Below are 72,089 nucleotides of genomic sequence, written 5' to 3'. Positions count from 1 at the left end.
AGATAGACAACATGTTAGGCCACAAAAAAAGTCTCAATAAATTTAAGATTGAAATCATACCAAGTAACTTCTCTGACCACAATGTTATGAAACTGGAAATCAATTACTAGAAAAAAAAAAAACCTGAAAAACACACAAACACATGGAGGCCAAATAAAATGTTACTAAACATAATGAGATCAAGAAAGAAATCAAAAGATACCTTGAGGCAAAGGAAAATGAAAACACAATGACCCAAAATCTACTGGACACAGCAAAAGTGGATCTAAGAGGAAAATTCTTAGCAATATAGGCCTACCTCAAGAAACAAACAAACAAACAAACCTCTCAAACAAACTATCTAAACTTATACCTACTGGACCTAGAAAAAGAAGAGCAAACAAAGCCCAAAATTAGTTGAAGGAAGGAAATAATACAGATCAGAGTGGAAATAAATGAAATAGCATCTAAAAAAAAATACAAAAGATTGATGAAACTAAGAGCTGTTTGTTTGAAAAGATAAACAAAATTGATAAATCTTTAACCAGATTCATCAAGAAAACAAGAGAGAGGACTGAAATAACTAAAATCAGAAATTAAAGCGATGTGACAACTCTTACCACAGATATACAAAGGGTTATAAGAAAATACAATTATATTCCAATGAATTAGACAATGGAAGAAATGAATAAATTCCTAGAAAGATACAGTCTTCCAAGATTGCCTCAAGAACAAACAGAAAATCTAAGTAGACTGATTACTACTAATAGAATTGAATCAGCAATCAAAGTCCCAACAAACAAAAGTCTTGGACTGGATGACTTAACGGGTGAATTTTCCCTAACATTCAAAGAAGAATTAACACCTATTCTTCTCAAACTATTTCAAAAAATTCAAGAAGAGGGAATGCTCCCAAGCTCATTCTATGAGGCCAACATAATCCTGATTCCAAAACCAAAGACATTACAAAAAGAGAAAATTATAGGTCTATATCCCTAATGAACATAGGTGCAAAATTCCTCAACAAAATGTTAGCAAACTGAATTCAGCAATACATTAAAGAGATCACATACCACGATCAAGCTGGGTTTATTCCTGGAATGTAAGGTTGGTTTAATATCCACAAATCAATTAATATGATATGCCACATAAACAAAATGAAAAATAAAAACCATATGATCATATCAATATATGAAATAAAAGCATTTTACAAAATCCATTATCCATTTAAGGTTTAAAAAAAATAAAACAGCAAAGAGAGAATAGAGAGAACATACCTCTTTACATAATAAATTTCATATATGACAAACCCACAGCTAACATCATACTCAATAGAGAAAAACTAAAAACATTTTCCTTTAGATCAGAAACAAGACAAAAATATACACTTTCACCACTTTTCTTCAACATAGTGTTGGAAGCCCTAGCCATAGCAATCAGACAAGAAAAAGAAATGAAAGGCAACCAAATTGGAAAGGAAGAACTAAAACTTTCATTACCTGCAGATGATGTGATACTATATTTAGAGAACCTGAAAGACTACCCCCACAAAACTATGAAAATTGATAAGCAAATTCAGTAAAGTAACAGGATACAAAATTAATGTTCAGAAATCAGCATTTCATAAATCAGGTACACACCAATAATGAACTATCAGAAAGAAAAATTAAGAAAACAATCTCATTACAATTGCATCAAAAATTAAAATACCTAAGAATAAATTTAATCAAGGAGGGAAATGACCTGTTGTAGGGACAGAGTCCCAGAGAGCAGTTTCCGGGCTCTCAGCCTCACGTGGAAATGTGCTGGCCAGGTTATTAGATGGCCATCAGCTGTGACCAGTTGGCCACCATCTGTAACCACTTGGCCATTAGCCACTATTGTTTTGTATATAACTGCCATGGCTAAGCTAGCAAGTACAGATTGTGGTTAGTAAGCACAGATTGTGGTTACCCTGTTTCCCCAAAAATAAGAACTAGCTGGACCATCAGCTCTAATGCATATTTTGGAGCAAAAATTAATATAAAACCTGGTCTTATTTTACTATAATATAAGACCAGATCATATAATATAATATAATATAATATAATATAATAAATAATATAATATAATACCGGTCTTTTATTAATTTTTGCTCCAAAAGATGCATTAGAGCTGATGGGCAGGCTAGATCTTATTTTCAGGGAAACACGGTAGCAAGCACAGATTGCAAATGGTCCTACTTCTTGTGTCTCGCCCGGCTGCCAGAGAGACTGGTGCAGAAAAATCCCTTGTTGGGGTACTGGTGGATGTTTGCTTCTTGTGTCTCGACCAGCCGCCATGGAGAATACAGTAGTACCTCAGTTTTTGAATGTCTCCATTGATGAACATTTCGGTTTACGAACGCCGTAAACCTGGAAGTAAATGCTTCACGTTTCAAACATGCCTCAGAAGTCGAACATGTCACATGGCTTCCCTGAGTGCAAGATCCTGAGGCCTAGCTGTCGGCTGTTTTCCAACAATCTTCCGGAACGGATTATGTTTGAAAACCAAGTACCACTGTATAGTGGTATGAACCCCCTACCTGTGGCTCCGTTGCTGTTCCTTTTCGGCCTCAACATGTTCTGTGTTCACCTGCTGGGAGGAGGAGCTGAGTCTCTGCATTACACCTGTACTTAGAAAATTATAAGACACTGAAGAAAGAAATTGAAGAAGATACAAAAAAACGAAAGCATATATCGTGCTCATGGATAGGAAGAGTTAATATCATTAAAATGTCCATATTACCAAAAGCAATTTATAGATTCAATGCAATTTCTATCAAAATACCAATGGCATTTTCCACAAAACTAAAATAATCGCCAAGTTTATATGGAACGACAAAAAGACCCCCGAATATCCACAGCAATCTTGAGAAAGACAAACAAACCTGGAGGTATCACTCAATCTGATATCAAACTATACTACAAGGCTATAGTAAACAAAAATAGCGTGATAGTGGCATAAAAACAGACTCATAGATCAATGGAACAGAATAAAGAGCCCAGGAATAAACCTATACTTGTATATTCAATTAATCTATGACAAAAGAGGCAAGAATATACAATGGTGAAAAGGCAGTCTCTTCAATTATGGTGTTGACAAAATGCAACAAATACATGCAAAACAAATGAAACTAGACCACTTTTTACACCATATACAAAAATAAATTCAAAATGAACTAAAGACTTAAATGTAAGACCTGAAATCATAAAACTCTTAGGAAAAAAACATAGGAAGTAAACTTTTTGACATTGTTCTTAGTTTTATTCATATATTTATATTTATTCATATATACATATATATGAAATTGAAGAAGATACATGTATATATATATATATATGATATCTCTCTTTGGGCAAGGGAAACAAAGAAAAATTAAACAAATGTGACTAAATCAAGCTAAAATGTAAAATGTTTTTGCACAGCAAAGGAAACCAAAGCAAAACAGAAAGACAACCTACTGAATGAAAGAAGATATTCACCAATGATACATCCAATAAGGGGTTAATATCCAAAATATATAAATGACACATACAAGTTAACACAGACATACACACACACACACACCCCAAACCATCCAATTAAAAAATGGGCAGAGGACCTGAATAGACATTTTTCCAAAGAGGACATACACATGGCCAATATACATATGAAAAGATGCTCAACATCACTAATCATTGGTGAAATGCAATTTAATACCACAATGAGATATCACCTCACCCCAGTCAGAATGGCTATCATCAACAAGACAAATAATAAGGGTTGAAGAGGCTGTGGAGAAAAAGGAACCCTCACACACTGTTGGTGGGAATGTACATTGGTGCAGCTGCTGTGGAAGGCAGAGTCCTCAAAAAATTAAAAATAGAATTACCATATGACCCAGCAATCCCTCTCTTGGATATCTACCCAAAAAATCTGAAAACATTTATCTATAAAGATATATGTGCTCCGATGTTCACTGCAGTTTTATTTACCGTGCCAAGACATTTTATTTATTTCCATGCCAAGACATGGAAACAACCAAAGTGTCCTTCAATTGAAGATTGGATAAAGAAGTTGTGGTATATATACACAATGGAATACTAGTGTGCCATAAGAAAAGATGAAATGGTGCCATTTGCGACAACAGGGATGGGTCTTGAGATTATTGTGCTAAACAGATATGATTTTGCAAATATTTCTTCCAGTCTGGGATTTGCCCTTTCATTCTCTTAACAATTTCTTGTAACAAGCAGATGTTTTTCATTTTGGTGAAGTCTAATACCGTGTTTCCCCAAAAATAAGACCTAGCCAGACCATCAGCTCTAATGTGTCTTTTGGAGCAATAAGTAATACAAGACCTGGTCTTATGTTATATTATAGTTAATAAAATTAATATAAGACCCGGTCTTATATAATATGCTCTATTATGCTCTAAAAGATGCATTAGAGCTGATGGTCTGGCTAGGTCTTATTTTGGGGGAAACATGGTATTTATTGTTTTCTTTTATGGATTGTGCTTTTGGTGTCATAGTTAAAAAAAAGTATTTGCCTAACCCAAAGTCACCAAGATTTTTTTTTTTTGCAACAGACTATATAATTCTAGTTATTACAGATCTAATATGATGAACATATCAGTGGGAAAGGATGACTTACACATATTGTTCTGAGACAATTAGCATCACTATGGATAGAAATGAAAATTGGATCCTTACCTCACACCATATGCCAAAAATCAATTCTAATTTAATTTTTAAAATAATTAAATTATAACGTTTTATAAGCTAATATGAGTATATTTATATCTTTGAGGTAGGGGAGGATATGTTAAAACCAAAAAAGTCAAAACAACCAAGAAAGAGATTGATGGATCTGACTACGTTAAAATTGGGAAATTATATTTCTCACAAAACAAAATGCCATGTAGAAAGTAAAAATATAAAGCCTCAACAGGAAGAAGATTTTTACAACACATATTGCCAAGAAAGTATTCATAGCCATAATATATCTGAAAGTTTTTGCTATAGACTGTGTCTCCTCAAAATTCTTATGTTGAAACCTAATCCCCAATGTGATAGTATTTGGAGGTAGTGCCTTGGGAGATAATTAGGTCATGTGGAGCGGCTTCATTAACAGGATTTGTCCCCTTATAAAAGAGACACCAGAGAGCTCTCTTGCCCCTTCCTTCATGTAAGGACACAGCAAAAAAATGGTCATCTATGAAACAGGAAGTGGGCTCTCACCATACACTGAATCTGCTGTGTCGACTGGCAAAAATAAATCTCCAGAAAATCCACCTAGAGAATGGTTTATTTAGGAAAAGAAAAAGAAACAAGATCACCCCAGGAATGTGCACATCCACACTTCCGACAGGCGCTCCAATCAGTCGCACACGTGAAAAAGAAAAAAGCCCCAACTCCAAGATGGCTATTCTGTTTATTAGCAGCCCTCCCCTGGAAGTTACCACAAAGTTTTAACAGGAAGTCAGGACTAGAGAGTTAACAAGGAGCCCAGCTCCCCCGTGGGCCCTTTTTTCTAAAAGATCATTGATCAACAGTCAGGTCTTCTAGTCTCAGGTTTTCCAGTGTCCAGTCTATTGTCCCTCAATGTCTGTTCAGCCTCTCCTCTCTCGATGTCAGAAGGGCCTCTTCTGGCTGTTATCTCTTACATCATGGGGAAGAATGCATGGATCAGGAAACAGCTGGTATCCAGTGTCGACCAGCATCAGAAGCAGAGCTTAAATAGATCAAAGTTAAAGGTAGAATTAGAACAACATAGCAACATAGCTTTTGTAGCAGGGGCTAAATGCATAAGATATCCTGTAATTATCTCAAAGGGTGAGAGCTAATGAGTCCCAAAAAGGGTAGATTGAGATTCAAAGGGACTAATGGCAATGCTTTTGGCCAAGGCAATGCTTTCGGAAGAGTTTCTGTAAATCTGTCCAGTTGAGTCTTAATAATAACATTAGTGTGTTCGACCAACCCTGAAAATTGGGGATGGTAAGCAGTGAAAATGTTGTAGGACTGGCCAAACAGCACAGACTTGCTTCAGCACCTGCCCAGTGAAATGGGTTCCTCGATCACCGTGGAGCTCAAGAGGAGTTCCCCAAGTGGGAATAATCTCTAACAGCACGTTAACCACTGCAGGTGCATTAGCTTGTCTACAAGAGAAAACTTCAGTCCAGTCAGAAAACATACATATCATGACCAAAACATATTTGTATCCATAAGACGGGGAAAGCTGCATGAAGTCTAGTTGCCAGACCTCAAATGGAGGTTTTCATAGCATTCCAAAGTCATGGGCCACCCCAAAGGCATATCTGCTGTCAGTATAAACGTTGACAGCTTTACCCTTTGCTAAAATGCAAGCTCCAGTGAGAGTGTAGAATTCAGCCTGCTGTGCTGAAGTGGCTAGGGGCAACAGTGCTGCCTCGATGACTTCAGAAGGACATACAACAGCGTAACCAGCACAGTACTCACCATTGTCATTTTTTAAGTATGAACCATCGGTAAACCATGAGAAATCAGCTTTATCCAGAAGAGTCTCCTGCAAATCGTCACAAGGAGTCAGAAGGTGACTCCTGTCCTTGGCAGGCAGTCATGAGGGGCTTCCTCAGTCTCAGGAGGAAGGAAATCCAACATGATACTTCTCTAAGAAGTCTCTGCCTAAAAAATGGATGGGGCAGAAGAACTAAGGAGAAAACAATGTTAATGTTCATCTCTTAAGGGACCTAGACAAAAAGGGACTCGGTTCAGATGCATAAACCTGTTTCTCCAAGATGATTAAGGGGAAAGACTGGAAAAAGCCCCTGTAATTCCTCGGAGCCCCGTCACTGGGAGTTAGGAAGGCCTGAAAGAGACTGGTTAGTTGGCAGAGAGTGTCTTGTACGCTTCAACTTATGGCAATCCCTTTGCCAATGTCCTTGCTTCTTGCAGTAATGGCAAAAAGTTGGAGTTCTCTGATTTCCCACAGGGCCTCCCATTTGCCACGACTGAAAGTCAAATGTTTTGGCGATTTTGCTTTTAGCCATCTCATCTGGGGTACTGGCAAGCTCGTTAGCTAAATTCACCAAGTCTAGGGTAGGCATGGTTCCCCATCCCATCCTGGATCTCCTAACCAGGAGGGAAAAGGTCTTTGTTTAGCCCATTGACAGACAAAGAATTAAAAGTTACACGTGTGGAGTCGATATCTGAAGGAAGACCAGAATTTTCCTTAAAAACCACCTGAAACCTATTATAATAGTCATGAAAAGATTTGTCAGGGCTTTGTGAGCTAGTGTGAATTTTGCTCCAATCGATAGACCTTGGAAAAGCCTCAGGAATTGCTCGATGTAGCTTTCGAGCAAGTTCCCTGGCTTCCTCCAATAATTGGAGGTTTGGTTTTCTAAATCCTTTTCAGGATGTTCCCATCCAGCAATCCTCATCCAATGTCTAGTGTGGCCTTCACCAGCCAACATATGAATCAGCCTGATATGAGAATTGTTTTCCCTTTTGAAAAAAAACAGTAATAACAGTTAAACAAGTCTATTTGAATATTGTCCTTCATGGATTGAAATGTATCTTTATATTTAATAAATTTCAAAGGGAAGAACATTCATTAGCCTTATCTTCCTAAGTAGAATAGAGTAGTTGAACTGAGCCACTGATGTTAAACCTATCTGGGTCTTAGGAGAGCATAAACCAAGGTCAGGTAGTGCGGGGTACCCCACCCACTCTTATGTTATATCTTTGGGAGGGGAGAAACAAACCGTCAAGCCTGGTCTCGTTCTAAAAGCACAAAGAGGAAGACGGCGGGGAGGGGGCCCCCATCCAGAAGTGTCTGAGCTGTGATCACAGACTGAAGAAGCTACAATAAGTGTTTCATCATTATCCTTCAGCAGGATCCTTAAAAAGATACCTGGACTTCTGAAGACTTAGTCTTTTCTCGCCTAAACAAGCAATGGGCTGGAAGTAGCTGGTGACAGTCACCCTGAAAGGCAGTCGGCCAGGACTCAGGTTGTCTACCCCAAGGCAGGGTGGGGAGATGGGGTGCTGGACAACTGGGTTTTTTTCTTTCTTTCTCTAGTCCCCAATAGATGAGTGTTTCTTTAGTGCTCAGTGGTAGACAATGTTTAATTCTGTGTAACTGTGCAGGAGAAACTGAAAAGGACTATAAATGTTTGAAACTGACCAAAAGAAGTTGTGGTCCTACAAAACCAGAGGAAAGTGACTCCCCAGACAGTCCTGTCCCCAGTCACTTCCATGGCCAGCCAGGGCACCAGGGCCATGTTGTCCTGCTGGAGGGTCACACTTTTCCTGCTGCAGTTATGAGGGCAGTGGCTGCAGGGCTTCCTGTGGACGTGCCACAAGTCCCACTCCATGAGTCAGAGATCATGCGACCAGCTACAGGGGAAGTTAGAACTGCTCTCTTGAGCTTAGGCTCATGCTGCCTATCTGCTTTGCCAACCACTTTCTTAGCAAGTTGCAGGCTCTCTAGTAACTCCTCTTACCTAGGGTCTATTTACAGCTTCTCTGTGCCTGGCATCATGCTGGAGACTAAGAGATGAATAAAATCCAGTCCCTGTCCTCAAATACTTCAGAATATGTTGGGAGAAATGAAGACAGGAGCAAACACTGATGGGACAGAGTGGAAATATGCCAAAATATGGGCACGAGCAAAAGTTGTGGGAGCTCAGAAGAGGTGCAACTACTTCTGCTTGGGAGATTCAAGGAGGGCTGCATGGAAGAAGCAGCACTTGTGCAGGTTCTCGGAGAAGGAGGTCAGGAGACAGAGAGGGAGGGTAGGACTATTCCGATCAAGGAAAGGAAATAGGACGCGATTTCATGCATATGAGAAAATGTAGTGCTCAGGAAAAAACACTGTGGCTGAAGCGTGGTGTGATGGTCAGTTTTATGTGTCGACTTAGCTAGGCTACAGTACCTAGTTATTCAATGAAACACTGATCTAGGTGTTCGCTGTGAAGATGTTTTGTACATGTGATTAATATCTACAATCAGTTGACTTATGTAAAAGAGATTATCCTGGATTACCTGGGTGAGCCTGATCCCAGGTTGTAAGAAGAGAACTAAGTTTTCCTTGAGGAAAAAGAAATTTCTGTTGTTAACAGCAGCAGCAGCGCCTACCTGAGAGTTTTCACCCTGCCCCTCCTGATATCCTGAACCACAAATTTCAGACTTGATTACCCAGCTCCCATCACATAAGGCAATTCTTGCCATAAATCTCTTCATATGTACATGTACCTTCTGGTTCTGTTTCTGTGATGGAACCCTGACTAATACACATGGGAAGAATGTAGGAGTGAGTGGATGAGGGCAGGGAGGGCAAGGCTGTGAAGGGAAAGTGTTAGGGCTTTAGCGTAAAGGCAAATGAGCCTCAAAAAGTGTTGTCTTGCAAGGGCTTGGAGGATAGGAGTGAAGGGAGGCGATGAAACAAGAGAAATGCCAATGCACCAGCACCTCAAGCCCCTGTATTAGTTCACTGTGGTTCAACCACAGCATCTCCACCTCTATCTGTTCCTTGTAGGGTTCACTCTTCAGGTGTTAGGGAGCAATGATGCAATAAGCAGTTCAAGAATGATGGCATGAGGAGCTCCACAGACATTCTCCAGAGTGAAACAACCATAACTGGTAAAAATTAAAACAAAACAAAAAATATTAAGTGAGTGGAAATTGTCCTAAAGATATATAGCAAATGAAGAAAAAATTATCCAACAAAATCTACTAATCTCAGTAAGAGAGTCTGTGGCATTTAAGCCTTGACCCACTTCCTCCCTCCCCTCCATCTGTCTCAGCAAAACAGAAACTCCACTCTGGTGATGTGCAGCCAAGAACATAGGGCTCTCTTGTCCCTCCAGCTCCCAGTCTAAGGCTATAGTTTCACCCTGGGAGGCTGAGACCATCACCATTTCTCATCCCATCTGGTTCTATATTGCAGAAGCTCTATTCCAGGCAAGCTTGGCTGAGAGGTCTGATGCTTCTTTTTTCCACCCAGCCTCTACTCTTAGGGCACAAGCTCTATCTTAGGCATGGCAGGCCCATAATATTGGGCCCTGAATGCCCTCACCCCCGATCACTCATAGGGTGGAAATTCCATGCCAAGAAAGGAGGTTCCATGCAAGAAGAGACAGAAGAACAGAAGCTACTGCCTCAGTCATAGAGAAGGAAAGTCATCTGAGAAAAGCATGCCATTGTCCAACAGCTCCAGAGCAGTGTCATGGAGGCCTGCTCAGGGAGAGAGGAAAGCCATAAGAAAATATTTCCTTAAGTCTTCCTAAGGGGACTGACTTTACTTCAAACAGCATGGGGCAGTATAACCCTTCACTGTCAAAAACAGTGAAGATTTTGGTGGTAAGCAATTAGGAGGAGGATGGCAGCTTAATCTAACATTTTAATTTGTTAGAGAGCAACATTCTAAACCATAAACCAACTAGAAATGTGCAATATAAACCAAGGAAAGAGACAACTAAGAAGAGCCTTCTTAGGTTAAAACAAACTTCAAAGACAGATCTCAAAGACTCCCCCTGTAAAGGGTCCAAATTTATTTGGCGGATTGTGGAGCAAATTATGCCCTAGGAAACTGTTAAACACAACAGAGGAATCAGCCAGCAATTAGTTGAGGTTAATTGTGGAGCATGATGACAAAACTACACTAAATTTAACAGATTAGGGAAAGAAACAAAGACAGCACTGCTAAAAACCTTGTCATACCAGCTTGAGAATACGCATGTCCAAGGCTACGCACCTGAGGAGTGATGTCAGAGGTCTCCTATGTCGCAGAGGAAATAGACTTCACTATATAGTACAGCCAAGTCAATAAAAAAATAAATAAACAATCAGATGGCAACAACCTGGGGGAAGGGGCAGAAATGAGTATCCAAAGTTACTAAAAAATATTATCTAAAACATCCAGATTTGAACAAAAAAATTGAGACATGCAGGGATATAGAAAAGTGTGAACCATACAGAAGAAAAAAGGCAAACAACAGAAACTGTCTTTGAAGAAGTCCAGATGTCAGAGAGCAGAAACAAAAACAAACAAACAAACAAACAAGAAAACACCTTCAAATCAACTATTTAAGTATGCTTATAAAACTAAAGAAAACCATGCATAAATAAAATGAAGTTATGATGAAATGTCTTGTCAATTAGAAACTATCAATAAAAACATGTAAAATATTTTTTTAAACTAACAACAATAAAATGAAAATTCTGAACTTAAAAAATGCAATAACCAAGAGTAGATTTGAGATAACAGGAGAAATAATCAAAGAACTTGAAGACACTTTGATAGAGACTATGAAATCTGAAGAACAGAAAAAAAGATAATGAAGAGAACCTCAGAGTAATATAGGAAACCATTAAGCATACCAGCATATACCTAATTGGAGCACTAGAAGGAGAGAAGAGAGAAATTTACAGAAAAAAGTACTCAAGGAAGCAATGGCTGAAGACTCCCATTTGATGAAAAATATTAATCTAAATATCCTAGAACCTTAATGAACTCCAAGAAGCATAAACAGAAAAATCCACACTCAGACATTTTGTGGTCAAAATGTTGAAAGAAACAGGAAAAAATTGAAAACAGCAAGAGAAAACAACTGTCACACACAAGGTAACCTCAGTAAGGTTAACAACTGATTTCTCATTAGAAATAATTGAGGCCAGAAGGCAGTGGAATGGAAATTCAAAGTACTGAAAGGAAAAAAACTGTCAAGCAAGAAGCTTGTATCCATTTAACATAGCATAAGAAGTTCTACCCAAAGTAATTAGGCAAAAAAAAAAGAAAGAGAAGGCATCCAAAATAGAAATAAAGAAGTAAAATGATCTCTGTTCACAGATGACATGATCTTATGTAAACTGTTACAACAAATAAACAAATTCAACTAGTTGTAGGATATAAAATAAATACACAAAAATCAGTTAAATTTCCACACATGAATAATGAACAACCTAAAAAGAAAATTATGAAAACAGTTCCATTTATAAGAGCATTGAAAAAATAAAATACTTTGGAATAAACTTAACCAAGTAGACAAAGGACTTGTACACAGAAAACTACAAAATATTGCTTTAAAAAATTAGACACACAAATAAATGAAAGGACATCCCATGTTAATGAATTGGAAGTTTTAATGTTGTTTAAATGTCAGTGCTATCCAAAAACAATGTACAGATTCAATGCAATCCCTATCAAAACCCCAATGGTGTTTTTGCAGAAATAGAAATTCCATGCTAAAATTCATATGGAAGGACAAGGTACCTTGAATAGCCAAATAAATTTGAAAAAGCAAAACAAAGCTGTAGACATCACATTTCCTGATATAAAAACTTATACAAAGCTATAGCAATATATATGTTACTGGCATAAAGACAGATTTATAAACCAATGAACAGAATAGAAAGTTGAGAAATGGTCAGAAAATTTTCAACAAGTGTGCCAAGAGCATTCAATGAAGAAAGAAGAATCTTTTCAACAAATGGTGCTGGGAAACTGAATATCTACACGCAAAAGAATGAAGTTCACACTTATCTTACACCACATACAAAAACTAACTTAAAATAGATCAGACTAAGACTCAAGACCTAAAACTCTTATAAGAAAACTGGGAAAATCTTCATGACATTGGATTTGACAATGATTTCTTGAATATGATACCAAGCATAGGCAACAAAAGAAAAATAGATAAATTGGACTTCATGAAAATTTAAAACTTTTGAATATCAAAGAACACTGTCAAAATAATAAAAATACAATCTATGAAACTGGAGAAATATTTAAATATCAAATAGATCATAAGGGATTAATATCCAGATTATATAAAGAACTGCTTCAATTTGAAATTGAGCAAAGGATTTAAACAGAAATTTCTCCCAAGAAAATATACAGGTGGACAATAAGCACATGAGAAGATACTCAGTAGCACTAATTACTAGGAAAATGCAAATCAAAACCACAATGAAATACAACCTCACACCTATTAGAATAGCTATTATCACAGCAACATAAAACAACAGTGTTGGTGAGGATCTAGGGACTTCAGAACCCTGTGCATTGCTGGTAGAAATGTAAAGCTTTGCAGCCACTGTGGAAAACAGTATGGTGACTCCTCAAAAAATTAAACATAGAATTACAATATGATCCAATTCCATTTCTGGGTATATACACAAAAAATATTGAAGCAGGGACTTCAACAGATGTTTTACACCAATGTTTACAGCAGCATTATTCACAATAGTCAAAATGTAAAAACAACCCAAATGTTCATCAATGGATGGATGGATAAACAAAATGTGGCATAACGTTATCCCCCACTATCTGAAAGTTTGAGTTACGCCACTTCACTTTTACGAAAAACCTACATGGGTAGGGTAACGGCTTTTTTCGTAAAAGCTATATCTTCTTTGGATTTCTTTCATTTAGCAAAAACAGGTACTAATGTAGGTCTTTCGTAAAAGAAAAGTGGCATAATGTGAACTTGCAGAAATCAGGGGATACTCTTCACTTTATGCTATTTCAGCTAAAAGTTTCATAGACACACTCTACTTTCAGAAAGGCAGGGGAAACCTATATATACACACGATGAGATATTATTCCGCCTTAAAAAGGAATGAACAGACACATGCTACAACATGGATAAAACATGTTATACATTATGTTAAGTGAAATAAGCCAAACACAAAAGGACAAATATTGTATCATTCACATATATAAAATCCCTAGAATAGTCAAATTCATGAAGACAAAAAATAAATTGGTGATTGCCAGGGGCTGCAGACAGGGGTAAATGGAGAGTTACTTTTTAATGGATAAAGAGTTTCACTTTGGGAAGATAAAAAGTTCTGAAGATGGATGGTGGTGGTAATAGTAGGAAAATACTATGAATGTACTTAATGCCACCAAATACCTATATACCTGTATACCACCAAATACCTGTATACCTAAATATTTTTTAAATGGTAGTAGAATTTTATGTATACATAATTTACCCAATAAAAAAGTTTTGTGAAATACAATTACTAGGAAAATTAATAAAAGAAAAGAAAAATGATAATTTTTGTATGCATTTTTACCACAATAATAAAAAAGTATCATATCCAGCAATACTACCTTTCAAAGATAAAGGTGAAATAAAAAAACATTCCAAGATTACTATAATTGAGAGAATTTGTTGCTAGCAGGCCAACTTTATAAGAAACACTAAAGGAACTTCTTCAGGATGAAGCAAGTGGCATCAGACAATAAATTGAACCCACCAAAAAGAAAGAAAGAAAGAAAGAAGGAAGGAAGGAAGAAAAGAAGGAAGGAAGGAAGGAAAGAAGGAAGGAAGGAAGGAGAGACAGAGACAGAGACAGAGACAGAGACAGAGACAGAGAGAAAGAAAGAAAGAAAAGAAAACAAAGGAGGACCAGTAAATGTAATTACAAAAGATAGTACAATTCTGTATTTTTCTCATTTCTTAATTGATTTAAAGGCAATCACCATATATATATATATATATATATATATATATATATATATATATATATATATAGTATAAATGTAACATATTTTACAATAACATCACAAAGGAGTTAGGTGAGAGCAAAATTGTATTGAAGCAAGGAAACACCAGATGACAATTCAAATATATAAAGGAAGTGAAGAAAGCTAGAAATAGTAAATAAAAACACAAATTCTATAAATGCTCTCCCTTCTTCTCTCAGCTTCTTTAAAAGATATAAAATTAAATAGAGTAATAATTATAACAATATATTATCAGGTTTGAGATATATATGTGTGTGTGTGTGTGTGTGTGTGTGTGTGTGTGTGTGTGTGTGTATATATATGCCAAAAACTATGGTGAATGCTGCTACCAAGTGCCATCCAACAGAAAGGCAGGGATCTCCAATCAGGGAAGCGGTGTATTTAACCATAGTAACAGTGGGTGACAAGTTTCAACTTGTTTGGTGCAGTCAGTCAGGTGTGAGCTACGGTTGAGAGAAGGTGTGTTTTAAAGTGTGCATAAATCAGGGATCACGAACAACGCGTTAACATGAAATGGGCAAACGGTTTCATCCTCCATCATGACAATACTATGTTTTAAACATCGCTTCTGGTATGGCAATTTCTGTCAAATGAAAACATTATAGTGTGTCCTCATTCACCTTATTCACCAGATCTGGCACCATGCAACTTCTGGCTCTTCCTCAAAGTCAAAATGACCACGAAAGGTAAATGTTTTGAATCAATTCAGGATATGGAAGGAGGCACAATAGCGCAACTAAAGATACTGACAAAAGAGGACTTCCAAAACTGCTTCAGAAAGCGGCAAGAATGATGGGATAAGTGTGTTTGAACTGAAGGAAAGTATTTTGAGAGGGATTAATGGCAATGTGTCTTTTACTGTAATAATTTTTTTTATTTAAACATTCACCATATATATTTTTTTTATTTAAAGATTCACCATATATATATTCACCATATTATATATTATATATATACACATAATATGGATAGCTATAATAGGACAAAAAGAAAAAGGAAATAGACCTATATGGGAGTAACTTTTGTATATCTCATTGAAATTAAATTTATGTAAATCTGAGATAGATTCTGATAGGTTAAAATATATATTGAAACCCTATAGCAACCACTAAGAAACTAACTAAATGGAGCAACAAAATCATTAAAGGAATTAAAATGCTACTAAAAAATATTCACTTAAGCAAAAGAAGGCAGTAAAGGAAAAACAGCGGAACAAAACAGACATGATTTATAAAAAAGGAGTAAAATGAAAGACATAAATCTAACTATACCAGTGATGGCATTAAAAGTGAATGTATTAAACAATCCAATCAAAAGGAAGAGATTGTCAGACTGGATTTGAAAAGAAACAAGATAAACTATATGTTTTCTATAAGAGACACAATTTAGATTTAAAATTACAAATAGATTGAAAGTAAAGGGCTGGAAAGAGATATAACATACAAAGAGCAACTATAAGACAGCTGGAGCGGCTATGCCAATATCAGACAAAATAGATTTTATGACAGAAAGAAATGTACTTAGAGATAAACTAGGACATATCATAATAATAAAATGGTCAGGAAGGTATAAGAATTGTAAACATATATGTACTTAAGACAGAATCTCTAAATACGTAAAGCAAAACCTGAAAGAATTAAAGGGAGAAATAGACATTTCAAATGTAAAATTTGAGGTCTTTAATACCCTACTTTCAATAATGGATAGAACACCAGGCAATAGGTCAACAAAGATATAGAATACTTGAAAAATAATATAAAACAACTAGACCTAACATGCAACTATAGGACAGTACACCCAACAACAGCAGAATACACATTTTTCTCAAAAACATATTAAAAATTCCCCAAGATAAATCATATGATAGTTTATAAAACAAACCTCAAAATTTTTAAACCAATGCTATCTTACAAAGTACTATGTTTTCTGACTACAATAGAATGAAATTAGAAATCAGTAACAGAAAGAAATTTGCATAACTCACAAATATGTGTAACTTAAATAATACATTCCTAAATAAACAATAGGTCAAAGAAAAAAATCACAAGGGGAAATAGAAAGTACTTTGAGTGGAATGAAACTGATGATACATCATACCAAAATTTATAAGCACTACTTAGAGGGAATTTTATAGCTGTAAACACCTATATTAAAAACAAAGAAGGATATCAAATAAATAACCTAAATTTCACCTTAAGACACTATCAAAAGAAGAGAAAACTAACCTAAAGTAACAGAAGGAAGGAAATAAAAATCAAAGTGGAAATGCATGAAATAGAGAATGAAAATTAATAGAGAAAATCAATGAAGCCAAAAGTTGGTCTTTGAAAAGATCAGCACAACTGAGAAACCTTTAGCTACAATAACAAGAGAGAGTGAGAGAGAGAGAGAGGTAGACTGGAGGGGGGCAGGCAATGGACGGAGACAAATGACTACAATTTGTCATTTGGGAATGACAAATTGGGAATGTCATTTGGGAATGTCAATTGGGAATGAAAGAGGAACATCAGTACTAACCTTATAAAAATAAAAAAAAGACTATAAGGTAATACTATGAACAACTGTATGCTAAAATATTATATAAGAATATATTAAGATAAATAGACAAATTCCTAGTAAAACATAAACCACCAAAACTGACTGCAGAAGAAATAGACGATCTGAATAGACCTATAACAAATGAAAAGATGTAATCAATAATGAAAATACTACGCACAAAGAAAAGCCCAGGTCCAGAAGCCTTTACTACTGACTACTACCAAACATTCAAAGAAGTATTAACACAAATTCTTTACCAACTTTTCCAAAAAATAGAAGTGAAGGAATATTTCCCAACTAATTTTATGAGGCTGGTATTACCCTGATACCAAACCAGAAAAATATAGAATAAGAAAACTAAACATCAATATCTCATTAATATGTAGACACTATTATAGAAACAAATATTGTCAGCAAAATACTACATAGCACTGAACCCAGCAACATTAAAAAAAAAGTAGTATACACCATGACTAAATGGGATTTATCTAGGATTGCAAGTTCAGCTTAACTGAAAATCAATAATGTAATGCTCTATATTAATAGAATATAGGAAAAATACTGCACAATGTCCCAACTGATGCAGAAAAAAAAGCACTTAATAAAACTCCAACACCCTTTCATGATAAAAACAGTAAAAAATAAGAATAAAAGGAACTTTCTCAATGTGGTAAATGGAAGCTATGAAAAACCTATAACTGACATCATACTTAATGATGAAAGACTAGATTCTTAATTCTTAAATCAGGAACATGATAAGGAATCCTGATTTTGCTACTTTTATTTAACCTTGTACTGAAGGTCAAGGTTCTTGTCCAAAGCAATTAGGCAAGAAAAAGAAATAAAAAGCATCCAGACAGATGAATAAGAAGTAAAACTATCTCTATTCTCATGTGACATGAGAGAAATACACACACACACTCAAATGCAAAACCATTAGAGTTAGTAAATGAGTTCAGCAAGTTTGCAGGGTATAAAATTAATATATGGTAATCAAGATTTTATCTATAAGAGGTCAGACAATTAAGTTCGCGAACTTGTTGCAACGATGTTGCTAACCTTTTTTGATATCAGAGGGATTATTCATTATGAATTTGTACCAACTGGACAAACAGTTAACCAAGTTTACTCTTTGGAAGTGCTGAAAAGGTTGCGTGAAAAAGTTAGACGACCTGAACTTTTTGCCTGCAAATTATGGCTCTTGCATCACAACAATGCACCAGCTCACTCGGCACTGACTGTGAGGGAGTTTTTAGCCAGTAAACAAATAACTATATTGGAACACCCTCCCTACTCACCTGATCTGGCCCCCAATGACTTCTTTCTTTACCCAAAGATCAAGGAAATATTGAAAGGAAGATATTTAGATGACATTCAAGACACCGAGGGTAATACGGTGACAGCTCTGATGGCCATTCCAAGAAAAAAGTTCCCAAATTGCTTTGAAGAGTGACCTAGGCACTGGCATCGGTACATAGCTTCCCAAGGAGAGTACTTCGAAGGTGACCATAGTGATATTCAGCAATGAGGTATGTAGCACTTTTTCTAGGATGAGTGCATGAACTTAATTTGTCTGACCTCGTACACTAACAATAAACAATCTAAAAACAAAATTAAGAAAATTTCACTTACAGTAACATCAATGAGAATAAAATAGCTAGGAATAAATTTAACCAAGGTGAAATATCTATACACTGAAAACTGTAAGATAATGATGAAAGAAATTAGATGACAGAAAAAAATGGAAAGATATCCCGTGTCCTTGGATTGGAAGAATTAATATTGTGAAAATGTCCATACTACACAAAGTGAACTACAGATTTAATGCAATCTCTATTAAACTTCCAACAGCATTTTTCACAGAAATATAAAAAACAATTTTAAAATTCATATGAAATCACAAATAGCAAAAACCATCTTATGAAAGAAGGACAGAAAATGGAGGCATCACACTTCTGATGTCAAATTATATTACAAAGCTATAGTAATCAAAACAGTGTATTACTGGCATAAAAACAGACACATAGACCAATGGAATGGAATAGAGGATCCAGAAATAGACCCACATATATATGATCGACTAATCTATGAAAAGAGTACCAAGAATACACAATGGGAAAAGAATAGTCTCTTCACTAAATGATGTTGGAAAAACTGGATATCCACAAGCAAAATAATGAAATTTGATCCTTGTCTTACACTATATATAAAAGCAACTCAAAATGAATTAAAGACTTAAATGTAAGACCTTAAAACCCTAAAACTCCTAGAAGGAAAAGCTCCTTGAGGTAAGTCTTGGCAATGATTTTTATATATGACACCAAAAGAACGGGGAACAAAAGCAAAAGTGAACAGGTGGGACTACATCAAACTAAAAACCTTCTGCACAGCAAAAGAAACAATCAACAAAATGAAAAGGCAACCTACTGAATGGGAGAAAATATTTGCAAACTAAATAGCTGATAAGAGTTTAATCTCCAAAATATGTAAAGAACTCATACAACTCAATAGCAAAAAAAAACAACTCAATTATAAAACAAACAGAGGATCTGAATAGACATTTTTCCAAAGAAGACATACAGATGGCCAGCAGGTACGTGAAAAGGTACCACTAATCAACAGGAAAATGCAAATCAAAACCACAAGGAAATATCATCTCATACTCGTTAGAATGGCTACTACCAAAAAGACAAAAGACAACAAGTGTTGGCCAGGGTGTGGAGAAAAGGGAACCCTTGTACACTGCTGATGGGAATGTAAATCGGTGCAGCCACTATGGAAAACAGTATGGAGGGTCATCAAATATTAAAAGCAGGACTACCATATGATCCAGCAATCCCATTTCTGGGTATTTATCCAAAGGAAATTAAGTCAGTATCTTCAAGAGATATCTGCTTTTCGATGTTCATTGCAGCATTATTCACAATAGCCAAGATATGGAAACAACCTAAGTGTCTGTTGATGGATGATAGCATAAAAAAAATCACACACACACACACAAATGGAATACCATTCAGCCATAAAAAAGAAAATCCTGCCATTTCTGATAATATGGATGAACATAGAGGACATTATGCTACGTGAATAAGCCAGACATAGAAAGCAAATACTGTGTTATCTCACTTACACTCATATACGTAGAACATAAAGTAGTCAAACTCAGAACCAGAGAGTAGAGTGGTGATTACCAGGGTCTGGGGGTAGGGAAAATCTGGAGAGGTTGGTCAAAGGGTAAAAACTTTCAGTTATAAGTTCTTCGGATCTAATATACAGCATGTGACTATAATTAATAATACTGTATACTTGAAATTTGCTAGTAGAGTAGATGTTACATTCTCACCATACCAAAAAAAAAGGGGGGGGATAACTAAGTGAGGTGATGTATGTGTTCAACGGCCTGATGGTGGTAATCATGTCACAATGTATCTCTATAGGAAAACTTTACCTTGTGTACCTTCAATATATATAATTTTTATTTGTCAATAAAATAAAAATATCCTCATCAGAATAAAGCTGGGAGGAAAAAACAATCAATCAATCAATCAATCAATCAATCAATAAATAAATAAATAAATAAACAGCTTTTCTTCAAACAACCGTATAAAATATTCATGAGTAAATGTAAAATGGTACAGCCACTTTGGAAAACAATTCGGCGTTTCCTCAAAATGTTAAATATAGAGCTACCATATGGTCCAGCAATTCCCTCCTAGTTATCTCCCCAAGAAAAATGCAAACATACATCCACACAAAAATTCTGGCATCTTTATTAATAATAGCCCAACAGTGGAAACAACTCAAATTTCCATCATCTGATGAATGGATAGAAACAATATGGTATATTCATAAAAATGAAATATTATTCAGCATTAAGAAGGAATAAAATACTGATATGTCCTGCAACATGGATAAACTTTGAAAAAATTGTTCTAAGTAGAAGAAGCCAGTAACAAAATGTCACATATTGTATTATTCCATTCATATGAAATGTCCAAAATAGGCAAATCTATAAAGACAGAAAGTAGATTAGTGTTTTCCCTGGCTAGAGGATGAGTGGGCAAATAAATGAGAAGTGACTGCTAACGGGGTAATGAAAATGTTTTAAACTTGACTGTGGCGATGGTGTCACAAGTCTGAGTATTACTAAAATTGTACACTGAGTGAATTGTATGGCATGCTAATTACATCTCAATAAAGTTGTAAAATTTTTGAAAGCAAGCAAGCAATGATGGACTTCAAGTAAGGTTGTGAGATGATCCCATCTACGTCACAGGGAAATAATTCTGGCTGGAGAATTAGGGCATGAGGTGGGGGGTTGGCAGTTAGACTAGAGGCAGAGGGGTTATTAGGTAGAAAGCTGTCCTTACAATCCATGCAGGAGATGCTAAAAGCCTGAACAAGGGCGGAGAAAGATTGAGATAACTTTGGAAACTACCCCGTTACAGAGAACTTCCTGTGAAACAAAGATTCTATGCTCTGCATGAGAGTAAATGGCATAAATGTAAATTTTTACAGTCCTCGGGAAAATAGCTTAACATGTAACAAAGTCTCAAAATGTTCATACACTTTTGTTGTTTTCTAAGTCCCTGTCTTAAGAAAACCTTTTTTAAAAATGTTTTAAGCACAAAATATGTGCCATAGAGTTATTTATGGGTGAAGCAATGTAAATGTCCTATAATAGTGTTCTAATTAAAGAAATGGTGGTATATCCATACAATTAAACATTATGCAATTTTTAAAAATAATTCAAAAGTGAAATTCCATAGAAAAATGTTATAATATTAACGAAAATGGAAATATGACATGAAATTGCACATACAATGTGCTTTTAATGGTATAAAATGTCTAATGTAATTTTTACTAACTGCTTTTTATGTATGTTAAGAATTTTGATTGTGTACCAAACTTTTCTATATTTTCTACAATGATAGTTCATTACTTTTGTCAAAAAATAGATTGTATTTCCTTTCTAAAGAAAAACAATAGCCATTTTGTTCTTAGATATGAAGGGTAATTCCATAGCCATCCCTCTACCTCCTCCAGGGTTTCCTGGAGCATGTACCTTGCCTGGCTTTTATGCTGTCTTCATGTGCTCCCATCTCAACAGTGCCCAGAACCTTTCATGTCCAATTTGATTCCCAGAGAATCCTTTGGATGCCTGTCTTTTGATGAATAAAGCCAGCCGCCCTGAAATCTGACCGAGTTTCTTCAGTTCCTCCTCTCTGAAAGCTCTCTGTCTTCCTCCAGACAACCCCTAGCTGTTGAGATTTGGGCTTTCTTGTCTGGCCTCCCTCTCGCTCGCTGCCCTCCTCCCACTATATACTGACAACCTCATTGCCTGAGCGCTGCTGGCATCTGACTCACTTCGGTGCCCACCTGCACCAGGCCCAGAGAGACATTTTCAGTGAAGCCTATGGAGGAAGGGTGAGCTGACAGAAGTCTCAGCTCACCCTCAGTATTAGCTCGTGTGTGAGCGGGCTCCTCTCGCAAGCCTTCCTAACTTCCCAGGTGGGTTTCTCTTCCTGCTGTCCACTTCCAGAACACACAGCATGGGTGATTGTCCCGGTCGCGCAGCCTCCCACTCACCCTGGGAACTTGGTGAGAGCAGGGAGTGTGTCTCGTTTTCTAGGGGTCCCCGAGCCCAACGCTATCCCATCCCTGGAGCCTGGCAGTGGGGGAAGCTGGGGCAGGAAGGAGAGGTGAATAGTGGTAACAGTGAATGAGCGACTGAGTGAACGGACGGACGGAAGGATGGATGAGGGGATGGCAGCTGAGGTTGCCCCAGTCCCCTGAATACTGAAACAGACGCCAAGCCAATAAGGAGCGGCTGACTCCGGCGGTGTCCGAGGCGGTCACCGCGAGGCCAGAGCGGCAGGAGGGCGGGCGGGGCGGGGCGGGGCGCTGGGAGGAAGCGGCGGCCGGACTGGGTGCAGACGCGCGGGGACCCGCGCGCCGAGGCTCGCAGAGCTCGCTGCACCCACAGCCGTGGCGCTCGCAGCCCGCCGCCATGCCTTCTTACACCGTCACCGTGGCCACCGGCAGCCAGTGGTTCGCTGGCACCGACGACTACATCTACCTCAGCCTGGTGGGCTCCGCGGGCTGCAGCGAGAAGCACCTGCTGGACAAGCCCTTCTACAACGACTTCGAGCGCGGCGCGGTGAGAGCGCGCGGCCGAACTGGGCTGGGGGCGCCTGGGTCCCCGTCGGGGCGCGGCGGGGGACGGGACCGAGCAGAGGGAGCCAGGAACCATGGGGCTGCCGGGACCCGGCTGCGGGGGTCGAGGGGCGTCCAGCAACCCCTCTTGGAGACCTGGACCGGGTGGAAACCCGTCCAGGACTTGGTCGGGGCGGCTGGGACCCGAAGTCAGGGGCGGAGGCTTTCAGGGTGAGGCTCTTCTCCCCAGGAAGCAGGAGAAGATGCAAGGTTTGCTGTTTCACAGATGGGGACCCAAGGTTCTGAGAGGCCCCTTAACTGGGCAAGTGCTGTGGGCAGCGTTACTGGTGCCCCATTTCCTAGGGCTCTTTCCACGGTTGGTGAGGGGAGGGAGTCATACTATGAACCTTGCCCTGCTCTGAGGGCACGTCAGGGCAGCCACAAGCTGTGGGAGAAAGCGTAGGTCTGGGGGTCCAGAGGCCTCAGTTTCATCTGGGCCAGACTCCTAGCTCACTCTGTTGCCTCTCTGGACCAGTTACCCCAAATGTAAAATGGAAGGGTTGGCATCAGGAGTGTCCAGGAGTCCTGGGTGAGCCCAGGCCTATTAGTGACCTAGAGTGACGCTAGCAGATGTCTCCACACCTGAGCAGCTCCATTCTCAGGACAGGTCACCAGAGGAATTTAGAGGGGACAAGAGAACCCAACCAAGGAGAAGACTTGCAGATCTGGAAGTTGTCACTGGCTTCCAGCAGAGAATACACCAGGGAGAATTCCACCTGAAGTGTGGGCTCAGTGCCTCACTGGAGACCCTGGAGCTGGGGAGTGCAAGAAGCAAATGGAGCCCATGTTTATGGCACCTCTTTGTGGTGCCAGGTATTGTGTGAGGCCATGCACAGGTGGCCTCCGGATGCTGGGCTAGCCATGGATCTAGCCCTGTGGCTCTCTTCGTGAACATGGCAGGTCACAGTTGTCACTGAGGTTTAGTGCTGTGCCCAGCCCAGTGGCAAGCACAGGAAGTGCTCGGAAAATGACTTGTGGAAGTCTGGACACAGTGCAGGTGCCCAGGGACTATCTGCTCCCTTCTACCACCCCAGCCCCTGAACTGGACCAAAAAGATATAGACTTCACAAAGCTGTCTTTTCACCATTTAGTTGATTATAAGGTCAAACCACATAAAATCACTCATACTGTTGATTATGTTTGACAAACAAAACAGCAATTTTATATGGCTCAACTGAACACTTCCTGGATAAAATTCATAGAGTGTGTTAGAGGTCTGCAGAGCCTAAAGTCCACTCCTTTTCCAGATTCCAAACTCAAGGTGGGCTTGATTCCTACCCTAAAGCTGCTGAACCTGGCTGTAAGCCAGCTCGGCAGTCAGCTAAGTTCAGCACCTTAGCCTGGCTTGAGATCCCTTCAAGAAGGGTTAGGTATTGAGGATAAGAACAACCTCCTGTCACTTGGTTTCCCCAATCAGGAGGCTGGCTCTGAGGCCAGTCGTGTGGTAGAGCTTGTCAATCATCCATTTGGGATGATGACACCCTCTGTTGTTTCTGAAGCACCTTCATTTATTTCTGTTATTTCATGGACACCCCCCCCCCAACACCTAGGGAGGAGGAGAGGATACAGACACTTCCTCTTTCTAAGTGGGCCACAGTGGGCCCTGTTCCCCTCTACACGCCACACACACTAGTGTGCTACTGTGTGGCATGGGGCACCCCACGTGTGGCTTCTCCCCGGAAGAGACACTGTGGTGTAGCCATAATGAATTTTTGGAAGAGGGATGAAAGCACTCTCCTGTTCTTTATTTCCCTCCTTCCCTTCTGTCTTCCTAGCCCTGAGAATTCATTCACATGACATGGTGATTAAACACCTCAGGGAGTGGCCCAGAAGCAAATTTCAGGAGAGATTTGCATGTCCCATTTCCATGGGGTGAGAGCGGAAAGGAAAGTCGGGAGGGGCTGCTGCACTGCAGGGACCCAGCCGGCTCTGAAAGGCTCTGGAAAAAACGCAGCTTTTGAGAAAGTTCCTGTTGATGCAGTTACTCCACACTGTTTTGCAGTGCCCAGGACCTACTTCCTCATTCTCCAGCCAATGGTCTTTCAGGACAGTCCATCCCTTTTGGGTAAAGGTGAAGGAGAAAACTTAGAGGAAATACTAGCTGAGAAGGTAAAGCTATCCCCATTTTACTCAAAAAGTGTTACAATCATGGTTAATAACAGTAACAGTAATGACTATTTCCAGGCCACCAATTTAATCATTTCCTGGTCCCTGGCAGGTCAGTACCCCCACTGTTCCTTGTGCAATTCAGTCAAATGATGGACAGGACTGATTTTCCTCAAGTCACAGGTCCCTGGTTCTTCTCATCCGGGTTCTGCATAGTGACCCAGAACAGGCCCGGGAGGCAGAGTCCTTGCAGGTGAGCTTCTCCTGTAAACAGTCACCCCTGGATTGGCTTCCCACTGTCAGCTGCGGAAAGCCAGACTGGTGACCCCAAGAGCCCATAGACTAGTCCAAGTCTAGGCAAATTTAACAAATTGATGTGTTTCTTTAACTTTGTCAATTTAAAGTAATTTCAGGTCAGATGGGATGACTTTAACAGATCTGAAGATTTCTGGGAAATCTAACTTGACCCATTCTCATTCCATGACAGCACTGTTAGGAAAGCTAAGGGCAATAGAGTGATGTTTAATAACTGTCCTTGACTATATTCACTAAGTATAAACAATTATTACAACTACATATACTTCTTAAATACATTTAGTGAATATTCTTATAATATATTAATGGAGAATACATTTTAATAGAATACCTCCTTCTCAGCATACATGAATGAAGAATAAACATTTTACCTTGACCCTCAATCTCTATTGCCCAGTCTTCGCTCTCTGTCCCTTCTCTTCCCTACATTCAGCCTCCTCTTCCTCCTTCTCTTCCTTCCTCTACTTCCTATTTCCCAAATCCCCCAAAGTCCCCCATTTCTCTCTTCTTTTCTGCTCTCCTCTCTCCCTTCTGCTCTATCTCACATTTTCCCCTGCTCCCCCATTCCCTGCCCCCTCAACCTGCCTAACCACTGCCCACTTCCCCCTCTCTGCCTCAGTCTCTCCATTGTCCACCCCTTTTCCTCCCTCTCTCTACTCCACAGCCTCCTCCTCTCCTCTCACCCCCACCAGCCCCTTATCAGTCCTCTCCAAGACAGGCATCCCAGGCTGGGCCACACCCTGACTTTCCTCTGTCATTGCTCCAGCGAGGGATCTGGGCCAGAGACAAATGAAAGCTTTCTTAAAATGCTGTTATAAAGATCAAATGAAAACTGGCCAGCTAACATTTTGCTGAGATATTCAAAAAAGAGTTGAGCACAACAAGTGAAATCAGCAAAGTGACCCTTCTGTGAAACGAGGCTGGTGAGTCACGTTTTCCTGGCTCCATGTCTCTTGCCAGCATCTGACTACAGCACCTGCTCCCTCTGCCCCAAGGAGCTCCATGCTCCAGCCCCGCCCCCAAACTGGGGCATCCAAAATGCCTTGCCCATCCTTCTCCCACTCAGCTCACCTCTGAAGTCTTACCGACTCCCAAGAGCAGCTTCAATGCCATATCTTAGGAAGCTTTCCACCCCACCCAGCTTGCCCCTTCATACTCCATCAATGGGTTGAACACGGGCTCAGAGCCAGGTCGCTGGTTCCCAGTCCAGGGCTTTTCCCAACATGAGGCCATGGGGAACAGTGGGAGGAACCTGGTTTTGGTTATCACACAGGTGTGGACTCTAATCACAGGGCCACAATTATTCACTGGCACAATAGCTGCCAGACCTCGCTGAGCGTCAGTAAAATGGGACCCATCCATGCAGCCATGCACATGTCCTGTATTTATTGAGGGCCTGTTATGGGCCCTCCACTGTTGATAGTGTCCACTGTGCAGAGTGAACATGAGAATTCAATGTGTCAGGGTACACAGACAACAAGCAGCAGCAGCCAATGGAGAGGAGGCAGGAAGATCGGCACACTGTGTGGCTCTGTGCACCGTCCTAGGACCTGAATTTGCTCTTTGATGCACAGGGCCTTTCTCTATCCTCTGTGACTCTCCAGTGGTGGCTCCTTTGGCCAGAGTCACAGCCACCAAACTTTGTCCTGATTCGGGTGAGGCTGAACTACTCGGACCCTCATTCACCTCCTGTAACTCTGGGCCTGAAGCCAGGGCCAGCCACAGACAAGCCAGAATGGCAGGTCTGTCCCTCACCCCTGTCAAATAGCATGTTGTGTCTGTTTCTCCCAGATGATAGTCCAAAGCCCTCTGCCAGGCCTGCAGTGGTAGGTGGGAGAGGGGGACCTGGATGGCCCCTTTCTCCTGTGATTGCACCACAGGTGTGCTAAAGGGTGACCGTGGTCTCCCTGCCCTCTGAGAAGCTGTTCCATTTCTTCCTTGTCAGTCACCACCCCCAGCTGGACATCTGGCCCTCCCTTTCCAGTCCTGATGAGGCTCCCTGAGCCCGATTTCCCTTCCCTTTCCATTCCGAGGTGCTGGGATCCTCCCTCCCGTGAGAGTGGCCACCAGATGCTCCTGGAACCTTTTCCTTTAGAATGGCCTCCCTCCCCCCTCAGCTCAGCCTTCCTGGCATCAATCCCCCGACACCCTCAGCCCCCTCTAGCTCCTCAGAGCCCCAGGAAAGCCACTTCCCCTGCAGCAGCCACCTCCGGCCCAGACCCAGGCCTTACCACATGCTGACTTCCCCCTGCTCGGCCTGTACTGCCAGAACCAAAAGTGCCTCCCATTCTCCCTCTGGCTCACAGCCCCTTCTCTACCCTCACAGGAATTCCCTCCTGGTTTTGAGCCAAGAAGTTTGAGCTCATGGGCTCAATGCCTTCCTCCCACATCTGCTTCCGGTTACTCAGTTTGGCGTGTAGTCAGGATGGACCTCAGTGAAGGGGCCCATGCTAGCTCACGACTGCTCACAGGCAGTGTGCGGCCTGCTCCCCTGTGACCCTCCCCCCCTGCCCCCAGCAGTCAAGGACGGAGGACTAGGTGGTTTGATGCCCACAGCCGCCGGCGGCCTGTGCCATGAAGAAAGGAGCCCAGCATCACGCCATTCGGATTTCTCAATGGTCCTTACAGCTAAGCATTACCTCCCCTTGACAGACGAAGAAACAGAGCCTCAGTGAACCAATTTGCTGCATCCCATCCCAGGGTCAGTCACTTTGGCACCCACTAAGGCTGGCCATGCTGCCCTGACACCTGGCTCACCTCGCTTTCTCTCCCTCACTGCACGCCCCCCGTTCCTGTGGGAATCTCTGCCTTGGCCTCACATGAGAGCTGAGGTCTCTGCAGACCCCCACTCATGGCAGGCAGGGCCCAGAGTGGGCTTCTTGGCCCATCAGAACCTTCTGCTTTGGCCCACTGATGCCTCAGCTTAGGGATCCCTCTCCTCTTCCCACCTCCACAAGCCAACCAATCAGAGATGTACCCTTCCTTTCCTCCCCCTCCTCCCAGCGCCTCAGGTCATCCAGCCCCCACTGGGACTCCTCTCCCAACTCTGCACCGGGGCCTAATGGCTACTCCCTAGGAATCAGACAGGCCCCATCCTCAGGTCCCACAGACCTTGAGGGTCAGTGTTCTCTGTGACCTCGTCTTGGGCCCCTGTTCTCCCATAGGACACACTCTGGGGTAGGAGGGCTCTTTCACCCTGAAGGATGAGGCACTCTGGCAGGACAGATGTGCTCGGACACATGTTAGGGACTGAGAAGTGTCATTCCACACACACACCTGGCTCCTCAGTCCTCAGGACCCAGGTGCAGACCACAGGGCACAAGGAAGAGGCTTCTGCTTTCTAACCACAAGCATCTGGCATCTGTGGCAACCACGACATGCAATCTGCTCACTGTGCTCAGAACCCAAGAAGTTTGCTGAAAATACCCCACTTCCCATTCCCCTTATGAAGTCCTCTCTGCTGGCAGCTTTGGTGGAAGAAGAATGGAAATAGGGACACCTGTGGTCACATGCGGAGTGAACACACCTGCCCTCCCTTCACTTCACTAGCATGCTGAGAACTGTAGGTTCTGCCACCAAGGAAAAAACTCAAAGATTGGTGAAACCTGGCTTCGAAAGTGCCTTGGAAAAGCATGGAGTCTAGGGCTTCCCAAGCCTGCTGGTCTTTGAAAGGCTCAATGCAGTGCTCCAGCCCCTCACCCTTCCTTCCTTCTACCAGCAAGAGCTGCAGACTCACAGGTCGTCCCGTAGCCACCACACAGGTGCAGCACACAGCCTTGCCAAAGGCTGGCACTGGGCAGACATGTTCTCTAAATGAGACCATGCTGGTGATACATGAAATGAGGGTTATACATGCTCGGGAGACCTCAGAGAGTCTAACTGGCCTTTTCTCCTTCTCAGGTTGATTCTTACGATGTGACAGTGGATGATGAACTGGGTGACATCCAGCTGGTCAAAATTGAGAAGCGCAAGTACTGGCTTCATGACGACTGGTACCTGAAGTATATCACGCTGAAGACACCCTACGGGGATTACGTCGAGTTCCCCTGCTACCGCTGGATCACCGGTGAGGGCGAGATCATCCTGAGAGATGGTCGAGGTGAGTGGCTTAGATCCTTCCACTCCCTGAGCTTCCCAGGAATGAAGAGGGCTTGCAGGCCTCCCCTTCCTCAGAAAACTGTATCCATGGGAATATAACAATGTCACAGTCAGTGGTTGGGCACTGCCCTGTGCCTAGAAGCACCTGCAGGAGGTGTGATCTTCCTCCTAGTACTAACAAGCCCCAGGGTCAGAGCGTGGGGTGAGAGGCCCCAGGCACACAACCAGCTATGTCCCCCCTCTGAGCTACAGTCATTCTAGGGGAAGAATCTGACCCCTTTTTGTCAGAGATAACTAGGTTCCCTGGTACCAAATACCCCGGAGGTGTACCCCTAAGTGAGCAGCTCTCCAGATGTCAGACAAAGGCCCACACTGCCCTTAGGAGGGCTTGGGCTCCAGGGCGCCCCATGCAGAGGGGCTATGGGCAGGCCTGGTCTGCACGGTCACCAGTTGTTAAACCTAAAGTCCCACCTTTTGCTGAAAGAGAAAAGAACCTAAAGTCTGTCCTACAAAGCAAGACCCTCAAATGTGCATACCCCAGTCTGGCACTTCCTCAGGAAGCCATTCTTCCTAAGAGACACGACTGGCATGATATGGCACAGAAGAGAAGCCCAGGGCAGAGGCAAGGCTGCTAGGTGTCTGAATGGCTCCCTCTTGCACACCAACCTTTTAGCATAAGTCACATCCCACCTCAGCAAGTCTACCTGACTTCAAGTCATTGCGCTTCGGTTTGCTCACACTCTAAACCGGAATGGAACGTAAACCTTCAGATGCTGTGCATCCACTAGGGTGAGGAGGACGAGAACAGCTGCTTCTATCAGCAGCACCGCTTGGCAATTCCTAGTTACAGCGCATTTCCTATAGTTCCTTTGTTCTTCACAGAAGTTTGGCAGGGTAGATAAAACGAGAATGATTATTACCCCCAACTAGCTAAGGAAGCCAAGACAAAGGGGAAAACAGTTCCTCTCTACTAGATGTTCCTAAACTCCCATCGTTTCTGACACGGAATTTAAGACACCAAATTCCAGGGCACGGACGACTAGGCCCCCACTCGGTCCGCCCCCTCTCGCCGCGCGCCCCGCTCCTCTGCCCACCTGGTTGTGGTCACCTACCAGCGTCCGACCCAGGCGTGGTGTTTTCTGAGACACTGCGGCCGCCGCCTGCTGCACCTCCTGGGCCTTAGTTTTCCGCTGCTGACCGGCCTCATGAAGCCGTTGGTCGTGTTCGTCCTCTGCGGTCCTGGCGCCGGAAGCGTCGATAAATATTAACTACACACACCTTTCTGCAGGAGAACTTGATGAAAGGAAGAACCCAGATTCACAATATGTGGAACTCATTCAAAGTATATTAAAGATGGAAAGATTGTGCCAGCTGAGCCAACCATCCATTTGTTAAAGCAGAAAATGGATCAGACAATGGCTGTCAGTGCTCAGAAGAATAAATTCTTGATTGATGGGTTTCCAAGAAATCAAGACAACCGTCAAGGTTGGAACAAGACCATAAATGAGAAGGCAGAAGTATCTCTCGTTCTGTTTTTTGATTGTAATAATGAGATCTGTATTGAACCATGTCTTGAGAGGGGAAAGAGCAGTGGTAGGAGTGAAGACAACAGAGATGGCTTGGAAAAGAGAATTCAAACCTATCTCCAGTCAACAAAGCCAATTATTGACTTATGTGAAGGAATGGGGAAAGTCAAGAAAACAGGTGCTTCTAAACCTGTTGAAATTTTTGATGAAGTTGTGAAGATTTGTGACAAAGAAGGCTAACTATAAACCTGAAAGCATCCTTGAAATCATGCTTGAATATTGCTTTGATATAGCTGCTATCACAATCCCTTTTTAAGGCTCAAAATGTATTTGAGTAATACTTAAGAACATGTCTACTTAGTTTTAACCAATGCATTATGGGGATCATCAAAAATCAAACACAATAAAATGGAACAATTCTTATAACATTGTAAAGTATAATTACATCACAATTAATGGCTAGAAAATAAGACAAACTTTTTATCTTCAATTTATTTTAATCTTTTTTTTTGTCACAGGAGTAGTCAGTGAATTCGGTCTAACTTCATCCTAGCTATGGTGCTCATAAAACAAAGAATAGTATTAGCTAGTTCTTTGTTTTTATTCAAAAAGAATATCCCTTTGATAATTTGTGTCTGCTCTGAGCAAAACTTTTTATATATGTGTATATCCCTTTAGTAATTACAACATGTCATGATTAGGAATTCCATACTTCCTCTTTTTCTTGCAAGTTTTAAATTTCCAACCTCTTAAGTGAATTTGTGGACCAATTTCCAAAGAAGCTTTTTGTATAGTCAGTTCTTGGCACAATGTGTTTTGTAAGCAAATTCATAAAATGAATTCCTAGAAATGTTTTAGTATTTATCAAATAACTGATCATTTCCTATAGAAAGGTAAGAAAACTTAGGCTTCATTTGACTACAACTTGTACAAAATTGTGTGACAGGGAATAATCTTTGCTTCCAGGAATTGGAATGGGGGCACTGGGGGTTCAGAATCTGGCAGAATTGTCAGCTTTATTCTGACACAAATCTAAGGATAAGGGGCAAGGATCACATGTAATGACATGTGTTCCTTATTCTCTATTATGTAGTGTTATTAACGATTAGACTGATCTTAACAGAATTCCTAGCAGTGGAACCTTGAAATTCATGTACTAGATTTATGGTAAAATGGGTTTTTTGTTTGTTTGTTTTCTAGACTAAATATAAAGTTAGTATAAAGTAGAAGAAATCTAATGGTTAAATTTCCCATTTGTAATTTATTTTCTTGAATATTTTTTTCATAGTTATTTATTAAAGAAGTTTTAAAAATCATTGCACTTTGGTTAGAAAATGATAAATATATCTTATAAATGTTTGATTCCCTTCCTGACTACTATTATTCAGTAAAATTTTTTTTTTCACGATGTTGAAGCATGGAAAGGCACAAAAATTTTTTTAAAAGGCTATAAAGCCTGAAGGAATTTTTTCTTAAATCTATTTTTTCTTTTAAAATCTCTGAAAAAATTGTTTTTTTCCTTCTTACCTTTTTCTGCCATCACTAATGCAAAGTGGTATCCCAGGTTCTTACGATATTAAAATGTTTCTCATCTTCACCACTTATACTTTCGGTTTACAGGGTTAAATCAGACAAGAAATTTTGACTTTGTATAATTAGATTTTATATTTAAAGCCATTGGGAATAATGAGGACAATTTATGGATGTCTTATATTATAATAGATACATTTATTTCTATGTGTGTTATGAAATTCATGTATTAATGATGAATTTTCAACATACTTGCCATTAGAAAACAAAGTTTCCATAGTACTGTAACATATTAGACACCAAAATGTGTATTGACATTAACTTAGTTTCTTGGAAAAGATTGCAATGAATTCTTATCTAGTGATTCAGTCCAGCCAATACAGAGGAATTTTACTGGTAATTTAATCAAACAGCTGTAGTATGAAACAGGAGTAAAGACTTTAAGATTGTAAGTTCATTCCTACTCACATAAGTGAAGAAATCCATCAGATGGGGATCTGAATATTTATCCTGATATTGTGAAAGCAACCTTAAAGTTTTTAAGAAGACTGCTGAGATTAGGTGCTTTCTTTCCTTTCATTAAATATCTTCCTGTGGCATTTGAAAACAAAACCCAAGGTACATAGTAATTACTAAATTATGAAGCTTTGCTTTTTGTTTGCTTTTTAAGTAGAAAAATATGTTGGCATTGTTGAGTTTAGGAGCTAGCTGAGATACATCTGACTTCCCTAGTTTGGTCATTCCATTTGTTAAAGATACAATCACCAACAAGTTTTTTACTTTCTTGAAAGATCCCAGTGGAAGCCTTGCTATTTTTTAAAAAATTAACTAACATTATTTTCATTCAGTGATGTTGGCTATATATGAATTATTTAGTAAATAAACCCAATAAATTTCATACTGTGGCAAAAAGAAGGAAAGAAGGAAGGAAGGAAGGAAGGAAGGAAGGAAGGAAGGAAGGAAGGAAGGAAGGAAGGAAGGAAGGAAGGAAGGAAGGAAGGAAGGAAGGAAAGAACGGAGGGAGGGAGGGAGGAAGGAAACCAAATTCCAAGAATATTTCAGAATTGAATGACTGGAGCTGAAAGGACTTTTGTACCCTGACCTCAGTCAGGAGAAAGGTCACAAAATTTACTCTGTCTTGTGGTGGCCATTCGACAGGAGTGTGGGCTAAGAACTGTAGCGGGCTGGTCTGCAGTGATGCAAGTACAGAGACAGAATAGTTTTAGAGCAACTTGCCAGAATAATTCTATGACTGTTGCATCTGATAATAAAAACAGGGTTTGCATTTTGAAAGTCTTTGGTTTGTTTTTTATTTCATTTTTCCAGTAGTTCATTTTTACTGTATTTTACAAAACTATCATTCTGTGAAGAAACGGGTTTTAAAAACTGGCCCTTTACCACAGAGAGCTGGAGAAGCACTATTCCAGACCGCTTTTCAAGAGAAGCTCTGGAATTCCTGCCACTCAGGCTCCCTTAACCGTGTTCACCGGCTTTGTCTTAAACAATAGTGTAAAGGGTAATCATGATCCCACCCCTCCCACCCCTGCCCTTAGCCACCTGCCCCTCTCCTGAAACAAGAGCTGAGATGCTTTTGAAGCCCCGGCTCAGAGGGAGGAAGAGAAGGCTTAGGTCCATTACGATTATTAGGACAATAACCACTGTTCCCATTTATTGGGCAGTTACTGGGTGCCAAGCGCTATGGAATGCTTTATTGCATTCTCTCACTAGCTCCCCAGCATAACCCTAGAAATAGGCATTATTATCTCCATTTCAGGTGTAAGGAAGCCAAGGCAACTTGCTACAGGTCACACAGCTGTGAGGGACAGATCCCAAGTCTACACCCAAACCCAGGTGTGTCTTTTCTAAAGCCCACACACTAGGACACTAAATACTATTTTCAAATTAAGCTTCATTCTCAGTTCTCTGTGTGGGCACCACAGGGAACTGGACAGTGTCAGGATCTGTATGTTGGATCTTAAGTTACACATTTATCCAGAAAGCAGCCAATTGCACTTAGAAACACAAGAGCCATTAGTCTCTGCTGCTCTCTCAGGCAACAGGGAAGCTTTAGTCAGCTGCCATTTTTGCTCTGCATGAGAATTGCAGGGGGAACAGCAGTGAAGTACTCTGCCGTGGTTTAAATAAATCCACCAAGGACCATGAAGAGAGGAATGGCAGCTCTGCACCAGGGGTCCAGGATTCTTGACAGATACAGAGTCCTGGGGGCTGAGCAGAAGGTTAGATCCCCCAGGTGGAAATCCACTTGCTGACCAGAGGTGGACACACCCTGTACTTGCAGGAGGGAGGCAGTAAATCATTGTCTGGTCCCAGTAAAGCCTGATGAGAACCACGCCTGACTCATGCATCTGGAAATTTTCGGCTGAGGTGCAGGTCCCCCAGGCTTGCTGAGTTAGCGGGGGTGGGGGGTTGGGGGGGACCGGAGGAACTGGATTTGTCTTGCATAAAAGGAGTGACTGAGAACATGGGATTTGAGTCTTGTGTTGAAAATCCATTCATTGGGTGTATGACCTTCAGTGAAGTTCAAGGGCAAAGCCATTCAACGTCCCTGAGGGCCATTTGATAACAAATAGTGGAGTGTTCTGAGGCTTACATAAAATGATGTATGTAAAGCCCTTCACATGGCAGCATGTCTGAGGGAAACCTGAATGTTGTACATTGTTATCCTTCTTCCTGAGGCCCTTCTCACATGTGTCCTTTCCTCACAGCAAAGTTGGCCCGCGATGACCAAATTCACATTCTCAAGCAGCACCGATGTAAAGAACTGGAAACACGGCAAAAACAATATAGGTGAGTGATGACATCAGGCCACGTGGCCACGGGTCCATGTTTTTTTCCCTGCCCCCAGCTTCTGGCCCATCACTGTTGGTAAGCGATGACCAAGGCACCAGCTCCCTGTGGTCCAGAAGCTCCATCTGACCACCCCTCCAGGCAGAGATGGTAAGGGGAGTTATGGGAAAACTTTGGGATCAACCATGTTGGCATTTAGGAGCAATGGGGCAGCAAAACCTTGAATTTATCTTGGTGTATCCCATCATGTATTGCAGGGATTACCCCTCACTTTTTATGTCTTCTGATAATAATTTCCTTATACAAGTGATACACAATACAGAACAAAATTGACAAATCTCTAGCCAACAGATAAAAGAGAGGACACAAATTATTAAAATTAGAAATAAGAGAGGGAACATCAATATAAACTCACAGAAATTAAAATGAACAAAAGAGAATACTATGAACTACCGTATACCAAACTGTTAGATAACTTAGATGAAATGGACAGATTCCTAGAAAGATTGACTCATAACTGACTGAAGACAAAATAATCTGAACAGAACAACCACAAGCAAAGAGACTGAATTAGTAATCTTTAATCTTCCCACAAAGAAAAGCCCAGGCCCAGATGGCTTCCCTGGAGAATTCTACCAAGCATTTAAAGAATTAATCCCAATCTTACAAAAAATAGAAGAAGAGGGAACAACTCTTAACTCATTGTATGAGACCAGTATTATACCAAAGCCAGTCAAAGACATCATTAAAAAAGAAAACTATACACCAATATCTCTTAGGAATATAAATGCAAACATTTTCAATAAAATACTAGCAAACTAAGTTCAGCAGCACATAAAAGGCATTATATAATATGGCCAGGTAGGATTTATCCCAAATATGCAAGGCTGGTTTAACATCCAAAAATCAATTAATGTAATATACCTGTCAATAGAATAAAGAACAAGGAAATATGATCATATCAATAGACACACATGAAAGCATTTAACAAAATCCAATACCCTTTCGTGATTAAAAAAAAAGGAATTAAAGGGAACTTTTTCAACCTGATAAAGGGCACCTACAGAAAACTCACAGTTCTCATCATACTTAATGGGGAAAGATTGCATGCTTTCCTCCTAATATCTGGGAACAAGATAAGGATGTCAGCTTTTACCACTTCTGTTCAACATCGTGCTGGAAGGACTAGCCAGGGCAGTTAGGCAAGAGAAATAAAAAGGAAGCCACATTGAAGAACAATAAATAATCGTGGGATCAAAACCAGGAATTCTTAACGCTGTGACCAAAGATCAAAGTTCTCCATAGGATGTAACAGTCACTCAATAGTGCTGTTTTCCTGAGGAGATATAAGATTTATCAATGAATGGTGATATGGGAAAGTAAATAAATGTCTCCCAAATAAAAAAATAAACACAAAAAACAATAAATAAAACTATTGCCATTCACAGATGACATGATCTCATATATAGAAAATTCTAAGTAAGTCACCAAAAAACTATTAGAACTAATAAACCAGCAAGGTTGCAGGATATAAGATAATATACAAAATTCAATTGTTTTTCTATATGGTAGCAATCAATAATCTGAAAATGAAAATAAAAAACAATTCAATTTAGCATCAAAAGGAATAAAATATTTATGAATAAATTTAACAAAAGAAGTCCAAGATTTGTACAATGAAAACTACAAAACACTGTTGAAGGTAATTAAAGAAGATCCAAACAAGGTGAAAGTCATCTCATGTTCATGGGCCAGAGGACTCAGTACTGTTTAAATGGCAATACTTCCCAAAGTGATGTATAAATTCAACACAATCCATATCAAAATCCCAGCCAACTTTTTTGCAGAAATTTACCAGCAGATCCTAAAATTCATATTGAAATGCAAGGAACCCAGAATAGTCAAAACAATCTTGAAAAAAGAAAACAAAGTTGAAAAGAAAACAAAGTCTCAGTATCAAAATTACTATACCGCTGCAGTAATCAAAACAAAGCGATACTGACATAAGGATAGACATTATAGATCAATGAAATATTATTGAGAGTCCAGAAATCCTTTATGCTTCAAAGGATACCCTCAAGAAAAGGAAAAGACAACCCACAGAATGGAATAAAATGACAAGTGTTGGCAAGGATGTGGAGCATTCAGAACCTCGTGCACTGCTGGTGGAAATGTAAAATGATGCAGCTGCTTTGGGAAACAGTCTGGTAGTTCCTCAGGCTATTACAGAGTTATCATGTGATCCAGCAATCCCACACCTAGACATATACCCAAGAAAAATGAAAACGTGTCCACACAAAACTTGTACATGAATGTTTATAGCAGCATTATTCATAATTGCCAAAAGATGAATACAACCCAAATGTCTATTAACTGATGAATGTCCGTGGTGTTTCTATATAATGGAATATATAATATTTCAGCCATAAAAAGGAGTGAATAAACGCTTCTCCAGAGAAAATGTATGAATGGCCAATAAGCACATGAAAAGATGCTCAACACTATTAGTCATCAGGAAAGTGTAAATTGGAAGCACCATGAGATACCACTTCACATGCACTAGGATGGATAGAATAAAAAAGACAGATAATACCAAGTGCTGCCAAGCATCTGGAGAAACTCACACACTGCTGGTGGGAATGTAAAATGATGCAGCCACTTTGGACAACAGTTTAGAAGCTCCTCAAAAATCTTTTAACAGAATTACCATATGACCTAGCAATTCTGCTCCTAGGTATCTACCCAGAGTAATGAAAACGTATTTCTACACACACACACACACACACACACACACACACACACACACAATGGTACACAAACATTCATAGCAATATTATTCATAATAACCCCAAAATGGAAACAACCAAAATTCCATTAACTGATGAATGGATAAACAAAATGTCTATCCATACAATGGAATATTATTTGGCTTTAAAAAGTAATGAACTGTAGATACATGCTAAACCTCAAAACATTTTGCTACATGAGAAAAGGTCATTTACAAAAGAACACATATTGTATGATTCTATTGATGTGAAATGTCCGAATAGGCAAATCTATGGACAGAGATTGGTAGATTAGGGGTTGTCTAGGGCTAGAAGTTGGAGTTGGGGAATGGGGAGTGGCTGTTAATGGTACAGGGTTTCTATTTGGGATGAAAGTATTCCAAAATTAGATTATAGTGATGGATGCACAACTCTGTACATATATTAAAAACCTTTTGATTAATTTTGAGGGGTGAATTTTATGGTATATAAATTATATCTCAATAAAACTGTTTAAAAATAATAAACAGGTGCTTCTAATACATGATCTTGAGTGCTCATATGGAACCTGGTGGCCAGTGGGCTATATTCAGCCCCTAAATGGGTTTGATGGGTCATTGTGGGGTTTTGAGCAAATGGGGCTTTTATTCTCCAGGTTTCCCCAGCCCACACCTCTTTATGTCTGTAGCAGAGCATTTTTTTCATTTCATTTCATACATTTGAGTTTCCTTCCAAGAGAAAGGAGTGAAAGGAATCGTGCTAAACGGTCAGCATGGTTTCCTGGGCTGTGGAGGGGCTTTGGGGGAGCAATGACTGTTACTCTTTTCTACCTAGTCCTCTCTAGTTTAACTACTTATAAGGAATCTGTAATATGTCAGGGTTTTTTAATCCAGCAAAGCAAAGGAAGGGGAATAATGTAGAAGCAGAAAAATACCTGTAATTCATTTACTTTCACTTATTTGGGATCGTAATCTACACCGAGGGTGCCAAAAAAATGTATACTCATACACATGACTTGTATTCATCTTTTGTTATCGGTATATATTGAGCATTACAATTTTAATACAGTTGTTTCCTTTCTTAAAATGTATGTACATTTTTTTGGCACCCTCTGTATATGACTGGACATCTTCTTTTTTCTCTCTCTCTCTTAGAGGTGTAACAGAAACATTTCCCCACATTAAGAAATCTCATCACAAACATTATCCTGGGTTTTATATAATATTCCATTGTATGGATGCACCATCATTTCCTTAAACACCAGTCTGACTGGACATTTCAGAGGTTTCCAATTTTTTATTCTTATAAACAATGTGAAAAACCTTTGTGTGGAACTTTCTGTGCCTTTGTAAGTATCTCCTTAGGGTAGGTGCCCAGAAATGAAAGTACTAAAGCAAACAGTGTAAGTTATTAATATGTACTGGCACATCTCTCTTCAAAAATCTTTAACCAGTTTTCACAAGCAGTGTACGGGTACCCATTTCACTAATTCTTACCATAGGAAGGTAGCATCTTTTTTGTTTTATAACTTTCTCATTTGTAAAGGTGTCTCTCATCTCTTAGCTCTTTATGCTCGCTCCACTCTCAGGGCCCCAGTGCTGTCCAACGCTGGACAAACCACCACTGAAACCACTGGTTGCCCCAGCCTCAGAACTGCATTTAAGTCTATCCTCTTTCCACAAAAACATATATATCCATGAAACAGAATGAAAAAAAATGAGAAACAGGGACATACACACATGGATGCTTGATGTATGCAGAGGGCACACGAGGAGAAGAGCTATTGGGCACAGACCGGGGAGAGAGGAGGAGGAGAACCTGGGATCTATATCATGTCGTTCAGAAAACTCAGGTTGGGGTTGAATGGGCTTCAATGTTAAACGCAAAGCTACAGAACACTTAGGCTATAGATTATTCTTCATGGCCTCAAGGGCAAAAGATTTTTCAAACAAGACTCAAGATGCACTAAACTTACAGAAAAGATTAAGTTCCCCTACCCAACACTGAGGGACTTCTGTTCACTGAAAGACATCAAAGGAGAGGGAGGAGACAATTCACAGAGTGATGGACAAGAATTATGATCCGTAATACTGTGTTTCCCCCAAAATAAGACCTAACCGGAAAATAAGCCCTAGCATGATATTTCAGGATGACATCCCCTGAACATAAGTCCTAATGCGTCTTTTGGAGCAAAACTTAATATAAGATCCAGTCTTATTTTTGGGGAAACATGGTATACACAGGACCCCAACAAATCTTTAAGAAGAGGGTTGTCAATTCAGTAGAAAAATAGGCAAGAGATTCGAGTAGTCGCTGTGTAAAATGAGGAGCAAATACCCAGAAAAGGTGCTCAGCTTCATTTGTAACCAAGCAAATCAGAAGTAACACACAATGAAGATGTACTAAATAAAGCACTACTACATTAACACACACATATAAACACACACACACACACACACACACACACACACACACACACCACATGGGCAAAACTGAAACTTGACAAGACCAAGTGTTAAAGAGCGCCATTAAGGTTGGGGCGGCTCCCGAGCTGCAGGCAGGAGTATAAATTGATACATCCCTTGCAGAAAACAATTTTTCAATATCTAATAAAATTGAAGCTACATATAATCTATGACCCAGACATTCTGTTCCTGGACAAAATCTGTGTGCCTGTGTACTGGATACATGTACACAGATGTTTGCCACAGCATCATTTATGAGACATGAAAAATGGAAACCACCTGTGTCCATCAACAATAGAACAGATACATAAACTGTGACCATTCTACCCTGCAAGGAAAATCAACAAACAGCTGCTGCACGGAGCAGCGTAGACGAACCGGACGAACCTCACAACTACAGTGTGGAATAGAAGCCAGACACAAGTCTGACCACTCCATAACATTTGGAATTACATTGTTTAGGGAAAGCTGTATAGCAGTGGAAAAATAAACAATAGCAAGGAAGTAGAAAAATAAAAGGGAGGATGGTGATTGGGGAGGTTATGTGAGAAGGAGGTTTCACGGTACCAACGATGTTCTGATTCTTGATTTCCAAGTTGGTTATACAGATGTTTTGTACATTTTTCTGCAGGTGTGAGTGTGTGTGTGTGTGTGTGTGTGTGTGCATACATACGTATACATACATATACAGAGGGTACCAAAAAATGTGTACACATTTTAAGAAAGAAAAAACCTGTATTAAAATTGTAATACTCAATATATAGTCACATTTGACTTCTGCAATTATGAGAGGTGCTCAAAGTGGTTACCATCAGCATCCAGACACTTCTGATTATGGTAAACTACTGCCACATAGATAACATCTCTTAAAATGCGTATACATTTTTTGGCACCCTCTGTATTTATATATTCTATTCCATAATAAAATTTTTAAATAAAACTTTTGTCTTTATACCAGATGGAGGAGAGTAATCTGATTATACTGTGGGTAATGTTAGGGATTTATGAAATTGTGATTTGTTTTAGAATATTTGTGTGTAAGCCTCTCAGCTCAGATACCATAAATGTGTTTTGAGACGTTTGTACTTGGTACAATACATAAGGCATGGTCCAAGAGCTCTGCACCATCCATCCCCATCTGAAAGGGTGATTGTTTGTACACTCCTTTCTTGGTTTTCCTCCCTTCAGCCACCTGTGGCAAAGCCCCTATAGTGGGCTCCCCACCTGCTTCTGGCTCTGGCGAAGGAAGAAGTCCTAGATTGTAGTGATATCAAACAGCTCCCAGAGAATCAGGCTAGTTGTGTCCTGTTAGGTGAATGGACAGCAGGTCTTAGCCAGTCCACACTAATTCAGACTAAGATGTTAATGACTGATAGATAAATTAGTCTTACAAGGATTTTTCTTAATCCATTACTTTCCAAAGTGTGCCCTGGAGCACTGGTCCTAACACTTTTTCCCTGGAAAAAGGTCCTATGGTAAAACAACTTTGGGAAACTGTTTATCACATCTCCCTCCTGGAGGTTCAGAATGCCCATAAGCACTAAGGATTCTGGCAAGTTCTGTGGTAATGGATCATGGTTAATTTCTTTTTAACCCAGTGTTTCCGAAGAGAATTTGACCTATGACTCTTAGCATCCTGCAGAACGAGTGCTCTATGGAACACCTTTTGGGAAACAGCCCTTCACCAGGGAGAGGTGGATTCAGTGGTGTTTTCACATGAGTGGGGCTTTGGCAGGGTCTAGGAGATGGGTCAGAGGGGTTTTCTGGTAAGACAGTTTACTCCTTTCATAGGTCTAATCATCATTTTTTCTTCCTCCTACTAATCTGCCCTTTTCACACCCCTTCCTCTGCTTCCGTTCAGGAAACACTGGGCTTTGCACCGTCTGCATAATATCGGAGTTCCCCTTTCATAAAAACTCTCAAGCTTCCAGATTAGAGTTTGGAAGTAAAGTGACAACTAAAACTAGTGTCTAATTTGCCAAAAAGCTGGTGAGTCCAGCTGACCCTCATGACTTAGTTAGCCAGGGAGAGGGATAGAGAAGCCAACACAGGTCGTCACCCACCACCCGTGTTCTCTCGCCGTGACTTACGTAACTCTGTGGGATTCGCTTGCGCGCAGCCAGAGCAACGTATAGTGTCGTGGTTGTTAAGCTACATCGTTTAATCTAATCAGTCTGTGCCTTGCTTCTTTTACTCATCATTCTGCTGTGAAGAGCAACCAGTTGACACAGATTATGAGCTTCCTCACATGTCTCCTGGCGCTTTCATGGAGGGTTTACTCTATTGAGTATTCTTAGAACTACACTTACAAGGTTGCAGACCGCATTTTAAGTGTTCTAGATATTGCCCATTGTTTTCCAATGGATTTCTGCCGGTTTTCACCCCTAACAGCTGTTTCTGATGGCACTATACCCCCACATCAGGGATACACTTTGCACCTTGAGACATTTCACTCTTGTCAATCTCACGTGTGAAATAGTCTCATTGTTTTCCTCCTCCTTAAATTCTTGCTTCAAATGAATGGACCATAACGTATTCTACCACTCCCCTATTGGTGGACATTCATCTTGTCTCCCATTCGTGCATCTGTTTGCTTGTTTGGCGGTATTATAAACAGTGCTGCAAGAAGCAACCTTGTACGAACACCCTGAGTATCGGTGCTTTAACCACTGGCACGTTCATGTCCGGAACTCACATTGCTGCATCAAACTGGCATTTTTCATTTTAAGAAATCCTGACAAAAATCCTTTCCTAAATTTCATAGTAATTTTCAGTCCCACCAGTTGTCTATGAAAATACACTTTTACCCATACATTTGCCAGTACCTGGTGACATTGATCTTTAAAATGTTTAACAATCTAAAAATCCCTGAGACCCCATTGTGGTTTCAAACTGCATTCCTCTGACCACTGGCAAGTTAAGCATCTCTGCATTTCCTCTTCTTTGAATTGCCATTTATAGGCTTTCTTTTTCTGTTTGTTTTTTTTTTTTTAATTATTAATCTAAAGGAGCTTTATACATTAGGATGGTATCCCTTTGGTATATGTGTAGCATGTATCATTTGTCTTCTGTTGCTTTTGTCACATAGGATTTTAGTTCTTTAGTTTCTAAACTATCCGTATTGTTTTTCCTTTATACCTTTTGGGTTTCCTGCTTTGCTTAAGAAGGCCCTCTCCACCCAGTGTTACATATATCATCTTATATCTTTGTCTAATACTTTAATATATAGTTTTTAATTTTAGGCCTTTAATTCATTTGCCATGTATTTTTACACATGATGTGAAGTATGGGTAAAAGGTCCCTGGTATCATTTCTTACGTAATACATTCCTTCCTACTGCCTTGGGGTGACACCCACAGTAGCCAGTTCCTGGACTCAGCTCCCACTTACAGCCACTTACTGCGTGTCCTGAGAAAGTTGTTGAATCTCTCTGTGCCTCAATCCCCTCAATCTGTAAAATGGGCAGAATAAAAGGACTACTGCATAAGGTTTTTGAGACAATTAAATAGGTTAAACCATGAAAACACATAGAACGGTATTTGGCAAACAGAAAACACTCAATAAGTATTAGCTAGTTTTGTATTATTCACCTGTTTTCTTGGGTCTGTTTCTAGACCTTGAGTGTTAGTCTACTTTTCTACTCCACAGCCCAGCACCATCTTTTGATTATCATAACTTTGTAATATATGGCAGTGGCTGTTTTGTTATCTCACTGTTCTTTTTAAAGATTTTCATTATGAGAATTGCTTTGAATTACATATAAATGTGTTATATACTGGCATTTAATGATATTCAGTCTTTCCATCCAAGGACACAGTGTGTCTTTTTCACCTATTTACATCTTGCATAATGTCCTTCAATAAAATTTCTAGTTTTTTTCTTGCAGGTTTCTTCTTTCCAGTTACTTTATAACAAGAGAAATTATAGCTTGCACAATTTTGAGTGGCATATTTTTCTGTTTGTAAATAAATACTGCTGGGATAATGATAAATTACTCATTTTTTCATATTTATCTTGTATTGACACCTTACTAAACTCTTTTATTGGCACTAATCATTTTTTAGTGAGTCTTTTCAGTTACCTAGTTATTTGATCATATTATTTAAATGATGATAATTTTGTCTCTTATTATCCATTATTTACACTACTGATATTTTTTTTCTTATTGAGTGGCTGGAATTCCCAAAACAAGTAATAGTAGCAGTGATGAACATCCTCTCTGTGTCCTGATTTTTGAGAAAATGGCTTTGATGTTTTTGTTTATTTAAAATTATACTTGCTATTGTTTTCAGATGAACACTCTCTACTATATTTAGGAACGTAATGGTTCATTCTAATTTCATTTTTGTCTCGATGAACTTGTTCATTTAGTTTCCTCAGAAAGGGTATGTGCTTATCCCTAACCCCACCCCCCCAAAAAAATTCTCCTGCCCTCACCAATTATTTGACTTGACATAAGAGACTTAGACGATGATCTAAAACAAAAGTCTGTAAACGCTTGACACTCTCTTCCTATTTTCAATGTGGCAAATGAGAAACTTAATGATAGTTTGATTATTTTTCTTCTCTCAGAAGTTTGTGAACTTGTGGGGGCATATCTCTCTTCTCTCTCTCTCTCCCTTCATTCCCCACCCCCCTCTTTCCCTCTCTCTTTCACACACACACACACACACACACACACACACACACACACCTCCGATATTTAAAAATTAATCAGTATATATCTAGATATGCCTTTTTTCTTTTCTTTTTCCTGCCTAGAATATACTCAGAAAGTTGAGAAATGTAAGGTGCTATGCAAAAGAAAATGGTTTCCAAAATGTGTTTGCTCTAAGAGTGATCACCTCTTATGGTTCTACTGAGAGGCTTACTGGGCCAACAGAACACCATGAGAAACAGTGGGGATTTTTGTGACAGTAAAAGCACAACATAATATTAAAGGGACTCAAGACTTTTTCCAAAATTTTTTAATTTTCCAATTACAGTTGACATTCAATATTACTTTATATTAATTTCAGGTGTACAGCATAGTGGTTAGATATTTGTATAATTTAAGAAATGATCCACCTGACTAGTCTAGTCCTCACCTGGCACTGTACATAATTATTACCATATTATTGACTATATTCTCTATGCTTTACTTTACATCCCCATGACTATTTTGTAACTACCAATTTGTACTTCTTAATCCCTTCACCTTTTTCACCCAGGCTCCCAAGCTTCCTCCCACTTAGCAATCATCAATTTGTTCTCTGTATCTTTGGGTTTGTTTCTGTTTTGTTTATTTTGTTTTTTACGTTCCACATGTAAGTGAAATCATTTGTTATTTATCTTTCTCTGCCTGACTTATTTCACTCAGCATAATGCCCTGTAGGTTCATACATGTTGTTGCAAATGGTAAGATTTCATGCTTTTTTTATGGTCAAGTAATAGTCCATTGTGTACATGTACCACACCTTCTTTTTCGAATCGTCTGTTGTTGGACACTTACGTTGTTTCCATATATGGCTATTGTAAATAGTGCTGCAATGAACATGAGGATGCAGGTACTCAGATATTTTAATGACCAAAAATCTCAATGTTTTACTTTTCTCTCAGAAGAAAGATCAAATTTAAGAATATAAATGCAAAAGCTGAAATATCAGAATGTAAATTTTGGTTTTTAAGCAAATACTAGATCATTCTCCTTGCGCTAAGAAACTGACAGAGTTTGTTTTATTTTGTTTTTTCAATAAGCAAAAAGAAAAGTAAAATTTGAAAAACAAAATACTAATGTCCAATGCTGCAGGTTAAGTTTCAAGGAGACCAGGATCTAATTATTTTGGCAGGATGGAGCGTATGGCCTGCCTTTAGGGGGAGCTATTTGGATTGTAACAATCTCTAAACCTGTTACTGGCAGCTGTCTGTGCCTGGTGGAGCAGGGGACTCACTCAGACACCCTGCGGCCTTGTGCAGCCTACTATACAGGCATAACAACTGTCCCCTTTCCCCTGACCACCTCACGCAGTTCACGGTGCACTGACCAGATGGTGGGACAGTGGCTGTCCAGGTCAGACGTGGTGGGGCAGCCTTGACCAAGTCTAACTCCGGTGACCTGCGGGGCAGTTCTGTGCTGGGGAGAACATTGGGAGACATTGCTATTGAATGTCTCCTCAAATAAATGAGATCTTCTGACACTGCCTTTCTCAATTCCTCTTTACACACTGGTGCACACCTACCATCCGCTACCCCTGTGTTGTAAGCCCAGCGTCAGGATCAGGGAGCCACAGGCCCCCCACTGCGATGCTCAGGGAACAGCAAAGTGGGTGGCCGCCCGACCTCGGGAAGGGTCCCAGTACCTCACTGGACACACACGCAGCTGTAACGCATTGACGAGATGGCCAGCACACCCTCAGACCACACAGTCAGCCTTCAGCCTGAGAATCCCCACCCAGAGGCATCACCCCGTTGTGTTCTTCTTTTTCATGCTCAGATGGATGGAATGGAACCCTGGCTTCCCCTTGAGTATCGATGCCAAGTGCCACAGGGACTTACCTCGCGATATCCAGTTTGATAGTGAGAAAGGTGTGGACTTCGTTCTGAACTACTCCAAAGCGTAAGTCTATGGCAACTCGAAGACACTGAGCAGCTCCTCCAGTGGCCAGGGCTCGGAGTGGGCCTCTCCTTTCCTTGTGGGGGCCTGGGGTGGGGGCTGGGGTTCGGGGGTGGCTCTGTCAAGCACCTCTTCCCTAATGCGTTTGATTGTATCTTGGCTGTAGAGTGGATTCCCAATGCATAATCACAGGATATCCTGTATCTAAACAAAGTTACAGCCCGGAGGACACCAAACATAGCTGTGTTTCAGCCCCAGATGGAGATCTTTAGTTGGAATGTCCCATTTGCACACACATCTCAATCCTTCATGGCCAACGCAACGGTAGACAGCGTCCAGGCTGTCACCCAGATGGCGGCAGGGCTCTGCACTAATAATGGCCGCCGTGCCTCACTGGTCCCTGGCGTGCACGCCCTGTCGCCATTCGTCCCTCACAACAATCTGTGAGGTAGGCGGTCATTATCCCCATTTTCAGCTGAGGAACCTGGGGAATAAGGAAGTCAAATACCTTGCCCAAGGATCCTGCTTCTAAATGGCAGAGACCAGAGTTCTGTGCTCCCTCTCGGTGGTTGAGGGGTGGGGCCCTCAGAGGCTAGATGCGCAAGAGAGGGTAAGATGAGGGATAGGGAGGAGGGAAGCTGAAGAAGCTCATTCTCTTGGCTTTAGTTTTTCAAAAGACATGAGTTTGTAAGGGAAGAAGACCCCTACCCCCACCCCCTCTTATTGTCGCTCCAGTTCAGAAGCAGGTTGGCTCAACATCACCAAAGCATTCACGGAAACTAGGGTTCTCCCCCTTAACTTCACAAATGCTACCCCAAATGTCCCTGATCTTCTTGGAAATTGTGAAAGTAGTCTCCTTCTAACTGATGCCTGTATGTCTGTATATCAACCCTCTTCACTTGTATTGAATTTTATTATCAAATCAGAGCTCCGTCCCACTGGAAGACAAATTTGTTGGGAAAATGTAGGGGAAAAAATTCCACCTAAAAGTTAGACAAACCTGGAATTTTTAAAATTATATTTATGAAACTAGCATTTGTTTCTTGTTAAAAATGGGTCCTAGACTCATAGGTACAGAGAAAAAACTGATGATTGCTACATTGGAGGGGGGTTGGGGGACTGGGTGAGAAAAGTGAAGGGGTTAAGAAATACAAATTAGTAGTCACAAAAAAATCATGGGGATATAAAGTGCAGCACAGGGAATATAGTCAATAATGTTGTAATAACTGTGTATGGTGTCAGGTGGGTACTAGACTTATCGGGGGGATCACTTCATAAACCATATGAAATGTCTAGCCTCTATGCTGTACACCTGAAACTAATATAAAATAATGTTGAGTGTCAACTATAATTTAAAAAATAGTCACAGGGATGTAAAGTATAGCCTAAGGAATATAGTCAATAGTGTTGTAATAACTACATGTACAATGTCAGATTGGTTCTAGACTTTATTGGGGTGATGTCTCTGTGAGGTGGATAAATAAATTCCTAATCACTATGTTGTTTTGTACACCTGAAACTAAGAAAAAAATTAGTCATAGAATGAGTTAACACAAAGCACAAAGTAGTGTTTCCCTAAAAGGGGGTCAAATTAACTTGGAAAGTACTGCAGCCTCTTCAGCAGTGGTTCTCAGACTATAGCTTGGGTCACAGTCCCCTGGAGGCTTGTTAAAACCTGGATTTCTGGACCCGCCCCTCACGTGTCTGATTCAGGGGGCCAGAGAATCTGCATTTCTAACAAAGTCCAGGGGTTTGGATGCAGCTGGTCTGGGGACCACACTGAGAACCCCTGCTAACGGACTGTAGCAGCTTGAGAAACGCTGACATAAAGAAATCCACTTGGTGGTGCTCTCTGGGTTCCTCAGAGGGTCCCTCAGTGCCCCCGTGGGGAACCGGGATTAAAGGTGCATTCGCGATTCCCCCCTTGCATTTTCCTCTCTTCCTGCACCCTTCTCTGCTCTTCAGTGTAGCCCAGCTGGCATTTATGGAATGCCAACAGTATGGCTGGCTCCAGGACTGTTCAGGTCCCAGTAATCTGCCTTTTCTTCATACGGCCCCCCTCCACCACACCAGCTTTAAGCCTGCCCTGGGACAGAAAGAGAAAATGCTGATTCCTGCATTGACACAAACTTAGTAAAGGACGCTGCAGGTTTCACCTAACGTGGCTGTGTTTTGTGGGCCCATCTCAGGGCAGCTGGGCTTGTCCTGAGCACTGGGCAGCTGCACCATGCCATCCTAGCCGAAGACAAGAAGTCGGCTTCCCAGTGAGAAAACCTGGGTCCAGACAGCGTCGTGCAGACAGCGTTCCTCAGACACTCCTGTGCACGTGGGCCACTGTTCTGATCAGTGGAAAACTAGGCCACAGGTTCTGATCAGTGCGTCCCAGTGGGGTAGGAGTCTATGCTCCAAGAACGATCCCCAGCTGATGCTGATGCTGCTAGTCCTTGGACCACACTCGCAGGACCAGGTTACCCATTGCTTTCCTGGGGAAAAAAAATCTATTCAAATTGGCAACAATTATCAACTCATCTGTAGTTACCCTTTAAAAGTGAAAGGTTTCTTATTTAAAGCCTGGCCAGCTGGGGTTGATTGAGGCCCTAGCTACGCCATTTTGGGAGAGTTAAGTTTTCTGACCCTAAATTTCCTTCTGATAATGAGGCCGATCATACCTAGTTGCTAGAAGTGTCGTGAGATTTAAATGAACTCATGTATGCAGTGTCCCCCTGGTGGCATCTGGCACACTGACGGTGAGTTCCCTCTAGTATCTCCATTCTGAGTACTTAGGAGGACTTTTGCCTCAGTCCTGAAACCAAAAAACAAGGCCCCCCCACAGGTTGCTGCCTTCTCAGCGCTGTCCCTGCCTGTTTGCTAGCTCTTCTGGGCCTTCTCCACCCCCAGGGGTGCAGGCCTGGAGGAGGAGGCTGCCTGCCCCTCCTCTTCTGACAAATGCTTAATGAGCTCCTGGTGAGTGGGGACCTGAGATGTATGCAAAGTGGACCCTTGGCCCCAGCTCCAAGCAGCTCACAGTCCAGTGGGGACCGAGTGTGGAGAGCGCATCACAATCCTTAGGAAAGAGCACTGTGGGAAACAGGAGGCCGGGGGGGAAGTAACGCTGCAGGACAGCGTCTCTTTCTAAGACAGAAGCCCCACCTGGGTTTCGAAGATTCACTGATGGGAGGTGCAGAGGGGATGGTATTCTGGGCCGTGAGAACCTTGGTGATGCAGGAGAACCGGAAGTGGGGCACGTGGAGGGAATCGGGGCTGAGGCTGCCAAGGCAGGGAGGTGGGCAAGGAGCCCAGCCTTTACCAGGGGAGGAGGCGGGGCAGGACCAGGGGGGTCTGAAGCAGGGACAAGGTCCAGGGGGCTCAGCATTCTGCATTTTCGTGTCAAGAAGAAAGGGGGTGGTTGTCAGATGCTTCAGAGAGATCAGGGGTGTTTAGGGCCCTTTGGGTGCAGCCACTCAGAGGTCACCAGTATCCTGGGTGAGAACTTTTGGGGGACATAGAGGAGAGGCATAAAGAGGAGTCAGCAGGTGAAGATTCTGCCATGAATTGGATATGGAGGAAGAAAGGGGATGAGTAAATTAGGCAGGAGGCCCTGGGAGAGGGAGAGCAAAATGCTACGCTGCACACTGGATTAGGGTCTGACCCCTGGTCCCCTCAGACCATGGTGGCCTAAGGCTTCAGATGGTACTAGTCCCTAATATTTCTTGAATTCTTTTTACATACCTGTGAGCCAGGGATGATCATTATGCCCATTTCAAGGATGAGGAAACTGAGGCATAGCAAGGTTATGGACTTACCCAAGGCTGCATGGCTGGGAAGCAATGGGGCTGGGATTTCAGGTCAGGTCCTTACCCCCCCGGACGGACCTGCAGCCCCTCAGTCACCCTCTGTGTCCTTGGCTTTGGCTTGCAGGTAGACTCACAGGCCCAAACAGGATTCTCTCGTCCGAACCCCAGCACATGGGTTGGGGTCTCCAAGACCCTCTGGTCCAACCCCCTAGTGGTCTGATAGGGAAAGGGCGCCCACCCCACGCCTGGCAGCCTTCTCCGCACTGAAGGTTCCTGATGGAATCCACTGACCCAGGGCCTGGCCTCAGTCCCTGCAGCTCACACCATAGCAGTACCACTCTCTCCACTAAACCCAGTCCTGCCTTTAGAAAAGTGAAACTCATGGCTGAAGTCACCAAAGAGGCCTTCCCCACTGAACCTCCACCACTGGGCAGCTCGGTTTCCGCATCGCGCCTGGCAACTTGTTTCTTCCGAGCCACCTGCTCTGCCTGGAATGAAGCCAGTTCTCAGTAAGCTGTGCCCACCACCCCAAACAGCAGAACTGTGAGATGGAAAATGAGCAGCTGTCAGGAGAAGGAAAGCAGCAGGGGAAGTAGAGGAAGTAAGAGCTCCCGCCTCTCCCAGCCCAGGCCAGCAGCTCGGTGCAGGTTCTTGCCTGGCTATGCCGTTACCTGGCTGTACTGTTGTCTGGCCACGTTGTTACCTAGCTGTGTGACCTTGAATGAGCCAGGTGCCCTCTCTGGGCTACAGGTTCCTCTTTGTACCTTTGATAACAGATCTTTGAAAGTCCCTTATATCCAGTTGTCTATAAGTATGCAGAAATATTTCGCCTCTAGAGAACATGCAAATATTTTCCTCCTAACTCCCCTTCTTCCTGGATCTGTGGCTTCCTCTAAGTACTGCCATGCCCCATCCTGTTCTGAGGTCAAAGAGAGCTGGCTGGAGAGACGGTGAGCCCTCCCAGTAGGGAGTGACTGCGCTATGGACTCTGACTCACTCCCAGTTCCCCACAAGGTCCAGCACCTCTTTCCTGGGCAGCATCTGCTGCTGGACCACCCTCAGGGCTTCAGGGAGAGTGGGGGTCAGGCAAGGCCTCTGCTCTCCCAGAAACAAGTCCTCTCCACACCCAGACTGACACAGGATATACTCCTCTAGCTTCACAAAGGTTTCTGTCCCCAGAGACTCAGCTAACAAAGGAGATGGAGGAGGAGAGTCATGGATGATGGGGGAAGAAGGAGGTAAATGGCTGAAAGAAGCTTAGCTGGGAGTATTCCCGGGCCCCGGTGGCCTGCCTGCCAGTGGGGAGGCCGCAAGAAGCATGCATTCCCCACGAGGGGCTAGAATAAAAGTGATGAAGATCCCAGCCACGGGCTGGAAGACAACGCCAGCGCTATTCTCCAGCTCCGAGGCACTGAGCACCTACTATGTGCAGCCCCACTGCCCAGGCTGTATTCCAGCATCTTCCAGGCATTACAGCATGTCAGTAACCTGCGGGCAGCTGGTTGGTCCAACCTACAGAGGAGAAATAGACACTCACAGAGGTCACCAGCCTTGTGGCCCCAGGACCCTCTCCTGAGTAGTGTGTGTTCCTAGGGCCCCAGGATCATCAGTACAAAGGAGAGAAGCATTTGCTAAACTGAGGCAGATCTGGAAGGGGAGTCTGGCAAGGGGTGTGTCAGGTTCTGCCTTGGGTGCCTTTCCCCTGTGCAGCAGGGCCAGGAAGGCCCCAGCATCTCCTGCTTGTCTGCTGAATGCAATGCGTGTCTTTGGTCACTCAGACTTGCTGCCCTCATGCATGCTCACAGGTGGCTCCCCTGGGATGACAGACACCTCTGTCCCACCAGCCAGGTTCACTCAAAGTTCAGTCCTTTGATTCTGCTGGTCAGGGAGGACATGAGGAAGTTTGGGACTCTCAAATCTTCCTGTGACAACGCTCAGCCAAAGGTAACCCACCGCGGAGGGAAAGAGTCCTCGGAGGAGGCTGGGCCTTGCCAGTTAGGGCTCCTTCTTTGGGGAATGGCTTGGCTCTGCGTGGCACTCTTGAGGCGGAGGGGTGCAGGAAGGGGAGCCTCCTGGAGGAGCACCTCTGGCACTGTCCCCTGCCCCAGGCATCCGCCACCCCTCTGATAATGAGCAATGCTGCCTGAGCCCCTTTAGCGCCGGGAGGCCTGGGTTGAGCTGAGCAACACAGACATGCCTTTGCACTCCGACATCTGAGGCAGCAGGCAGGCAGTCACACAGATGGGTTTGTACGTAATCTGCCATCAGACTTGCAGAGACAACATCACAGGGCTGGCGTGGTCTGGAGAAGGGGCAGCTTCTCTGAAATTGAAGGAGGAGTGGGTGGCACATTAGGTGAGCCTTCAAGATACACTCACCCCAAATGCTCAAGAGAAGAAGGAGGGGCGCAGGACATTGCAGAGTGAACCACACAGGCAAAGGTCCCAAGTCAGGACATACAAAAGACAGAACAGGTTAAGTAGGCCTGAATACTGGAAGAGTGGGCAGCAAGCACTGCCAGTGGGGAGGAAATAGGTAAGTGCTTGTTACTCTCAGACATGTGTGTGCCAGAGAAAGAAACTGAAGCAGAGTGTGTCACGGTGAGCACTGGCCAGAACCCCCAAATTTCTGTCCTGTGCCTTGCGTGGGTTTTGTAGGGAAGCCTGGGGAGCCTCTTCCCTTCCTCTCCACCTTTCCCAGACCCATCCCACCTCCACCTCCTCCAGGAAGCCCCTGAGATTGCTCAGGCCACTCAGATCTCATTCCTTATTGCCTGCAGCCTGCACTTTGACTTTATCAAGCTCCTGTCCTGGGTTATTTTGCTATCCTGTGTAAGGAGCATTCGGAAGCTGTGTCCTCAGCACCAGCGCAGAGCCAGGGTTAGGCAGAAAGTAAATGCTGGGTAAACTCAAGTGAATGCCTCATCCCTCTGAAAGCCAGGAGACTTGGCAAGGCAGCTGCATCAGAGATGGGGACTCTGTCCCTGGAAACTCACACTGAGAATAAATAAGTGAATGAACGTGTGGATGAAAGCTTGCATGGAAGGGATGGGAGGCGCCGTAGACGATTCTCAGGGCAGGCGGCCAATCTCTTTCATTGGGGAGGTGCAGTAGGAAGAGCGTCAGACACAGGTGCCAGTTTCCATCCTGGTTCCACAAAGCCAATCAGCTGCCGCCAGGAGCTGCCCTGCATTCAGGTCCTCGCTGCCCACGTGGTATCTAGAGGCTCTGAGAGCATGATGTGAGGGGCTGTGCAGAGAGAGAAGGGCTGGAGCGCACAGGGTGACGCTGCCTGTCACCCTGTGCAGGATGGAGAACCTGTTCATCAACCGCTTCATGCACATGTTCCAGTCTTCCTGGAGCGACTTCGCCGACTTCGAGAAAATCTTCGTCAAGATCAGCAACACTATTTCTGGTGAGTGTGCCTTGGGGCTCTCGTGGTGCCGCGGGGAGCACCCCTGCACACCATGCACTGTGTCCATAGCAGCTGCCCGTTCTGCATTCCTACCAACAGCTTCTCCACACCCTCACTCGTTGTCCTTTGTTTTGCTTCATTTTTTTATAATAGCCATCCTAACAGGTGTGAGGTGATATCTCATTGTGGGTTTTATTTGCATTTCCCTGATGGTGTCATTGACCTTTTTTTTATATACCTGCTAGCCATTTGTATGTCACCTTTGGAGAAATGTCTGTTCGAGTCATTTGCCTATTTTTGAATTGAGTTGTTAGATTTTTTTGCTATTGAGTTGTTGGAGTTCTATGGATATTTTTCACATTAACCCCTTATCAGATACAGGCTTTTGAATATTTCCTCCCATTGCATAGGTTGCCTGGGAGAGGGGAGCCAGCATAGCCTGAGCTCCCTGCACTGAGAACTCAGGCTGCCACCATTCTCTCCCCGACAGAGCGGGTCATGAATCACTGGCAGGAAGACCTCATGTTCGGGTACCAGTTCCTGAACGGCTGCAACCCCGTGCTGATCCAGCGATGCACGAAGCTGCCCGAGAAGCTCCCGGTGACCACGGAGATGGTGGAGTGCAGCTTGGAGAGGCAGCTCACCCTGGAGCAGGAGGTCGAGGTAAGGCCTGTGTGGCTAGGATGGTGGTCCAGGCCAGAAGCCCAACTCAGATGGCTGGGCACACTCTGGTGGGCGGAGACCACTTTCTGCTGGCCAATGCTCCCCGGCCTCCAGGCCACACTATCTCCTGGCCCATCCTTCAGGTTGATGGCAAGGTCAGCAGCCATCAGCGAAGCAGACTCTTCCTTTCCTGGGCATTTATGAAATCTGTCTCGTTCAATGTGAGAGGAAGAATGGATAGTGGCATTTCCCAATGATGATTGGGTCTAGGAGCATAATATCAATATTTTCAATATCAATCTCAATAATTCAAAGAGCTCCCTCTGTTTTGGGCCAGGCATCGTGAGAGATGCTGTGCACACATGGCCATCAAATTGTCACCCACTTTGCAAAGGTGAGGAAACTGGAGAAAGAAGCAACCCAGCAGCAGAACAATAACAACAACAAAACAAAAGAGAAAACTGATGGAACTTTTGACTTTCTAATTAGAAACGTTGATGGCATCTGCTTCTGTCCTCACCCTCTCCCCGACCCTGCCCGGCCCTCACCTGCAGGGTCAGCCCTCACCAGTTGAAGACTAAGTTAGTCTTCAGACAGAAAGGGTTCACACACCCCCACGGTGGGTCTGGGGGGACTTGGTGTCCTGAGGCCCTAGGAATGGCCTTTGGTCTCCCATCAGATGGCCTCTTCCCACTAGAACCAGGATGGCTGGGCCTCCTGCCACCTGCCCCTAGGTGTCTAGATGGCCTTCTGCTGTTTCTAGTCACCGCATCTTGCTTGCTCACTTTGCTTTGGGGCCCCAGCCAGAAGCGAGGGGTCAATGTCAGATCTGTGGACAGATCCCAGCCCCCACACCCTGCTCACGTGGCTCTGGAGGGCCACCTGCCCAACTGCAGTCCCCAGGAAAGGCTCCTGCCCCAGGGCAGGCTGTCCTAACCAGCCCCCACCCCCACCTTGACCTATCCAGTCCCTTGGACACTACCTGTTTATATGGACAGCTGACAACATGTGCCCCCATGCAGGCAGCACAGTTTTCCTCTGTTGATTAATTGCTGGATGTATTGATTCAGTGCTGTAGGTTTCAAACTTCAAATCAGACATCCACAGAACCTTAAAAGCCAGAGAATCCTAGAAATGGAAGGGACTGAGCAGCCATCTGTACACCTAGTCACCCTGGCAGGGGACAACCTCTGCTTCAGGGTCCTTTTCACACCCAGTAACCATCTTTGTCACAATGGTTATCTTTCTTTTGAGCAATGGTCTAGATCAGGGGTGTCCACACTGTGGCCCGCAATCCATTGTTAATTGGCCTGCAGCAAATTCCAAAAATATATTTAGTTTACTTAAATAAACCAGGTGAGGCAATACGTACTTCACCTCGAGTGAGTGGCCCGGCTGTTTGTGTATTTTACTGCATATGGCCCTTGGGGAAAAATGTTGAAAAAAGTTTGGACTCCCCTGGTCTAGATGCTCAGCTGTGATTTTGGTCATGAAGCAATCATCTAATAAATAGCCACCACTAACTGGAATCTTGCACAGACGCACCACCCATCTCCTACAGCACACTTCTTAATTCCCTGAACCAGTCACTATGGCTGGGAGAAGGACGCTGACCCCAAGGAGAGACCAGGGACACAAGACAGCAAGGACACCAGTGTGTACAGTAGAATCCTAGCATGTCAGAAGTGAGGAATGGGGTTGGCCCCTCACTTCCCAGCAGGATGACACTAAGGCCGGAGAGAGGAGGTGGCTTGGGATAACAGAGAAATGCCCCAGGTGCAGGCGCCAATCCCAGGCCTCCTGGTTCCCAGGCCTGGGTTGCGGGGCCTCCCTTTAGTCTGCCACTCTTCACGTTAACTAACCCGCGTCCTCTCAAGATTCTGTTGTCAGCCATTCCTTCTGCGCAGAAGTCAGTGATGCTCACATCTTCTCCGAAAGGCCAGTTGTCCCGCCCCACCGGCCCACATGTCTCCGCCTTCTTGTCCAGGCGTCCTGAGGGGCCCTACCTAGCTAGTGCCCTCTGGAATCAGCCTCTTCCCACCCTCTCTCTGCCCGGGCTGGCCAAGGAAACAGGCCCCCACCCTGTCCCACCCCTGCCTCGCACGCATCGCGGGCAGACTGCTCAGAGCTCATCACTGGTGTCACACAACTGCCGTGGTCCCCCGTGTCCAAAAAGGAGGAAGAAGGTGGCCGGGCTCTGAACAAGCGGGTCTTTGGTCCCCGTCAGCCGGAGTTCGTGAACCGCGTAGGCAGTGACCAACGCGCGCCCTCTGCAGGCAGAGTTGTGGATACGCATCTCTCCTGAGCTCTTGTGGACCAGTCTTTGTCACATCGGAAATCTGACCCCCTTCCCCAGCTGGCCCCAACCTCTGCCTCCATCACTCACTTAAAACACAAAGGATTAAGAAGCACTGCCTGTCTTCTACCCAAACTGCGGGTTCTGGCCTGAGCTGGCCCCAACCGTGCGAAAGGAAGCCTGGGGCGCTCAGGTCGGGGCCCCCTCTAGGGGACTCTGCAAAGGGCCATTTTCTCTCTCCCCCCACCCCAAGTCACAGGCACATTCGTCCTGTAGTGGAGCCTAATTACAGAAATCGGGAGTGTCAGCAAACTTAGCAAACCAAGTGCCCCACTCTGCTGTGCCACCAGCCTCAGACAAGCACGCAGAGCACAGAACTCCTGCAGACACCGCCAGCCCCTGCAGTTTCTCCCCGTCCCAGAAGAGCACCTCCCACCTGAAGACCCAGCTGGACCCTGGAGACCCCTGCCTCTGTAGACCCTGCCCCTTACTGAACCCCCTGCAGAACCTCCCACCGCAGAAGACCCGCCCCCTTCCGGCTCTCTCCCCGAAGGCTGACTCTGACTGGAGTTTGCCCAGTTTTGAACTTCACGTAACTGGAGTCCTGCAGCAACACTCTTTGCTGTTTGATTTCTCTCATCTATCTCATCTAAACTCCGCGTTCTTATTAAACTGTCACTCTGAGTGGTCTTTCAAAATCTTTCATAAACTTTAGGCAGATTTCAGGTACAACAAAGAAACTGGCCGCTGCCATTCTGCTCCTTATGGAAAAACCTCTACAACCTGTGAAAACTCTTGATGTGAATCAGCCTTTGAGTCGGAGGACAAAAGATTTAGAAACTCTGAGCAGCAGAGGGGCTTGTCGCTCCCTCTGGGCCGCATTCTGGGCCTGTCTCTGGCTGACACTGACTGGGACACATGTCCTCTTGCCTCCTGCAGCAAGGGAACATCTTCATCGTGGACTTTGAGCTTCTGGATGGCGTCGACGCCAACAGAACAGACCCCTGCACGCTGCAGTTCCTGGCCGCGCCCATCTGCTTGCTGTACAAGAACCTGGCCAACAAGATGGTCCCCATCGCCATCCAGGTATGCTGCGGCCTGTTCTCTTCCTGGGTGGCGCCACCCTCAGCAGCCAGGGAGGAGTTTTCCTGGGTCGCTCCACCCAAACCTCAGGAAGAGGAGGCAGCTCTACCAATACCTCCTGAGGAGGGTGCTGAAGGTGCTACAAGGTAGACAGGAAAAACCAGAACCTAAGGCTTCTGGCCAGCCGTCAGGAGGGCTGTCCACAGGGTCCGAAAGGGCTCCACTCCCCAAGATAAACTTGAGAAATTCCTGGCAAGGCAAGGTGCTCTGCAGAGCACCTGCCCTGGGGAATCATACTCCACCCCCCACCCCAGCACCCTAAGCAGGGGTCCCAAATCAAAATGCCAACAGGGACCAGGCAGGTGAAGCTATGCGATGAGCTGGAGACTGAAGCCCCGAGGGGTACCATGCAGGCTGCTCAGGTAATGTGCCAGTCCTAGGAGGCTACTTTCGAGTACCCACAGGTTCTTGTTTCCGCCAGGGACAGCAGAGAAGGAAAGAGGGGAGCAGTCTGGGGGGATGCAGGTGTAGGCAGAATTTCAACTGTCCACTGTCCTGGCCGCTCTCTTCTTCCTCAGAGCACCAGGAAGCTGCGATACTGAGGGAGCTGGTATGCAGACAGCAGGACAGGAGTAGCTGTTGGTCCATGGGGCGGTCTGCACAGGGGCCTCGTGGGGGACAGGCAGACAGGCATTCAGCAAACAGTACTTTTAGCCCACCGTGAAGCCAGCATGGGTGCTATGGACATCGTAGCAGCCGGTTGCCAGATGCCAACCACATGCCAAGACTATCCTAAGTGTTAGCCTGCAGAGTCCTAGACCCTTACCCTCAGTTCTGAAATCTGAAACATTCTAATACTGCTTCACAAATTGGTAGCAAATTTATGGGCAGCAAAACCCGCTCTGAACCAACAGGTAAGACTATAAAAGGCTTTGTCCCATTCAATATGAAATGCATGTGTGTCCCTGCAGAAATACTAAAATGTTTGATTGTAAAATAGTATGTTGCCCCAGATCCAGGGCAGGAGAGAGAGGTGTCACATAATGAAGTATACACACAGCTAAAATCTTGAAAATCATTGATTTCTGAAACATTCGGCCATCAGGGTTTCAAGTCAGGACCTGCGTTTATTCATGTAACGTCACTACAACCCTGCAAAGTAGGCGGTCACTACTGCTAGGGATTGTTTTCCTCAGATGGAGAAACTGAGGCACAAGTGCACACCGTCAGCAGCAGAGCTGGACTCATGCTGGGCTGTCTGACTCCAGAGTCCATGTCCCCCGCAGTCACCCAGTCTCTGGGGCGTGTCTCGTCTCCTCCTGAGGACTTCCAGCCTGTTATCAGAGACAAGCCCTATGCTTAAGAAACTGAAGCCAACGCTAAAAGGAATAGGTGATGTAAGCAAAGTCAGCAGCTAGGAGACCCACGTTGGGGGGCCCTTTACCACTGGCACGTGCCTCTGAAGCAGTCTGTCCTCTGAGACCTCTTGGAGTGGCCTGGCGTCTGGGACCTGGCTTAAGTCCCAGCTCTGCCACTTGTAACAGGCTGTGGGACTTTGGGCAAGTCACAGAATGTTCCTGAATCTCTTCCCTCTTGTGAAAACTGGAAACTTTGCAAACTATAAAGAACTGTTGAAGGAAAGCCAGAGGATAATAAATCTAAACTTTGGTTCTTTAAAAGGTCCAAGAAAATAAATAACCCCCTCATGAGGTCAATGAAAGAAAAAAAGCAAAAATATATAAGATTATGCATAAGAAAAAAGACATAATGACAGCTTTTTTAAAAAGTGTAATAATGTGGCAACAAATTTGAAAAACTAGAGGAAATGGATAAAAACCTAGCAAAACATAAATTAGAAGAAATTGTAGATCATAGGCCAATTCCCACATAAGCGATTAGAAAACTGTTTAAACGTCTGACTAGTGGGAGCCACATAAGATGGACAGCTGAGTTTTTGGCAGCCAGGAGACAGCAGACATTTCTGTAAGGTGTTTCATCCCCAAGATTCATTCTGTGAAGCTAGCATAACTTCAGTGCTAAAACCCATGCAGGAAAGCTCCAAAAGGAAGCCCACGTCCGCTCTAAGTTACAAATGTAGACTTTAAGAGAAATCTAAATATGGTATCAGCGAAGTAAATGCAGCAGTGTAATTAATGACTAATATCATAACCAAGTAGAGTTTTTTCCAGATGTGTCAGTATCACGCAAACTGTCAGCATGACTCACTACACCAATAAGGAAGAAATCTTCTGGTTGTATCCATGGAAAGTGAAAGGGAATTTAATAACATTTAGTAGCCACAACTAGTAAAAATTAAAATAATCATAGAGGGAATCTACTTACGTATAATAAAGACAGGAAATATCATTCAAAAATGGCAATCCTATGGCCATTTCCACTAAATCATAAATAAGAATGTTGACATCACCATTGTTATTCAGCATAGTACTAGATGTGATAAGAAAATAAAATAATAAACATGTAAAAGAAAACAGCAAAGAGTATGCTTCGGTAACACTATGATGGTGGAGCTAGAAAACCTAAGACTCTAATTTTTTAAAAAGCTACTGGAATTAATAAATTAATTTAGCAAGGTGTCAATAAATATGCTTTTCAAAAACACCATTAGCTTTTCTCCATACTAATTATATAAAATATAATACCCATATAAAGAAAAGTATAAAATCATTTTAAAGGATGCAAAACGAAATCATAACATGTGCTTTCATAGTGAACAAGAAAACTTTGTTATAAAAATGCTAGTTCTACTAAATTTTATCATATAAACCTAATGCACTTCCAATTAAATTTCTAATCAGGTTTTCTCTCTTTGTTTTGTATGTGGAGGGAGGATAGGAAAGTGAGAAAACTGAATAAAAGAATTTAAAGATTCATATGAAAAAAGAAATGCTCAAAGATAACCAAAATGCTTTTGGAAAACAACAACAAAGCAAAACAGGGAGGATTTTCCTTGCTGGATATTAAGGAATACCATATGTCACTGTTCAAAGCAGAGGCTATGCATGAGAACAGACAGACTGGGTAGACAGTATATAGATAAAGAGTCCAGAGGTAGACCCCCAGAAATAAGAATTTATTGTATGACAAGGGTGGTTTTCAACTGAGTAAAAAGGGATGGTATTTCTGTGCTGTTATCACAACTGCCTTTGCAAACGGGAAAAATTAGGCCTGTATGTCACACTATTTTAAAAAATAAATTCCAGATGAATTGAAGATTAACATGTAAAAAAGTAAAAGAGGATTTAGGAGAATATTGTATAACATATCAGGAAACTTTTTAAAGTAAAAACAGAAAGCCAAAACATTATAAAGGAAAAGGTAGGCATATTTGATTATGTGATGTTTTAAAAGTTGAATAGTAAAATATACCATTAACAAAGCCAAAGGGCAAATAATAGAGTGGGGAAAATAAGTGCTACACAGTGACAGATAAAGGATGAATATCTATAACACAAATAGCTCCTTTAAATTGATAAAGAAAAGACATATCCCAATAGAAAAGTGGGCAGAGTAAAAATAGGAAGTTGCTTGAAGAGGAAACGTAAATGGACAATCCATATATGGAAAAATTCTTGAACTCACTATTAGTTAGGGAAATGCAAATTAAAATTAAAATAAGATCTCACTTCTGCCCCATCCGATTGGGGAAAAAAAAGTTGTAGCACCAAGCTCTAGTGAGGTTGGGTCTCTACATCAGGCCTGGGTTGCAGCCGGGGGATGGTTCACTCTGCAATAAGTGGGCCTGGGGAGATTGCAGTTAGTACCTGGGCCTGCAACTCAGCGGGTCCTGCAGCACCTGCCATACCAGGTGTGCCTCTTGAAGTTCTGGATTGCAGTGGGTGGTCAGAGGGTCCTGGAGGCAGGGCTGGCATGGACAGGGCAATCGGAAGGACACTCAGGGCCTCTGAACCATGACTAGACCATTTAAGTGTTCTGACAGGCAGCGTCCCCTCTGAAGGAGCCAAGCAGTGGGCACTGCCTGTCAGACAGAAGTAGGCTTTCCCCACGGCGCAGCAGGCGCTCTCTAGTGCCCAATCAGCAGAAATGAAAGCACTAATACGAGGGAGCCATGTGAGAGACTGTGGTCTGTGGTGGGGAAACAAACAACCCTGAAGGTAATCTGAAGGTAGCAGAGGATTGACTGGATGAAACTTATTATGTCCAGGCTGTGAAATGTCTTACCACCATTAAAACGAATGACTTAGATCTCTCCCAGCTGACAAGGAGGGATTTCCACAGTGAGTTAACAAATCGGAAAAGACGCAAGGTAGAGATTATACGATCTCCTCTATGTAAACTGAATGCAAGGAAGCAGCACACTTCAGATGTGAGCACAGACTCCTGTGGGTGTGCGGAGGTGCAGGACACAGGGTCACCAGGTCAAGAATACTGGTGGCCTGGTTGGGGCCCAGGTGAGCAACAGAAAGAGACAGACTTTCATTATGATAGTGTTCAATTTATGGAAAATTGAAAAGATAAATATGCACATATGCAAATAAGGTAGATCATGTTTTCTTTCTTATGATCTTCTGTTATAACTACAAATTTTTTAGAATAAGTATATATTATTTTCTAATCAGAAACGAAAATCTACTTTCTTACCCAAAAAACAAATTTCAAAAACCAAACACCAAGCCACTCAGGGCGCATTCTGGAGTCCCACAGTGTCACTAAGAGCCTAGACAGAAGTGGGGAGGATGGAAAGGACAGATGTCAGGAGGGGCACCCCCAAATCAGGGTGGTCTGTGAGGCTCGATAAGGGTTCAAGGGAGAAAGGCAGTGAGGGTCTGAACTAGGCAGTGAGGGAGGAGAGAAAGGGGAGGGCAGGGCACTGGGTCCCATCCCTGTTCAGCTTAGGAGAGGTGCTTCCCACTCTGAGCCTCAGGTGTCCTCTGCAAAGTGGAGATGGCAGGGACACCCGCATTGCAGGGCCATGGTTAGGACGGCGAGCACGAGTGGAGCCCCAGCACACAGCAGGGACTGCTCCACTCAGAGCATCTCCCAGAGCGAGCCCGCCTTTCCACGTGCTCTGGGAGGCCAGGCGGTCAGACGTCCTGGGGCTGGGCAGTTAGTGCAAGGGAGTGAAGCACCAGCAAGGGGCAGGGCCAGTGGGGAGCCTGAGAGCCGACATGGGGGGGGGGCGGGGCTGAGAGCTGCTCTATGACAATTATTCAGAGTTCTGACCTAATTTTTCAAGAAAACCTGGTAATCCAAGTTTTTATGTGAAATTATCTGATATTTAAAGGTTGACAACTAACTGCATTAATAAACAAATAAGCAAGAATATTGTGAAGGCCAAGCCCTGCTCTGCCTTCCTCCCAGCACTGTCTATCCTGGGTGGGCAGGACAGAGCTGGCTGTCTAGAGCTTCCCTGTCCAGTGCAGGTGCCACTGACCACCCATAGTTCTAGAATACTCCACTTGTGGTTAGTTCGAACCAAGGCATGCTGTAAGGGCAAAATACTCACCTGGTTTTAAACACTTAAAATGAGAAAAAAGAATGCAAAATATCTCAATAATTTTACATTATTTCCATGTTGAAATGGTAATATTTTAGTTATAGTAGGTAAAATAAAATTATAAAATAAAATTATACTTCACCTATTTCTTTCTACTTTCATTATTATGGCTGCCTGAACATTTAAAAGTCTACTTGTGGCTTGCATTATATTCCTATTGGCACTGCTGTTTTCAAGAGAGACACAGGGAAGTTACCTTCCAGAACACTTAGCATGACCTCGCGGAGCCCAGGGGGTCGGGCTTTCCATCTCAGGCAGCCCTCCTCCTTAGTCACTGTGCTGTGGCTACCCTGGTCTCTCTGAAGGACCTCCCGTCCACCCGCTTGCACACAGCTCTTCCCGGCCCCAGCCCTGGCCTGCTCCTGCGGCTGGACTGCAGCCCCTTCATGCTTCTCTGGTCTGGATAATTCATTGTCATCCTAAATGTCCACCCCCTAAGATGCTGTGTTCTCCTCTGAAGATGTGGCAATGACAGCGCCGCCCTCACAGGCTCACACGACTTCAGGCTGTGGGTCCTGACACCATGCTAGTTGGATGAATGCCAGTGGCTATTGGCATGGATGAATCTAGGGACAGGGGGTTCGGTGGGTGGGAGGGACGCAGGTGGGGGTCCGTCCTCAGCGCCAGACCACGGAGCTTGGGGGCTTTCTTTTTGGGCATTAAGAAGTGACTGAGTATTTTTAAGGAAGGGATTGGAATGACATGATTTCCATCTTAGTAAAAAATCACCTTGGCCCAGTGCGGAGTTGAAACGGGAGAGGGGAGAAAAGCCTCTACACCTGGCCTCAGGTCTGGGCTCAAGGGGTGGTCACCTGGGACACTGCATCTTGAGGGCCCTAGAGCCTGGGACCTGGGGGTGCTGGTCAGGAGCACTGAGGTAGAGCATTTAAAGGAAAGAGCAGAGGAAGAAAAAATGCTAGAGACCAAAAGGCAGCCAGAAGCAAGCAGGAGGGAGCTAGTGGGTAGTGGGACAAGAGGGTGTTGGGGGCCACAGCAGGGTCCCTGCTCACCTGCCCTGCTCACTCCCTGCTGCTGCCTTCCTGCCCTCATACTCATTCCCATAAGAGCTCTGTGGGGTAAGTACATACTGTCCCCTTATTCCTATGGGGACAGCGGAGCTCAGGAAGGCTCCGTAAGCTGTCCAGGGTCCCACAGGTAGTCAGCGATGTGACTCGAGGGGAAACACGAACACTGCACCCTCTGTCTTCCTCCAGGATTCTCCCATGATTCAAAAGTCACTGTTTGAGAAAGTTGGATTCTTCTGGAATATCCTGAGATCAGGTTCCTATAGTCTGGAGCGAAAGATCGCAGTGTATTTTCTTTTCTTTCTCCTATGTGTCAGCTCAATCAAGTCCCAGGAGAAGAGAACCCCATTTTTCTCCCTTCGGATGCAAAATATGACTGGCTCCTGGCCAAAATCTGGGTGCGCTCCAGTGACTTTCACGTCCACCAGACTGTCACCCACCTTCTGCGCACACACCTGGTGTCTGAAGTTTTTGGCATCGCCATGTACCGCCAGCTGCCTGCCGTGCACCCCATTTTCAAGGTGCAGTAAGCTCCTGCCTCACCAGTTGGGGAGGGCATCTGGACGTGGAGGGGACAGGTGGGAGGGAGGGGCACTGACCTCCCACAGGGCTGTGGCTGGCAATGGCCAGGGCATAGGGATCCCTGGAGAGACATTCAGGGGCAGTAATGCCTGCTGAAAGCCCGCTGGCTCCCAAGGACACGGGGCTTGGGCCTGACACAGACCCTGGTGGCCCAAGGGGGGAGGACAGAGTTTGAAGAGGCAAATGAGTTCAGCGTGACCCTTGTCTGAGCCCAGGCGGCAGCCCCCACTATCCCTGCCCTTCTCTCTTCCCAAATCCTCTAGGCACCGACCGCTAGGATGACTGCAGGCTAAAAATAATCTCTATGTGCCTCAGTTTCCCCATCTGTAAAACAGAGATCAGATAGTACACCTGTCTCGTAGGATTACTGTGAGGATTAAAATAGTTAACAAGTTCAGAGAGCTTGAAACAGTGCCTGGCACACAGCTAAGTTCTGTCAGCATTGACTATTACCGTTCTGATCATTATCATTATTGCTGAGCATCAAAGCTGCACCCCCAGGCCTCTGGCAGCTACCAGCAGTGAAGACAGCATGCCAGCCTGTCCTTCCTCCCTGAGCCCTAGCTTCACTGTGCACCGTGGGCTGATGGCGCCAAGGGGCTGGGCTCCCTGACGTGTCCCTGGCTCCTCCCCAGCTCCTGGTCGCTCACGTGCGCTTCACCATCGCCATCAACACCAAGGCCCGAGAGCAGCTCATCTGCGAGTTTGGCCTCTTTGACAAGGTGGGTGCCTGCTTCTCAAAATCTGCACCCCAGCTCAGGCCCAGATGCCCTCTCAGGAGACCAGGCCCTGAGGCACCTCGTGGCTGGAGGCCTGGGAAAGCTGGAGGCTCGCGGCTGGTGGCACAGCATGCGGACAGAAGCCTCCCAGTTTGTAGCCACTCGCTGGCCCCTTCCCCGGCCACTGAGCCAGCTCTCGTCTGCTGAGTGCACTGCCTGCTGTCACCACCAGCTCTTCCTCATCATGTCCGCTCCCTGTCACCTGTCCCACTCCTCCTGTCTCCCATTCTCTAGCGTGTGGCTGCCTCCCGGCACCCACTCCTCACCTCATACACGAGGGACCTGGGTGTCCCTTCCCACTCTGCCCCCATCACTCTGAGCACAGCCCCCACTGTCTTCCGTTCCAGGCCATCAGGGCTCCCAACCCACTCTCCTCAGTGGGGCTCAGTCCCTACTATTTGTCACATCCTCTCAGGCAGCACCCCACTCCATTTTGACTCCCTGTAGCCTTACCAAGACCCTCCTGGCAGCCCTGAGCCCTGGCCCCTGACTTCCCTCCTCTCCTGTCCCCCATTAGTGAGCAGCCAGATGATCACTAAGGTTGAGCCACTGTTTGGGTTACAAAAGACAAAATCCAACTCAAACCAGCGAAGCCAGGAAGGAAATGTACTGTCTCATATATCTGGATACACAGGGGTGAGGGGACATCAGAGCACACTGGGCCCAGTGACTCAGTGTCCTCAGGGTCCAAGCACACTGGCTTACACTTCTCTCTTTAAACTCTGATGGCCTCATTCTCCCCGCAGACGGGGAGCGGAACCCCAGCCCCACGAGCTCCAGGCTCGTGTGCCCATGCAGTGACCATCACCTCCCATCCAAAGAGGCAGTACCAGGGAGCAGCTCTGATGGGTCCCGCTTGGCTCAGATGGCCCTAGGGGACCCATGTCTGGCACCCTGCACCCTAGTCCTCCTTAGAGGACTCGGTGGCCTGACAGCTCAGCCCCCATTGTGTGTGCTTGCTGGCAAGCATGTGGGCCTGTGTTTCGGCCGCGGGGGGAGTACCAGGGCCCTCCCTGTGCATCTCCCCAGCCCTCACCTAAGCACACAAACCCTCAGAGCTGTGTGGGTCCTGGGGGTTGGTATCTGCCCCTTTCTTTCACCCAAAGATGGGTCACTGAGAGCAGTGCTCAGACTCTGGGCAGTCTGTGCTCAGAACCAGAGCAGGTGCCAGGCTGCAGCCACCCAGGCCCCATGCAGCCAGCTGACCCCGCCTCCCTCCCCAGGGTGAGCTCGCCACTCCCTCTGCAGCTGCCCCCAGTCTCTGCACCTATCTGTCCACCTCAGCCCCTTGCATTAGACCAGGCAGAGGCTCCTCCGTTAACCTCACTGGGCTGCCCTGGCATTCTCCCAGGACATGGCTTGGACCCCCTGCATCCCTGGCCACTGCACCACCAATCACACTTTCTCCTGGCGAGCCCTGGGGCCGGAAGCTGGAGAGAGGGAAGGGGCCTCAGCTCACAGTGTTCTCTCTCCACTGCCACTCAAGGCCAACGCCACAGGGGGCGGTGGGCACGTGCAGATGGTGCAGAGGGCCATGCAGGACCTGACCTATGCCTCCCTGTGCTTTCCGGAGGCCATCAAGGCCCGGGGCATGGACAGCACCCAGGACATCCCCTACTACTTCTACCGGGACGACGGGCTCCTGGTGTGGGAGGCAATCAGGACGTGAGTGTGAGCGGGGCTGTGGGGTGCCCCACGTGGCGGGAGCAGAGGTCCTGCCGGAGGAGTGCATGTGGGCCCCGATGGGGGAGCAGGGACCGGGCAGGGTGGCCTCAGTGACCTGGGCGTTAGGAGTCAGTGGCAGGCATTGCGGGGCCCTGCCAGGGGCTGGGAGGCACAGCTCTGCAGACCTGGCTGGGTCAGTAACTCCTGGCTGGGCCCCTCCTCCTGAGTCAGGTTCACGGCTGACGTGGTGGGCATCTACTATGAGAGTGACCAGGTGGTGGCAGACGACCCGGAGCTGCAGGACTTCGTGAACGACGTCTACGTGTACGGCATGCGTGGCAAGAAGGCCTCAGGTGGGGCCGGCCCCTCCCGCAGTCTGCTGTCCCGCTCTTCCCAGCACCTGACTTTCCCTGGGCTACACTGGCTTGTGGCCTTCACCTTAGCACCTGGGTGCTGGGGGTAGGCCCAAGGGACTCTGGGCCACCAGTAAGCCTCGTGGGGACATTTTAGGGGCTTTCTACAGCCCTGAGAGCCCAGGTCAGAAACATCAGGACACTGGACCAAGCCGCTGTCCCCACCAGGGTGTCTTATCCATGCTGGGCCTCACAGCACTGGCGTGGGATCATCCGGGGGGTTGGAGGGGGCTGCCGCTGTGGGCGGGGGCCCCTTCCAGGAGGCCGGGCCTTAGCTTGTCCCTCACTGGCCCTTAGGCTTCCCCAAGTCCATCAAGACCAGGGACAAGCTGTCTGAGTACCTGACGGTAGTGATCTTCACGGCCTCAGCCCAGCATGCAGCAGTGAACTTTGGCCAGGTGGGCAAGGGCAGGGCGAGCCGTGAGTGGGAAATCACCAAGATCACCTTGCCCTTCATTCCTACAGACCTGTGGGAGGGGCTGCTCTACTTCCTAGTCTTCCAGCCATCTGGAGGGTGGGGGTACGGGAGTGGCGGGGGGCGGGCGGGGGCGTGAAGGGAGCCAGGCAGACCTCAGGCAGCTTTAGGACCTGAACTGAGTGATCGTGGATTCTGCCCACTCAGTGGAGGGACCAACGTGGCAAGGGGGCTGCAGCCGGACTGCCTGGGGTCCTGCTGTGGCGGGAGTACGCACAGGGGCGAGACGGGGGTGCAGGTGGGCGGCGGCTGGATTGTGTGTCCCTGCTCTCCCTTCAGTATGACTGGTGCTCCTGGATCCCCAATGCTCCCCCAACCATGCGGGCCCCACCGCCTACGGCCAAGGGTGTGGTCACCATCGAGCAGATCGTGGACACGCTGCCAGACCGCGGCCGCTCCTGCTGGCATCTGGGAGCAGTGTGGGCACTAAGCCAGTTCCAGGAAAATGAGGTGAGGCCATTGTTCCCCTTCTGGCGGGCAGGTCACCCCCGGTGTAACCCATTCCTCCACCTCAGGGTTTTGTGACTCAGGGCCCAGGGTGGACATCTGTCCTCCGGGAATCCTGACTCCCAGGGCTGGAGAGGCCCACCAGGTCCTCAGGCCTGAGCCGTGAGAGCACTCCAGGTGCCTGGGGCAGGAAAGCACTGGGGACTCTGCTCCTCTGGTAATGTTCCCCACAAGGGCACACCCAGCAACCCAACAAAGCTTTCTCATGTGGGCTTCTAAGACTGTCCTGGGGATCCTTCTAGACACCCCTTGTTTAACCTAATCCCAAAGCTGGGCATCTCAGTGGACGTGCCCCACAGCGCCAGCTCAGGGCTGCACAGAATGACTGCACCAGCCCAGGCTCCGGGACGCTGCAGTTGCTCAGGGCCTTTGTTAACACGCTTGTCTCTCACTAACATCTTTGCACATGTGTCTTTGCACACAAGTTCAACAGGACCAGAGGATATACTCCTTGTAGAGGGATTTCTTGGTCAAAGAATGTTGCGACTGAACCGCCCTTCACAGACTAAATCCAAAATCCCATCAATAATAGCATATGATGTGTCTCCCACCCTTTGCAGCCCTGGATGTGAAACTTTCCAGTTTTAACAATCCAGTAGTTTTGGTTTTTTTCAGTGTGTCTAGTTTTAATTTGCAGATATCTCTCTGAGTGTGTCTATGAGCACACCACCTCCGCAGGGCGAGAGGCCAGTGGTGGCCCCTGTGGCCCTGCTGCCTGGAGCCCAATGGGAGGGCAGGAGTGCTGGACAGGACAGGCCCAGGACCCCACAGCCACACGCCCACCAGCTGGGGCCACCGGCCTCCATTCTCCTGTACTAGTACGTGTCCTTGTGGCCACCCAACAGCGGGGCAGTTATCCCTCCCCTTTATCTGTAAGCCCCCTCCGGCTCCAGAAACTTCCTTAGGGAAAGCCAGGTTAGGTGTGGCTTTTGCATTCTCAGGGCACTCTGGGCAGGCAGCAGAGGTGACTCCCAAGGGATGAGCTCTATGGGTGGGACCAGGCCTGTCAGTTACCCTCGCCCCACTGCTGATTAACCTGTCCATCTCTCTGTCTGTGTCCGGTTCCTCAGCTGTTCCTGGGCATGTACCCAGAAGAGCATTTCATCGAGAAGCCTGTGAAGGAGGCCATGGCCCGATTCCGCAAGAACCTCGACACCATCGTCAGCGTGATAGCTGAGCGCAACAAGAACAAGAAGCTGCCATATTACTACTTGTCCCCAGACCGGATTCCCAACAGCGTGGCCATATGAGTGGCTGCCTGAGCCTGCCTCCCTCCCTCCAGGATGGCCACTGCTCAGGGCTTTGCTCGGCACCCAGACTCCAGCCTTCCCTGAGGGAGGGGCTCACAGGGCGGCCACAAGGCAGGCTGCCAGCAGCTTGCTGTCCCCGGGCCTCCCAGGATTCCTGGGAATTCTGCCCCGAGGCCCCAGGCTGACTGGCTGTCCCAGGTTGGACCTGTCCCAGGTTGGGCCATTCGTAATAGTGAAGCTTCGTGTTTTATTCCTTAGTCTTTAGTGAATCCCATACTTTGATCAAAGTGTAGACACTGCAGGGACCCCTCCTGCACAGAGCAGGGTACTGTAGCTTCCTGTCCTCTGCCCAGCTCGAATTTCCACACCAGGGGGCAACGGTAAATCAGGATAACCGATAGATGTGCCTTCTTATTGGAGACATGGAATGATTATTTTCTGTTCTATTTATGCTTAGTTCAATTTCTTACATATAGCAGATGCCAAAATAAATTCTTATTGAAGAATTACTTGTCATAAAGTTCATTTAAAACAAGTCTCCTTCCACATGCTGCTGTCCAACCAACTCGAACAGCTCATATCCCCCCTTCCCACAAAAAAGCAAACTGCCATAATCATGATTCCGTCTAGGCAAAAGCTACTCTTCCCCCGCCCTCCCCACACACACACCCCAGCCTGGACAGAAGGTGCTTTTCTTTCTTTGTCCAGAAAGCTCCTACTATTTCTTCAGAACACATTGCAAATGTCATCTCATCAGGGGAGGCCTCCTTGATTGCAGATAGAGCTCATTTTTCTCCCTGGGCTTTGTCCAAACCTCTGTTGTCCTGCCACGTGGTCCCTGCAGCCACTGGACCAGGGAAACCATTGGACATATACCTGTGCCCCAGGACTGGCCCAGGGCTGGCATAAGGCTCCAGCATGCTGCTCTCTCCTGGCAGGGCACCTAACTGACAGATTCCAGGAATTGTCTCAGGAGCTGGGGGCTGTTTTCTTCTATAGCAGAGGCCTCAACTTGGCTTAAAATATGCATTTTCTTTCCCCAGGTCCAAGAAGCTAAGCTTGGGCACGGCTATCTGTTGTCTCCTACACACATACCCAATCCACAACCCCCAGCTTCAGAATTGAGTCAGCAAGGTCTCCACAATT

At 44.2% G+C, this 72,089-nt stretch overlaps 1 protein-coding gene and 1 pseudogene across 1 annotated transcript; both read left to right on the top strand.

Moving 5' to 3' along the window:
* Window positions 1–22,967: 22,967 nt before the first annotated feature.
* Window positions 22,968–71,441, top strand: ALOX5 (arachidonate 5-lipoxygenase). Its single transcript, XM_033131325.1, has 14 exons — window positions 22,968–23,197; window positions 29,575–29,773; window positions 35,555–35,636; window positions 47,339–47,461; window positions 54,560–54,666; window positions 55,157–55,329; window positions 58,565–58,711; window positions 65,590–65,793; window positions 66,490–66,576; window positions 68,120–68,298; window positions 68,530–68,651; window positions 69,009–69,109; window positions 69,466–69,636; window positions 70,764–71,441. Exons 1-14 carry the CDS (start codon window positions 23,048–23,050, stop codon window positions 70,941–70,943), a joined length of 2,025 nt encoding a protein of 674 aa, XP_032987216.1. The 5' UTR covers window positions 22,968–23,047; the 3' UTR covers window positions 70,944–71,441.
* Window positions 30,963–31,538, top strand: LOC117036417 (UMP-CMP kinase-like; annotated as a pseudogene).
* Window positions 71,442–72,089: the final 648 nt, after the last annotated feature.

Source organism: Rhinolophus ferrumequinum, chromosome 16 (genome assembly GCF_004115265.2).
Source record: "Rhinolophus ferrumequinum isolate MPI-CBG mRhiFer1 chromosome 16, mRhiFer1_v1.p, whole genome shotgun sequence".
NCBI classification, from domain to species: Eukaryota; Metazoa; Chordata; class Mammalia; order Chiroptera; family Rhinolophidae; genus Rhinolophus; species Rhinolophus ferrumequinum.
This window is presented reverse-complemented; position numbering and strand designations above follow the sequence as displayed.

Coding starts and splice junctions, on each gene's coding strand:
- ALOX5 (XM_033131325.1), top strand. CDS start 23,048: ATGCCTTCTTACACCGTCACCGTGGCCACCGGCAGCCAGTGGTTCGCT. Junction 23,198..29,574: donor ACGACTTCGAGCGCGGCGCG/GTGAGAGCGCGC, acceptor TCTCCTTCTCAG/GTTGATTCTTACGATGTGAC. Junction 58,712..65,589: donor TGGTCCCCATCGCCATCCAG/GTATGCTGCGGC, acceptor CCTATGTGTCAG/CTCAATCAAGTCCCAGGAGA.